This window comes from Cucumis melo, chromosome 6 (genome assembly GCF_025177605.1).
Source record: "Cucumis melo cultivar AY chromosome 6, USDA_Cmelo_AY_1.0, whole genome shotgun sequence".
NCBI classification, from domain to species: domain Eukaryota; kingdom Viridiplantae; phylum Streptophyta; class Magnoliopsida; order Cucurbitales; family Cucurbitaceae; genus Cucumis; species Cucumis melo.
In genome coordinates, this window is record NC_066862.1 from 17,651,882 (window position 1) to 17,723,970 (window position 72,089).

Genomic DNA, 72,089 nt, shown 5'->3' on the forward strand with positions numbered 1-72,089 from the left:
GTTAGGAGGAAAGATGGTGGTTTCTCTCTCTAATCTCACTTTATGCTCTCACTCAGAAGTTGATCGGAGAAGAGGAGAAGAGAGAAAATACTTCTACAAAAGGGGAAAAACTACTCTTTTTTGACGATACTACTCTTTTCTGACGACCCTTAGGAAGATAGATCTCTCTAGAGCTCTCTAGTTCTTAGTCCATGCAAACCTCCTTTACATGGTGAAGATGGAGGTGTTTTATAGGCAACTTTGGGCTAGAAGCTTCTATTCCTCTACACATTTTAGTGCCAAAAAGCAGACTTGTCAAGTCACATCAACTCCATCTACCATTCTTGTCTTCTTTAGTGAATCTTTTCGCGTGATGATGTGGCATATTGCTTCGTAAAGTTAACCGTCAGGCAACCTTCCTACTTTAAGCTTTCGCAGGCATTCTTCTTACGATTCATTATAATTCTTATTTTCCTCATTATTTGCAATAGAAGCACTAAAATCATGAAAAACAGGTGTGGAGACTTATGTAAGTTATATTCTCTTATCTTTATGAATTTGCAGTAAAAGCTACACGTTTTAACACTTTGTCCTATGTTTAGACTCCATTGTTTTACTTAAAAGACCATAATAACTTGTATTTCTACAAGTTATCAGGTAATCTCTAAAATACACATTTTAAGCGGTCAAAGGTCGATGGAGAACCTCTAATGCTAGGCAAGAAAGGCAAGATTGGGCAACCACATATTGAGAAATAACCTCTAAAGAAGTCATGGGGAGCAAGAGGGTGCTAGGTAAAATGATTGGTTAAGAGGTTAGCAAGGATTAGTAAGGGCTATGCTAGAAGATCGTTGACGGCTAGGCCAGATGACTTACTAAGAGGTTAGTAAGTGTGGAAAGTAGGCGGCCAAGAGCTGGGCGAAGAAGTTATGCACGTGAGGAAGCTTATGACCATTGAGATTAGCAAGGCATTTGAGTAAGCAATGTGGTTGGTTATGGTTAATCGATTTAATAGAAATTCAGGTGTCTTAAGCATGTTTCATGCATTTTGTAGATAAGTAGGAGGTGATTAAGTAGCAATGTGGAATTAGGAGGCTGATTAAGGAAATTAAGAGGCAAATTAAGGAAGTTAGAGGTGTCAATGCAGTTTCATTCGAGGGTTCATCATAAATAGGCAATTTCAGACAAGGATTTCTCACAATCCACTCGTGCCATTTGCTTCAAATTACTTTCAAAAGTTCACAAATTGAGTCTAGTTTCTAGACTAGGGCTGCCAGACAAATTTAAGTTGAGAAGGATTTAGTTTGAGTTGAAGAAATAGAGAAATGTCAGTTTTCTGAGCATTTTAAGTAAGGTGCACTTTTCGAAAGCCACAAAATGCATCTTTTGGAATTTGTAGCTAAAATTTTGAGGTCAAAAAGATCTTAAAGAAAATTCTAAACCAATGGCTAACAACAAGTGTAGTGAGTGATTAAATGATTTCTATAATGTTTCTTAAAGCATGATTGATAAGTTATTGCTTAAAGCATGTTTCAAGAAAAATGTTTAGGATTACTAATTTGCTATTGAGTTTGCTAAAGTTCAATGTTCAAGTATTTACAAGTTGATTTCCAAAAGACTAAATTAGGTTCAACTAAATTCTATAGCTATGTCGTCAAAACTATGTTTCAAGGTTTTCAACTATGTTTTATTGTAGCCAAAATCTTCCATGAGTCTTATTGTACACCTTCGTACTAATAGTAGGATTGATAGGTCTATTTTAACTATGAGCCATCAAAATAGATATAAATTATTATGCCTTAAAGTAAGAGGATACCAGTGAAAGTTGTTTCCTATCGACTATATCGTCTTAGGACGAAGAGGTTTAATACTGCATGTAGCTATGAATCATGTCTTCCAAAAGCTCTATGCCATGTTATTCAAAGTTCCAATATTTTCAAGTACCATACTATGAAATGAATTTCTATTGTTTAATGATTACTAAGCCGAGGTTTCATGCTAAACCGTTTATGAAAATACATTTCATAAAACCATCACTCACTAAGTCTTTTGACTTACTCTTTCAAAATGAACTTTAGGGATGAAAAAGAAATAAATACTAGTGACAAAAAATTAATCTTATATATACTAGGGGCGTACTTGGGTTTGGTTTTGTTGGGTCGGGTTGAAGTTATTTTTTGAACCAACTCGAAAATTTGGGTTAGTTGGGTTGAAAACCTAAAAGACCCAGACAAAGTTTCTAACCCAATAACCCACTCCAGTTGGGTTATAACTTATTTTTTCTTTTTAATTTTAAATATTTAAGTTTATCAATAACACATACAATTAATAACTAAAATCTCATTTAAATTCAAATATAGAATACCAAATATGTATGATATTTAATAGAAACTTTAAACAAAAGACAAATGTCATAACGATTCTAAAAGAAAAATAGTAAAAATTCACAAATAGATTAATTTGTATTTACATATTATCTAATATCTATGTAATTCGAATTAGGTTCGATCAACTCAAGCATAATTTTTTAGCCCCCTTACAACCCAATCCTACTTGATGAAAATACAAAAATGTTTAAGCCAACCCAAATTTTAGGTTTTAGAGGGGTAGTCCACAAATTATTTGAAAACCCCTATTATATGCAAAGTCCATAAGCACCACCGACATATAAAATGTTTAGGAATTCTGAAGTGTGGTTTTGAATGATTCTGGTAATGTAATGTAATATTTGAGAAAATAAATTGTGAATTGGTCGTTGAAAGGCACATTCAAGTTAAGTCCCCAAGATATCCAAAAACTAAAGCAACATGTACTCAAACACCGGAACCCGGTCCAACCGCCGCCACACATCTCCACCTACACGGTGGCGATGGGGTACACGTGGGTGTGCGCCTCCGCCGTGGCTGACGAGGAAATTAGCATCGGAGTGACGATGGACGCCCGAGGGAGAGTCTACCCACCTCTACCGGCGACATACTTTGGGAACTGCGTGGTGGGGCGGTCAACCGCCTTGGAGAGGGGGAAACTGTTGGGGGAAAACGGAGTAATCGCCGCGGTGGAGACGATATCGGAGATGATTAAAAGCTTGAAAGAAGAGGGACCTTTGAAGGGCGCAGAAAACTGGGTTTTGTTGATGACGCAAACTGTTGTAAATAACGATTACAAGCTGATTTCCACGGCTGGATCGCCGAGATTTGAGGTGTATAGCGTGGATTTCGGTTGGGGGAAGCCTGAGAAGGTGGAAGTTGTGTCGATTAACCGTACCGGAGCGGTTTGTATCTCGGAAAGCCGAAACGGCGGCGGAGTGGAACTTGGGTGGACGGCGAAGAGGGATGTTATGGAGAATTTCGCTAAGCTTTTTGCTGAAGGTCTTCAACAACTTTGAGTTGGCATGCTTTCTTTAATATCGAAAAATAAGTTTAACTTTATCTGATATGAATTTGTATATTCAAATATAGTAGAATCTCATGTTACGAGATCTTATATTATTAAAAGATATATAATTTTTGTAAATAGGTAAGTAAGCCCACACAAGATAATATTAACTACCAAACTTTCTTCCATAAACATTATAATTACTAGATGACTTTATTATTTAAATTAATAATTAAAAAACATATATAACAGTTAAACTAATCTAATCTAGTTAATTTGGAAATGTGTAAATTACAATCATGCAATTTATTTCACATCTCAAGTATGAATAATTTCTTCATAACAAACCTTCAGCAACAATTCAAATTGAAATTTTGATTTGATTCACTCATTTAAGAGTTTAATTAACATTATAATTTTCTTTTTTATTTCTTACTAACTCTTCCAGCCTCATCATTTTTTACAACCTCATAGGACACATTTCATCAAATTTGACACCATTTAACTATTCATAATATGTCATAATCGATCACAATCGATCACTTCTTGATCTTAAACCCTTCTCTACCTCGCTCTAGCCGGAATTGAAAAACATAAATTAACAAAATATCATTTCAATGTTTATCTTCCTCATTATGAAAGAGAGAAAAGTTAGGAAATAACAGGGTATACCCTCGTAAGCTTCCATTTTCATCACCTCCATGCTTGTATTTTTCTCTGTAGTTTTTTACCAATTTGATGGTGGCAAGCTATTAAGACACTAAAAAACGAAGAGATCTTAAAAAGAACGCTCTATTGTGAATATTCTTCCATAATTCCATGCATGTGTATACCTAATTGTTAAATGTCGTTCTTTATTGTTATTTGATTTATAATCCAATAATCTATTTATAGATGTGATTTGATTGAGGTTGGAATTTGATTAGGTTTTTGTTTTACTTGTAATAAGAATAAATGATTTTGTAATTTCATTCTTGAGTAACGTAATTTAATCATTAATTTACTTTACTTAAATGCAATAATGAATAGTTATAACATTAATTATCAGTTAAATTTAAGAGTCATTCCAACTACTTTAAAAATCCAGAAAACTAGATTAAATTATTTTATTAATTGTTTAGAAATAAAATTATAGGAGAAATCTTTTCACATACTTATTGTTAAATGACAAAATTACCACCAAGTGGACTATGAAAAAACTTAAAATCAAAAGGTAAAATGGACTAACAAAATTTATGAGTTTGAAAACATTTTATCAAAATATATATTTTTCTCTCGTTGGTGCAAAACACTACTCTACATTCATACAAACAAAGAAAATTTTAGAGTGTGAGTTGAGAAAGAAAAAGAAACAAATTAGAAAAAGGTTTTTTTTAATAAAAAGAAATGTTGACTTTATATTATTATAGTCAGAATTTGTATTGAAAAATGTTATATCGAGAGAGTTAAAAGGTTACAAAATCTTTAATTATTGGTGTAAGACCATTATATAAAATAACTTGAAAATACCTGTGGAAGTTGAAAAGATTGATACCTTTAGTTTGACAACATTTGTCAAAGCATATTTACGTCTTTTATTAATGCAAAAATATTACTATGCATTCTTGAAAAAAATTGAGGGAGTGAATTAAGAAAAAAAATACAAAAAAATGAATTAAGATACAAACTAAAAACCTTTACAATTATTGATGGATTAATTTCTAGATTTTATGCACTGCCTCCTGTTCTTCTTTGTGCATAAAAGTAATTGCTTGGTAGTGTATATATAGATAAAGAAGGACGGAAGTTGAAACCAAGTTGGAAAAGGAAGAGTATTGTTTTTAATTCATTCAATAATTCTCATCCTAAACTTCTTAAATTTAAAATTTAAAAAAAACATTATTATTTTCAACGTAAAAGAAAATTCCAATAACAAACCCTACAATTGATATTTAATGCCCATTATTTATTAAAAATATATTATTTTATTGTAAAAAAATATAAAGTTTAAAAAGAAAATTACTATAAAACCCATATAGTAACCTAGATGATGTATTAAGAAAATGGATATAATAGAGATAAAAAAGTTTCTCCACATGTGAGCTTTTATATATAGCATAGATAAGGACAAAAATAGTATAGTTTGGAGAAAATATAGGAATGGGACGTCTGATCGTTAAAGACTAATCAATCAAAATATATAATTAAAAAAACTTAATATTCCAATTTTTATTATGATTATTATGTTTTAATTTCTTAGATATTTAATTTGGTAGAAACAGACTATCCTATTTTTAAAAAAGGGTCTTTCCTAAAATATAATAAAGCAGCAAAATATTTACACCGTATAGAACAATTTCAAAATGGAAAAAGCCAAGAGGTCCACAATGTAAAATACCAAAAATGCCCCGTCAACCACGCCGTTAACAACGCGCGCATAATATATTTGCTACACGATCGTTTAGATTTACCTATTGTTTGGTGCATGATTCTTTAAATATGACTACAATTTATATTTTCAATTCTATCGTTTAAATTTGTTACACAATCGTTTAATTTGGTTACATTTAAATTTGGTTACACGATCGTTTAGATTTGGACCCAAATCTAAATGATTTTTTTTTCAAAATTTAGTTACACGATCGTTTAGGTTTGGCTAAACGATTTTTTTTAATACTTTTGCTACATGATCGTTTATTATTTTCTTCACAATCATTTAGATTTGTTTACTCAATCATTTAGATTTATTTACACGATCGTTTAGTTTTGGCTAAACGATTTTTTTTAATTCTTTTGGTACACGATCGTTTAGATTTGTCTACTCGATGATTTATTTTTTTACACAATCGTTTACATTTGGCTACTCCAATCTAAAATATTTTTTTCAAGATTCTTTATACACAATCTTTTAGATTTTAATATTTTTTGTACACGGTCGATTAAATTTCGTTACCCAAATTTAAAGGATGTAAAAAAAGAATCAGAAAAAAAGAAAGACGATGAAAACAAATCGCAACAGAAAAAAAAAAGACGAAAAGAATAAAGACAATGGAAAGATTAAACGACGTAAAAAAAGAATTAGAAAAGAAGAAAGACGATGAATCACAACGATGAGGAAGACGATGAAAGAATCAGAAAGACAAACCTGGAAAATTTAAAACATTGCTAATTTCATAAGTTTTGTTACACGGGCTGTAAATAATTTGGTATTTTGTTACATTTATGAAAGTTTCCCTTTTAAAAACTTATACATTTAATTAATTAATCAATCAAGTCCTAAGATTATTTAATTAATCAAATTATGGTTTAATTTCTTAAACACGTAATTAATGAAATAAATAATTAAAAAAACTTAATATTCAAACCCAGATTATGATTCTTATGTTTTATTTTCTTAGACATTTAAATTCTCAAAAAAAAACTACCATATTTCTAAAAAACTTAGACATTTAATTTATTAATCAATCAAGTCCTTATTATGATTATTATGGTTTAAATTATTAAAAACATAATTAATCAATCCTTTATTTTTGTCCTAATCCAACCAAAATTATTATGATTATTATGACCATTTACAATGAACTTTAATTTCTATGTTCAAGTGGATTAGAAATTTCTCCACACATTTTCTTTTTAACACAAACATTTAAAATTTCTCTCTCCACCTAATTTGCTTGCATTACTTACTTTTGAAACCATAATGAAAATTTAAAGTAATTAATTAGAAAGATTTTTATGATCTAAATTTTGAAACCATAATGACAACGTAATGCATAGTTGGAGGATGTGGCATGAAACTTGGAATCCCTGAATTATATGAGATTTGTTATAAACTTTTTAAGTTAAAAAAATTGTATACTTTTAGGTAAGTTTTTTCTTTAAGCTTTTAAGGATTATTTTTTACCTTAAGTTTGTCGTATGACTATAGGTTTGGTGCAAATAAAAAATGCATTTTCAATATAATTATACATTTAAATTGAAATTTATAAGAATTAAAAATTTGATTTACAAACTAAGGATTTTCTTCATCTCTCTCTACGACATCATCGACTTGTCATCGACTATGCAGAATACATCTACGATCTATGTCAGCAACATTAAGTCATCAGGTCTGCTGAATAATTTGTTTTATATTTTCCATGGTTTGGACACACATTGAGCTCAAATCTTGTAAATTGTTTTCCATGGAGTAAGCATGTACGTCTTAAACAAAATTATTTTGAACAATTGTAAATAATATAATTAAAAAATGTAAATGCTTGTATTAAATTTATAAAACAAATTGTATTAAAATTCTTATTATGCAATAATAGTAAGCACCATTAAATGTGATAAAACGTCTGGTAATCGATGAGTACTAGGAAAAATAGTTATATGATATCGTCGACTCGTGTGTTGCTACTACTTCTGCACGAAAATTATTTTGGGAATGCCACATTGCAATATGCTTAGCATGAATCCTATACCAATCTTGATCGTGCTCGACTCTTAAGTCAATTTGGTGTAGGTCGGGTTTTTGAAGCTAAATGTTGGTGACATTTGTAGCATATCGAACTGTCACAACACACGGTCCTTGATGATGCTTCTCAACGATATTGAAGAAAATCATAGGACCCACGTAAGTCCACACCACTTGACCATTATGACATCAATCAGAAAGCAATGCCATAATGTCAACGTGTATAGTATCCAATTAATCTTATAAAAAATAAACATAAGTAGGCAACAAAAAACATACCTATACAACATTCGTATAATATTTTGCTATCTGAGAGTGTATCAGTCGATCAAATATCATTCGGTACGTCAATAATAAATTTGCTAACTGTTATGATGAAGGTAAAACACCGCTCTATCTAATGTGTGAAAGAAATTAATAATAAGTTATAGATAGTACAAATTTTATTAAAAAATAATATATAAATAAAATAATACTTGAAACTCAAAGGCTAGACACAATTTCTTATACCATGCAAGGCATTCAACGCCCCAAGCATACATACCAGCCTGGTCGAAATCGCTTAAAAGCAGAAGAAACATACAATGGACCAGGGTGCTTGATTTGTCTGCAAATAGAAAGCCTCCAATAAGCTTCATAATGTATGTACGAGTGTATCTCTGAACGCTCACAACATTTGCATTTGGTGGCAATTGTGTGAATTGTTCTGCCAACCATGGAATACTTAGTCGTTGACCTTTAATGTCAGGCACTAAAACTCCCAAGAAATCTTTGCATACTTGCTTCTAGTTATATGTCAACGATCCTACAATAGGCTCACCATCTACCGATAACCCCAACTAGATCGCAATATCCTATAACTGAAAGGAGAAGAGTGTTACGCAACAGAAGATTTAACAGATCATTACTCAATTTAATTGAAATATAAAAATACCAGTATATTGGGGAATAATATAGAAACTAAATTATTTTAAGGAGGATAAGCATGCTTAAAAATATACAGAAAAGAAATAAAAGGAACTGACGTTCGTTGATGACTCTGAATCTACCAAATGTCAAATATGGAGCAAACCACTTGGAGATCAAAATTGGAAGGAAACTTTTACAGAGTTTTTCTAAGAGAAAAATGCAGAATACCAACATTCAGAGAAATAACTTTTTTTTCTTTCACATCATCCTCCTACCTCCATGTTCTTCAAGTTGAAGAAGAGGGAGTTAATCCAAATTTAAATCAAATTCAAATATAAATTTCTCTCATAACCTATAGTTTTAATGTGTATCATATACACATTAAATTTTAACCTATGGTTTTAATATGAATAATTTACATTAAATTAATATTTGGACTCATTCAAATATTTTATTCTCTCATAAATTAATTTTGAATCATATCCAAAATTAAATTTATATAAGAAGTTTAATTAAAATATAAACTTTATATTATAATGTATCACCATACATTATATTAATTCCCAAAGTAAATTTGAACATTTCAAATTACAACCAGTACAATTAAATCTCATTACTCTTTACGAACTAGGAAAGGGACCAAATGGGTCTACAGATGAGATGCTCCAACGATATGAGATTAATTTGCTAAACTCATTAATCACATTAATCAATATTCGTTAACTGTGTGTAAACTCCACTAAAGACTCACAACTAAACTCTTCTTACTGTAGATATATTTCTATGACCACGAATATAGACCAATATCAGTAAGTTAGTTCTTCACAAGTGGTCGTAACACCAACTGAGTCAAATGAAAAACATGTTTATAGTCCAATAACTAAAAAGAAACCCCTCTCATGTCATAGAGAGGTTAAGGCCCTTTGTTGAAGTCCCGAAGACACCATTTAAGGGAACACTCATCTACTTACCCTAAAGTCGGGAATGAGTGAATTCCATCTTGTGTGATTATGTTTCCAGCTCCTCACTCGACTTTGTCTCCAAAATGATAAGCATATTGATCAGCAACTTGGTCACCCTCACTCGTACAACTCAAAGGAAAATCCCTCGTGAAAAGAGTTCATAATACACTTTGGATTATGACTAAGTTACCCAGGTCATCCTAGTGAAATAGAAGCCCAACTAGTTAACGGAGTTACATCTAGTGGTTACTATTTGGTGGTCCGATCTTATGCAAACTCATTACATAGGATACCTTCACTCGCATGTCACCTATATGAATGTGTCGGATCATTGCGTTTGTATCAAATACAATGTGAGCTGTATCCACATAGTATTATCAAGATAAGGTACCCAACCTATAAACCCTTTAAGTTGATTTAGAACATTGATCCATGTATGTCTCTACATACTGTTCAAGACTCATCAAATAGCTTAGGATGTTAGTTTATTGGATTTAGGTTATTAAGACAAAACTAATAATATAATAACATTTTATTAATATTGGTCAATGAATTATATTTACTGTCTACGAATTTTAGGACATAAAACTCAACAAACTCCCAGACTAAAACTCTAGTCTATATGGGATGTACATAATAAAGTAATTCTCAAATATTGAAAATGGTAAAATGTATAAGTATGTTACATAAAACGTATATATATAAATTCCATAAACTAGTGCATCATTATACCTATTACATATCTGCCACTTGCCCTAGATTACCTAATGTACATATCTCGTAGACCTAAACTTTCTAGATGACCCTCGAATACTTTAGCCATGAGAGTCTTCGTAAATAGATCAATAATATTGTGCTCCAAAGCAATCTTAGTAATGATCACATAGCCTCATTGCACAATCTCTCACATCAGGTGATACTTCCTCTCTATGTGTTTCCCTCGTTTATGGCTGCGAGGTTTTTTAGAATTGGCTACTACCTCACTGTTACCACAATATAGAGTGCTGGGCAAGTTCATTTTTGTAACAACTTCCAAATCATGCAGGAACTTTCTGAGCTGAACTGCTTCTTTTGTTGTTTCACAAGCAGCGACATATTTAACCTCCTTAGTAGAGTTTGCAATGCATCCTTATTTAATGCTATGTCATACCATAGCTCCTCCATTTAGGGTGAACACTAATCATGACGTAGATTTCCGAGAATCCTTATCAATTTGGAAATTTGAGGCAGTGTATCCTGTAAGGATCAAATCCTTAGCTCCATACACAACCATGTAATCTCTCGTTCTTTCTAAGATACTTGAGAATAATTTTAATCGTCGTCCAGTGGTCTAACCCTGGTTGGACTGATGCTTATTGACTATTCCCACTGCATAACAAATGTCTGACTTACTGTAGAGCCTAACATACATTAATTTGCCCACAGTTGAGGCATAGAGATTATGTCTCATATCCTCAACCTCTTAAGGTGTCTCAGAATACTATTCCTTAGACAAGTGAACCTCGTGCCTGAAAGGTAATTACTTGTTAGTTTTGTGATTAATGTTATTATTAAGCTCGAACTCAGGGTTGGTTATACATGTAATTAGTTCTATGTGATAGGTCATTAATCATTACCATTGTATGTGAAATACTCACCATGTATCTCTTTATCGCATGAAAGCTAAGTCCTCGTTAATTACAAGTTTTCCTTCGACTTGCCCAACTATAAGAGAAATAATACGTTTATCTGGACGATGCAGAGTCGAACATAGGGAATTGATATCAAAAGTTAATTCAAAGATTTACTCATCATTCAAGCAGTATAAAAGAATTATTTATACAGTATGATGAAATGTATGTTTAACTATAACTACTTATGTATGCTAGAGATTATGTAAAATGAAGTTAGATGGATGCGAAATGGAGATGAGAACGAACTTGTACTAAGAATGGGGGAAGGAATGTCTATGCATAACTAGGCGATTAGGCCATGAAGCTCTTGATGTGATATAGCTTTCATAACTAGTCTATGATTAAGATGAGCTTCTATCGGAGCCTTTAAATGTCATACTTGTCCTCCTGTCAAGGTACATATGACTCAACATAGTTAGACGAGATATACCTAGAGGATTTTACTTTTAAAACTATATAGAGCTTCGCATTTAAGGGCAACAGCCTCTGACTGCCTATTGTCCACACTTGTCCTCCTGTCCGGATATAAATGATGGAAGTTATCTCGCAAGGTAGAGTTTATCTCCAAACTCCTCCTTGCGTGCGTTAGCCATATCCTTGCTACTTGCCCTCTCGAGTAGTTGGCAATATACACTAGTTAAGTGATGAAAATAGCTCAACTAACGCCGTAAGAGTTATAAGCAAAACACCTTATCAAGAATCTCTCATTAGTTCTAAACTACAAATAACACATTGACAGATGAAAAGTAAAGAGATGAACGGATTGAAGAGGTATAAACATGTAATATATTTTTAGAAGAATATAGGCCTTCAACCATTATACAATATGAACAACATATATTATAAAGAATACAAAAATGGAAAGAAGAGAGAGTGGAAAATGTTTAGAAGTTAGGGAAAATGGAAAATAGGCTTCCCTCTATTCAAACTCCAAACTGTCACTCGCAGGTTGATCGGAGAAGAAGAAGATTAATTTTATAGACGGCGGAAAAGCTACTCCTTTCCTCCCTTCTCTAGAGTTTGGGTCCATTCAGACATAGTATTCTTGAGGTGAAGGAGACATTATATAGGCAAATTTCAGCGAAAAACTTTCATTATTCTGATCATGTCAGCGTCAAATACAGCTTTTATCAAGTCACACCAACTCCAACTACCATTCTTGTCTTCTAGTTAACCTTCTTCGCGTAGCAATGAAAATCATTGCCTAACATTTGTTCTTGCCAGATAAGCTCTTCTCGCATAGATCTTGCACGATATCCTCTGCGATTCACTAATCACTTCTTTTGCTTTTATTCCTGCGTTAAGACACTAAAATGCGGTAAAATAGACATTGATGCTTATGTAAAGTGTATTTCTAAATACTTATGCTTTTTCAACATAATCTTGGCATTTTGATACATTTCTTCTACATTTTGGCCTCATTATACTATAAAAGAGGTTACAATAGCTTATATTTTTACAAGTTATCAGTAATAAACCCTTCTTAGAGTTCTGCATCAAATATCAAACCAACATTTTGTCGATATAGGTTGCCTAAGACAGTGCTAGCATTTTGTTCTTATGATCCCTTATGACTTGGATCTCAATAACATATTTTGCCTCTCCCAAATCTTTCATTTAGAATTGGACTGCCAGCCAAACTTTAATGTTAGTTAGGTATCCCACATCATTCCTAGTGAGTAGGATTAGTCCATATAAACTATTAAGAAAGCCACTTTACCTTTGATGATTTTGTTGTATACAAAAGTTTCATCAACGTTTTGGTCAAAACTGTAAGATTTGATCGTAGTATCAAATGTAATGTTCCAAGATCTGGATGTTTATTTCAACCCATAAATTGATCAATTCAGCTTGCAAACTTTTTGCTCCTAACCTTGCGTTATGAACCCCTCAGACTAAGACATAAAGATACTCTCTTTAAGATTGTCATTCAGAAAAGTAGTATTGACATCCATTTGCGATATTACATAATCATAAAATGTGGTTATGGACAAGAGAATTCATATAGACTTTAACATAGCAACAAAGGAAAAAGTTTCCTCATAGTCAACCCCTTCCCTTTGGATATACCCTTTTGCTACAAGCCTAGCTTTAATTTAAAGGTCTGTACCTTTCTAGCTGAATCTCTCTTTCTCTTACAGATTCATTAGCACCCTACAGGTTTTACCCTTTTAGGTAGATCTACAAGCTCCCATTTCAAGGTCTATGGCTTTGACCCATTGGTCCTTGTCTACATCATTCATTGTCTATTTATAGGACAATGCATCCTCAACACCATCATCTGGTATGACAACCTGAGTTTTAGTTAAGCCCAAGTAACGGTTAGGTTATGATATAATCCTCCCACTGAGTCGAGGAATTCCTAACGATTGAGAATGATGAGACTAACCTAATGTGTTAGTTTCATCAACTCTTGATTAGAGACCAGCTTCATCAACAATCCTTGTTGGTTCATCAATAGCTTCATTTAATACTAATTTGCTTCATTTCTTATAATCTCTCATGTGGTCTTCTTCCAAGAAAGTAGCATTTGTCGATACAAACACTCTATTTTAATTTCTTGTTGATTGAAGAATAAACCACCTCTCGTTTTTTTTGAGGTAACCAACAAATTGATATAAACTTGAACGAGGTTCCAACTTCTTGGGATTTATCACTAACATATGTGTTGGACAACCCCAGATTTTGAAGTGACTTAAAATAGGTTTAAGTCCTCTCAATAACTCAAAAGGTGTTTAAGAAACACTCTTCGAGGGAATATTGTTCAAGATATAAATTGCAGTCTCTATTGCATACACCCAAAACAAGCTAGGAAATTGGGTATAGCTCATCATTAAATGAACCATGTCTAACAGGGTTCTATTTCTCCTTTTTGATATACCATTTTGTTGAGGTGTACAGGTGTTGAGAGTTAGAATTGGATTCCATATTCTATCATATAGTTTTGGAATCTCAAATCCATGTACTCTCCACCTCGATCACATCGAAGTATTTTAATCTTTCTACTTAATAGATTTTCAACTTCAGTCTTATACTCCTTGACCTTTTCAAGAGCTTCAGACTTATGCTTTATTAAATATAAATAACTATACCTTAAATAATCATATATAAAAGAGATGAAGTATTCAAAACCTCCTATAACTTTTACATTTTATGTTTGTGATCCATTTTTTATCAACATTTTAAAATAAAGAAAAAAAAATGGAAACTTGCTTTTACCAAAAGTCTAAGTGTTCATATATATTTGAAATATTCATATATATGTATATATAGAGAGCTGAAAAAATAAGTATACATTTAGAAAAACAGAATACTACAAACCACAAACCAAATTATCATAGAACAAATAAATATAGTACATAAATTTCACATTTAATTAAATCTATAGATTAAAAAACTTGTTCTAATAGAATATATATAATACTATGCTAATAATCGGCAAACTTTACGACTAACATAAATACGAAATGAAACAATTTCCCTAAAATCAAATAACATGCCTAAAATCAAATAATATATCTAAAATCAAACAATATAACTAAATCAAATAACAAACCTAAATACAAATAAATTCTACAATAAAATACTAACTAAAATAAAATAACAAACCTAAATTCAAATAATTTTTACAACGAAATTGTAAAATCAAATAACAAACATAAATGCAAATAGTTTTTACAAAAAAATTGTAAAATAAAAAAATATATAAATTCAAATTATTTTTACAATAAAATCGTGTACCTGGTCTACGACTTAATTAAATAAACATACCTTCTGACGAAAAAATCGGAAGGCAAAACGGAGGGGTGGAAGACATTTTTATGAATGCTAACTATGAGAGAGCCTCTTGGTATTCTATAGATGACTTCTTGCATGCCAGACAGGTGTTGCAGACACATGTGAGCAAAGACATGTACCCGGTACATGACTTCACTGCAAATCAACAAATGTGACAGTCAACTGTAGCATTGACTGCCAGAACGAATACCCGTGACCGGAGTTGTGTACTGGGTACACAAAATACAAAAATGAAAAGTAAAGAGCGTGAAGAACATTACAAATTAAGGGAGAGGAATGGTGATCTCTCTCTAACTAAGCTCTCACTTACAAGATTAACCGGAGAAAAAGATGAACTTTTACATCCACTAGCTCCAATGGAGCTTTCTTGGTTTTGGCCCTTTCATGTTGTCCTTAGGCTGGTCCATTCAGGCGTCTACCCTCCCCCCCCCCTTTGGTGTAGGAGGAAGGTTTATATAGACTACATGCGGTAGGAAACGTTTATTCTTCTTGAGTATATTAGCGTCGATTACAGTCTTATCATTATTCTTCGAATTTAGTCAATGCCGATTATTAGTGTTGCTAGTAGCCTTGTCAAGTCACATAGACTTCAACTACCATTCTTATATACTAGTGAATCTTCTTTACGCGCTTACATGGTTTCTTGCCTACAAATGTTCAGTCGCCAGACAAGCTTTTAATCGAGTAATCAGATGCCCCTCCATGAGTCACCATCTTTCTCTTTCTCTTCATAAATCGGCAATAGATCATTGAAAAATAGGGTAAAATAGGTATGGAGACTTATGCAAATTGTATTCTCATATATTTATGAATTTTTTATAGAAGCTACACGTTTTGACACATTATTATGCATTTTGTCCCATTGTTCTACCTAAAAGGCCAGAATAACTTGCATTTCTATAAGTTATCAATTAAGTTCTAATTCTGGTGGCTCTTCAACCGATGGTTTATTTTTTCTATCGTCTTTGGTTTGCAGGTCTAAATGCTAAAACTTCCTCGTGTCAGACATGGTATTCACTTCTAAAATATCTTTGAGGTCTTCATCCTCTAAGAATTCTTCAAGGCTGAATAGTTCGACTAACACTTCTTCTTCACAATCAAGGGATTCAATCGCATTATAGTTTTCAACATTAGATGGGAATTTTATCACATTAACAACATTGAAGGTTATTTCTTGGTCATTCAATCTCATAGTAAGTTCCCCTTGGTAGACATCATAAGGGCACGACTTATTGACAGAAATGGCTGCTTCAAAATGATTAGAACCTCTCAATCAACTTTGTAGTCCAGGATGACGAAGTCTGCAGGGAACAAAAATTTGTCCACCTTAGCCAATACATCTTTTATTTTTTCCTCAGGTCATGTAATGAATCCATCAACAATTGGAGCGCCATTTTTATAGATTGAGTCTCTTATCTCCCTAATTTCTTAAAGATAAAGAGAGGCATCATATTGATACTTGCTTCTAGGTCGTATAATGCGTGACCAAGATCCAAGCCGCCTATTCAGCACGGTATAGTGAAGCTTCCAGAGTCTGTCATTTTCTTTGGTACCCCATTCTTGAAGACATCACTTGTTGCCTACGTTAGAGCTACGGTTTCATAATCATTCATCTGTCATTTCTTTGTAAGAATATCCTTTAAGAATTTCACATATGAAGGCATTTTCTCTAACACATTAACAAATGGGATTTTGATATAAAGCTTCTTTAAGACGTTTAAAAACATTTTAAATTTTTTTTCGTCACCTTTCTTCTTGAGGCGATAAGGAAATGGAGGAGGAGGTAGTATAGGATTGTAGCTTGACGCCTGGTTAGACGTCTCACCACGTTCTTCATCTCACCTAGTACGCTTCACTTCCTTGTTTTATTGTACGTTATTGTTCTACATGGAAAAAACATTATTAGTTAAAGGGAAAATAAAGAGATTAGAACCATTACTTGGAGTGCCATTTGTGGCATTAGAACTAGAAGTGGAGGTTCTACGTTCAAAGTCTAGTTTGCATATGGTCAAATTCCTTCTGCTTCTAATGTCACAGCTTGAGACTTCACTTTTTTAGATCCCCTTACCTAATTAAGCATTTCAGTATTGCTCAGGAGAGATCCCTATGATCTTTCAAAGAAATTGTTGGCCAGTTGTATCTTAAGATTTCTGATGGATGTGGCTTAGCTTTGCAGAAGGACATCATTTTTTGCATGTACTCACGAAGGAGAGTCTACATAGATGAGGAGGAGGATGGGGTAGTGGTGGTGGGTGTTGTTGTTGAGGTGTCAAATGATGTGACTTATCAAGGTGGTGTCTTTGGGAGATAGCTGATAACTTGCAAAACTACAAATTATTATGGCCTTTTAGGTAGAACAATGGAACCAAAACACATGATAAATGTGTCAAAAAGAGTGGCATTTGGTGCAAATTCATAATTATTAGAGAATACAACTTACATAAGTCTCTAGGATTGTTTCACCCTATTTTCAGTGTTTTATTACAATATTTTAGATAAAAGAAGACATGCTAAAATGTTGAGTAGCACATGCAGAGGCTATGGGAAAGGAACCTTTCCTGGAGAAACATCTCTAGGCTAGGAACGACGTCATCATGCAAGGATGTTCAATAGATGAAAAGAATGATAGTTGGAGTTGATGTGACTTGATAAAAGCTGCAATCGACGTTGACATAATCAGAAGAATAGAACTTTCCCGTCAAAAGTTGCCTATAAAAGGAATCCATCTCTACCAAGCAACTTGTGCCTGAATGGGCCAAACCCTAGAGAGAGGACGGAAAGGAGTATCCTGTAAAAGAATTTTTCTTCTTCTCTGGTCAGTCTGTAAGTGAGAGCTTAGAGAGAGTTTGGAGAAAGATTCCATCATTTCCCTTCCTTTAACTTGTAGTATTTATCATTCTCTTTACTTTCCATTTTTGTATTTGCTTGTAATGTTTAGTCTATATTGTACAATGGTCTAAGTCCTACATTCTTCAATACATTACTTGTTTATACCTTTTCAATCTGTCATTTCTTTACTATTCATTTGGCAAAGTGTTGTCAGTAGTTTAGGCATGTGATAAGTTCTTGATAAGAAGTCTAGCTTATAAGGTATATCGCGTTAGTTGATCTTCACTCATCGCTTGGCCAGTGTCTATCGCCAACTACTCAAGAGAGCAAGTAGTAAGGATATGATTAGAACATGTAAAGAGGAATTTAGAGATAAACTCCACCTTGCGATTAAACCTCCATCACTTGTGTCCCGTAAGGAGAGATGAACTTGGTGTTGAGAGGTGACCATCCTTAAAGGAGAGGTAATATAAGTGTTATAAGTAAAGTCTTTGAGATAGATGTCGTTAAACCAAGATTTATCATTTACATCCTGAGACTCGAGCAAGTGTGACATTAAGGCACTGAGAGGTGCTCATCTTAATCAGAAGCTAATTGCTTGACCTCTATCGTATCAAGGTTGCTGCATGGCTTAATCGTCTAGTAACACGGAGGCATTCCTTCACTCTTTCTTAATACAAGTTAGTTCACATTTTCATCTTGCAACCATTCTTACCACCTTTTACAGATTCTCTAGTGTAGATAGTAGGTTTAGCACTTAGATATACATTTACTTTATACTGTATAGATAATGTATATTGTCTAGATGAAAGAGTAAGCCTTATAACTAATGTTTCATATAAATTTCCTGTGTTCAATCCTAAATTACCCAAGAAACCTATTTTTTCCCTTTTACTTGGGCAAGCAATAGAAAAACTTGTACTCAACGAGGATTTAGTAGTAATGCGAGGAATAGAGACATAGTGAGCATCTTGCATGCAATGACTATGACTCGTCGTGTAAAGATTATATATATTTAAATTAGAACACACATCGAATCGACAACACTAAATCGAGATCTTCCTCACTAATAATCAGATGCTTCACTGCTATAATCACCTTGTTGTCCTTGATGTGGTTGACTTCTCCAACAAAGGTTGTAGGTGTTGGAGTAAGGGTCATGTTTTACGTAGTTTTAGTGTTGAGTGGACATGCGTCAGTGTTATGAGGACCGCTACATCCCACGCAATTAATTTTGTCCATCTGTTTTACTACTTGAAATGAACTGCTTGTAGCAATCACTTTCGATAATGCCATCAACTGGAACAAGTAATTCATTGCGATTATTTGGCCTTATAGTGCCACCACCGCATTCTAATCAATTCCTTCTTCAGTTCTTCCTCTTTAGTGAGAATGCCAATGTCATCCCATTCTTGACTATTCCTAGTCATAAAGTCCAGTGTTACATTAATCTAGTTCTAGGAGCTTCTTAACATTCCACCTGCGAACAAAGTATTAGCCGATGGTTAAGTATCCTTACTAAACTAAAAATAGAACCCTCAATCAGCACGTATTCAGGAATGCCATGATAGGGGAAAGCTTTCACCATCCTTTTGAACCTACTCCATGCGTCATGCAGATTCTCTTTATCCCTTTACTTGAAGAGTATCAGGTCCTGCCTTCTTTTAGCATAAATTTCTTCATAAACTTCTTAATTAGGTCTTTCCGTTCTTGACACCTCCTTTTGTTCCAAAGAGTTGGTCCATCTTTTTGTCTAATCGCTGAATGTAAATGGAAAGAGGGCAAATTGTAATTCATCCCTTGATATGTCAGGCATATGGAATGACACACAGATAGAGTAGAAAATGTGTATGTGCTCGTGTGGATCTTTGCCTTGGTGGCCAATAACTTTCTGACATTCTAAATGATTTGTAGCATCATGAGCTTGATTTCAAATCGTGCATTTTTGCTAAAATCAAGGTAGCCAATCATTGAAGTCATACAAATTAGGAGAAGCGTAATACGTTATTGGTCTGACCAAATCATAGGCCACGTAAGCTGGGTTAGCATCTTCAATAGAGTGGTTTAGAGGGATGCCTTGGTTGTTTTGGTGGTTTTCCATTCTATTTGTTTATTGCCTCTATCTTTTTCTATATCTGCAAAAGGTTCGTTCTATTTCAAGGTCAAGTCTAAATCTGGCTAGTGTGTGATTCAACGCTGAAACAAAACTTATGCACAAGATTAGCACATAGATAAACTCAAAAAGATAAAACCACTAATTCCCTCGCAACGTCGTCAAAAACTTGTTTGTTCGTGCATATTTACATTTTTAATAATACAACTAAACATGATATCTAGGTTAAGGTTATTCGAAAAAAGTGTACCCTAACTATGCATTGCAAAATGCATGATAATGAAATGTTAGTACAAGTTTTCCTCTTCCTCGTCCAAATGTAAGCGGTAAAAAAGGTTTTCTGGTATGTCCAAGGTCAAACACATGGAATTAGTTTCCAAAATGAACTTATCTCGTGTCATAACCTTCAGTAAGTATATTGTAAAAATATGCATAGTACATTTTTCCTTACTATCTACACTAATGATGCGAATATGAGTAGTGAGGTGAATTTGGTGGTGAGATGTGATGAAACATGAACTTAGTGTTTTATCGTGGAAGTGAAGGAAATTTTAATTAACCATATCTAAAACATAAGAGTTTAACATTTCGAGGTGATATAAAGTATCTATTAAGTTTAGAATTAAGGCAAGCAACTTCTTGGTGCCTTCGCCATACTTGCTCACCTCTCGGGATCCAAATACTTGAAGTTAATCTATGATTTATATCTTTTCTGTTTATTTGGATTATAAGTAATTTTTTCTTATTAAGGTGAGCAACCTCTTGATGCCTTCACCACACATATCGTGCATCTCTGAGATATATACAAGAAACAAATTCAGCAACAAGATTGCATTGCTACAATCTCCTTGTTGCTGAATTTGTTTAGTGAACACGGGTCATCACCGTCAAGTGATTACAGTCAATATTTTATCTTTCTCTCAAAGGAGATAAGGTATCGATGATCGTATTTGCTAAGCAAGACTTATTATGTAAGAAATTAACTAAACATGTAATGAATGAAGAGATAGAGAAATATTGTAGAATGATAGAAAGAAAACATCAATACTATAAATAAAGGTTTAGGCCTCTTGGCCATGGAGCCAATCTTAAATGTTACAAAATACACAAATGGAACACATAAAAAGGAAGCAAGCCACAAAGTGTGAGTGTTCATACTCTTTGACTCTGGGTTTTTCCTTTACATGGAGGGTAAATGAAAAGGGGATGTATCTTTCTCTCTCTCTTTCAGACTCTCATCTAAAACAGAAAAAGGAAGGGGGGAAAAAGTTGTTGCTCTCTACAACAAAGTTTACCAAAATTCACATATACACAATAAAGAAAAAGCCTCTTATTTATAAGTGAAAACTGATGTGACAAAACGGTATGAGCAGCAAGCAGCATGGACTCTAATTAATTCTGATAAAGCTAAGCCACTGCCACATAGGTCCTTTATTAGCTTTACAGATATTCACATTAGCTGCAAGTTTTTGCGCCAACCTCTATTTTGTTTGCTAATGCTTTATCTCGCGTAGTCCTGCTACAGTGGTTACTAGGTTGAGTCATGTACATCTATTTCATTGAACATTATCTTGTCGAATTGCTTGTCATCTCGCCTAAAATCCTAAAATAAGCCTAAAAAATGTGATAAACAAGCATAAGTCTCTTTTGTAATCCACAATGCAAAACTTAGTCAATTTCCTTACTTTCCTATGTGTTTTCTTTAAATTTTATGCATTAAAGCTTCATTATTCTATTTAAAAAGCTATAATAACTTGTATTTTTGAAAGTTATCATACTCCTCTTGTGAAGTTTATATTATGTGATATGTGCAAAGTTGATTCATAGATATCTCATATGAAGATCTAACAATGCGACTCATTTAGCGTCTAAGTTAAAGTTATGCGATAAAAGGTGCATGTCCTACCAATGTATTGCTAAATGCATATTGATCAATGTTTAGTACAAGTTTTTCTTGCGCTTGCTTAAATGTAAGCAAAGCAAGAGCTTCCTGGGTAAGCCAGGGTCAACCATAGAAAATTTCTATCATATTTGGTTATTTAGTACAACCTCTCAATGCACCACACTTGTTCACCTTTTCGAGACACAGATGGTAAAGATATATCAAGCGATATATATCTAGGTTTCCTTACTTATAAGTATCATATTAACTCTCTATTTAAGGCAAACAGTCTCTTGGCGCCTAAAAACCACACTTGTTCTTCTTTTGGGATACAAATGATTGTAGGCAAAACGTCTGGATGGAGTTTGTTTCCAAACTCTCTTCCTCACAAGTTTAACGAGGCCCTTGCTACTTACACTCTTTAGTAGTTGGCGACGAGCGATGGCAAAGTGATGAATGAATCTCAATCTAAACATGATGAATCTTATAATTAAATCATCCTTATCAAGCACATAACATACATTTAAACTACTTAAAAATACTTCAACAAGATGAATCGTTAAGACATGGGAGAAAGATGGATAAAACATGCACTGTATTAATAAATGTAGGCCTTTCATCCATTAGAATAAGAACATTCATACATTACAAAGTACAAAACAAAAAGTAAAGAGATGAGTCGAATCGTAGAATGCACTACTGCATTCCTTAACTCCTTTATAAGTTAGAGAAATGATGAGTTAGCTTCTCTCTCTCTAATATCTCTCTAAGCTCTCACTCAGACATTGACCGAAGAACAGGTGAAGGAAGGACTACTACTACAAATGGTGAAGGATTCTAAAACTCATCCTCTCACCGGCCTTCTTAAGGGATGGCCTCTTCTGTGTTTTATTCATGGTGGAGTTGGCTTCTTTTATAGGCATACTTTAGGCATGAATTTAATTGTGCTATACTGCACACTCGTCCTTGCTATGCTGCACATTTGTCCTTGCTTACAAATGTCAGTTGTCGTTCATTATCACATCATTTCCAAGTACCACTCTTATCTTCTAGTGAATCATCTCGTGTAATTATGTGCTGCCATCTCGCGTTATGACTCGCCAAGTAGCTTTTTCTTGCTGAGTTCATGAGCGCAATCCTCGCTTCATTTCTTCTTTTCGCCATCCTGCATATAAAACACTTAATAATATAGTTAATCATGTGCGATGACTTATGTAAAGTGCATTCTCTTAATATTATTATAAATTTTCACTAAAAGCTACGCATTTTAATCCTTTATCTCATGCTTTGACTCTATTGTTTTACCTAGAAGGTCATAATAACTTGTATTTCTACAAGTTATCGCACCCCTAAATTTAAAACAATGGTTGTCCTCAAGAATAGCTCCGCACCTAAGACTTACCTTCCTCTTCAAATCCATTAAACTTCTCATAATGTGATTTAGTCTTACTCGCCAATCGGCTCCACTTCCATCACGTACTTCCAAATTTGAAAATTTTCAAGTTCAGAAGGCGGCAAGCTAAGTCTCAAAATACCCTTGTTCATTTTCTAGAAAATTTGTTTTCAATCTTTAGAAATGACTTAAATTTCTAAAAATTTTAATACCTTTTTAGCGAAAAATTTTATTGTTGCTTTATTTGGTATTGGCGTTGTGTGGGAAAACATTGGTATTCTATGAATTTATTCCTCTCCTCAAATACAACTCTTATCTTCACTTTTTAACTTTGCTTTCGTATTTTTAAAGCTTTGTTTTTTATTTTTGGGTCGAAAGACAACGACATTGAAGTTTTTATTTCAATTGAATTTGAATAAAATAATTTCTAATTTACTTTATTTTTTACATTGTTTTAACTTTTTTTAAAACGCTTTATTTAAAATGCCTTGATAGGATTCTTAAAAAAATTTCGAAAGCTTTAGCTTGGACCTTGCACACCCCCAAATTTAGAATGTAGCAAGGTCCTCATTGCTGAAAAGTGAATGATCACTACTACAAATATAGATTTTAACGACGCAAGTTTTGCATCATAAAGACTTTCAAGGACACAATTTTCTCGTCATTGAAGCCACTGTCAAGAAAGGCTATTTAACGACACTTTGAAAAATGTGTCATTAAATATGCTTAGATGACACCAAAATTGTGTCATTAATACCTTTACCTTGATGCAATAAATATGTCACCGTTATCTATAACTCGACACTAATATATTGTCATCAATACCCTTATATTGACGTAAATCATGTGTCATTGTTATCTATACCTTGACACTAATATATTGTCATTAATACTCTTAGATTGATGTTTTAAATATGTCACCGTTATCTATTACTCGACACAAATTTATTGTCATTAATAACCTCATATTGACGCTTTAAATATGTCACCGTTATCTATATCTTGATACAAATATATTGTCATTAATACCCTTACATTGACACTTTAAATGTGTCATCGTAATCTATTACTCGACATAATTATATTGTCATTAATACTATTACATTGAAAATTTAAATATGTCACCGTTATCTATCACTCGACACCAATATATTGTCATTAATACTCTTATAATGACGTTTTAAGTGTGTCACCTTTCAATATAACTCGACATTAATATATTGTCGTTGTAAATATTTCGTTACACAAAATTGTTGTCAAGAAATGTGCCTTAACAACACTGTTTCTATTTAATAAAGGCTTATATGTCGACACATGTTTGGTGTCGTTATTCTTCATTTTCGCAACATATATTTTTTTGTCATATATTTCTTCTTTCAAAAAATCAAATACTAAATTTTAGCATTACCCACATATGTTGGAAAGATATTTATATTGATAATAAAAAATATAACTTACATTATCGGTAAAGATTTTACAATAATCCAAAAGATAAATTTACTGTAATATTACATGTATGTGTGACCTAATCTAATCAAACTGACACATAAATGAGAACTTGATCGATACCATGGTTCATGGATTCTTCACTGCCTGCAAATTTGAAGAAAATGAACCTTAGCTAACATTCATTACAGAAAATGCACAAGCATAGGCATAAACATTAAGTACATGTCAAACAAAAATCACCTTCTTAATAAGCAGACTAATAAACTTTTCAAAATAAGCGTCCAAAGTTCATACAACCAAGGTTTTTAATAAAAGACCCATAAGGAATGCAAAAGATTAAAAAAAAAAACACCGACTACATAAGCACGGACATAAGCATAGTATATAAATGTTGCAAATGTAAGTTTCGACTCAATTTGTATAGATCAAGCAATGTTCTAGTTTGCATCAAATTGAAACTTAAGCATAAACGTACCTTTAGCCCCCCTCCTCCAAAGTAAATACAAAACAACATGATTCCTATAACATATGTCTAAGCGATTGAACAAAATAGCTTTTCAATGACTACCATAAATGCAGAATAGTCAACACAACAAAGTATCAAGTTTCTAAGTATTTGTCAACATGATTCCTAAAACATATGTCTAAGTGGATCACACAAAATAGATTTTCAATGGCTACCACTACAGGATAGTCAAAGCAATATTCCTAATTACATGTTAACATGATTCCTAAAATAAAATAGTTAAGTTACGTTACAAAACAAAAAGCACACTTACCTCTTTCTTTTACTAAATCTCCACCCTCATATCTTGATTACCCTCTACAGAGGCTTCTTCTTTTTTACAAGTTTGGAAGCCCTAATAATGAATAACAAACTATGTAAGTTATCCAATTATTGTTTCAAATGCAATATATTAACTCATTATTTGATTCCTAACCGAGTTCATGATAAATTAAGTTAACATTATTTTCAAAGTTATTCCAAGAACAAAAGTTGCAACCAATGTTATGAGAAAACAACACACAATGTAACAAATAACAAACACTTTAAAATTTTACATACTCCAAAAATCCAAATAATATATAAAATCCAGTTGCAAAATAAGTAAGTTTCAAAACTTTCTTACCATGAAGATTGGGAAGTGTTGCTATCAAAGATCTCTTGTAGTTCCTCTTCAATCAAACTCAACCCAAAAAATCGAGTAGACAATATATTGATCTAAATAATCCTTGTTTTTTTTTTCCTGGGAACCATACAACAAGAAAACATCATCATTGACATTCAACACAAAAGCAAATCTTTAATGACTTAAATTGAGAAGTCCTAGTTTTGTATCTTATCCTCTTATAGTTTTTAATTTAGTCTATCACTATTCGTAAATGTTAAAATTAGATGATAATGAAACTTACATAGCATGATACTTCATAGATTGACAGAAGCTCGGAAAAGCAAAAAAAGTCATCTAAGTGAGGAAAAATGAAATTTTTTTACTAATTGAAAAATGTAATATACTAGTTGCAAGCCAAGAACCATAAAATCCATAAATGAACATTATTCCTTTCCATCTCAAATTTTTATATCCATATGGAAAAAATCAAATGAATTTTTCATACATTTTGCAATTATAGAAATTGAAAAATAAATAATAATAATAATAATATTATTATTATTAGCAAAACAATGTGAAATATGACAAATATAGGTTGGGAAATAATACAGTTTGGCAAATGATTTGACAAATAATACAGCAAATAATATAGTTGACAAATTATACAAGTTGAGAAATAATATAAAATCCAAGTTGATAAATACTATATTGGAAATAATATACAGATTGAGAATAAATATATTGGAAATAATATAAAATAATATATTGAAAATAATATAAAATATTGGAAATAATATAAAATAATATATCGGATATACTATAAAATACTATATCTAATATAATATACAAGTTGAGAAATAATACAGGTTTGTGAAATAAATATTAAACCTACAAACTATTCTGTCTTTTTTATAAGTCTAATCAATTAATAAACAGTAAACCAAAAAATAACAATAGCCAAATTAAATCAATTGACTTAAACATAACAAATTTAAAGAATATAGAATAAAATGGCCTAAATCTAACCAATTTGAATCGCCTAGATCTACTAAATTTGAAGCAACCATAAATTCAATTGACCTAAACCTAACAAAATTAAAAGCTCAAATGACCTAAAGCTAACAAATTCGAAGCACGTTGAAATTAATTGACCTAAACAACAATAAATTCAATTGACCTAAATCTGAACTAACAATAAAAGCAAACAATAAAAGCATACTAAACCCAATTGACCTAAATTTGAAGTAACAACAGTAAATCCAATTGGCCTAAGCCCTATCCCTAACAAAATTAAAGTCACCTTAAAATTAATTAAGGAAATTACAACAAAAACAAATTTGCAAAACTACATTCTTATAATTGATCACACTCTTAAAAGGGAAGGAAAAGGGAGGAAATTAAAAAAATTGTAACATTTGAAGACCAATTTGATAGTTTTCTTTAGCTTTTTTTTTTCAATCCTTAAAAGGGAAGGGAAAGAGAGGAAATTAAAAAAATTTAAAAAAATTACCTTTGACAAAATAGTTTCCTTGGCTTTTTTTCGACCCTTCCAATTGATCTCAAACGTACCCTTCAAAAAAAATCCTCTGTTTTTTATAGTGGAGAAGATGGCGTGAGAGAGAAAATTGGGTTAGTTGAAGGAAAACAGGGAAGAGAGCGGAAAAGGTGGGAGTGGAAGAGAAAATTGGGTGAGTTGAGGGAAAATAAGGAAGAGACTGATATTCATTTTTTTGTTTTTGTTTTTAAAAAGAAAAAGTTAAATCAAATTCAAATCCAACTTTCAAAATAAAATAAAAATAAAGTAAAATAAAGTAAATAAATTAAAAAAAAAATAAAGGTCAAAATGTTGTATCTACAACTTCTTAGAAGATTACCCCTCCATTGGATCAAAAAATATTTCTTGTAGACAAAGATAATCAATTGAATTTCGCACTTTAATTTTCTAAACAAAATGTATCTTGCATACTGATTAAACAATCAAGAGCAAATGAAAAGATTGTTTCATAGAGATCACATGGAATTGAATTCGTTCTTGAACAAAAATTAAAGAATCAACATGCTAAATTAGAAGAAAAATGGAAGAAACTCTCAAATAAATTGAATATCCATGATCATCTTACCTTTTAGAAGATTACCCCTCTACTGGAATAAAAGATTGATGGAATATTTTTTAGAGAAAAAATGATAGAATGAGATGGGAGAGTTCTGAAAAAATGATATTTAAAGAGAATTTGGGTGAAAATTGGAGTTGGATTTATGAATGGATCAAATATAACTAAAAATTGATTAATATTTACAGAAAAATGAGTTATATATAGAAAAGAAATGAAAATAACCGCTTCATGGGTTTTGAACTCATAACTTCAGGGCCAGGCGCGCACTCAATTTGATAGAAATAAGAGGATTTTGGAAAGTTGTTATATATTTAGAAGACTGCCATTGAAAATATGCGAGCAAAAATGATTTGCAGGCTATGAGATACAAACACAGGACATCAAAGGCTCCCACGTGAGGAGAAGACGACACGTGGCATATGTAGATTGGCTGAAGAGTGGAGAAGGTGCGTGCGTGAAGTCTTTCGGAAATGGAGAGTAAAGGAATACGCTCGGCTGGGATTTAAACTCACGACCTTGAGGTGTTTACGCGCGTGGAAGTATTGAATCTTTTTTGTTATTTACCAATTGGTCTCTAATCTTCGATTTACCCGTTTTTATTTGTTTGGACTTTGTTTTAAGTGTTTTTCATTGCATTAGGTTCGTAATAGAGTCTATATTCTAATTCTGTATAAAATTATAAAAATAATGAATATATGCATGATATAGGTAGAGAGAGTCTAGGCTTTCGCGTTTTTGGTAGAGAGAAAATTGTAATGCCCCGAATTTTCGAGGTAAATTTTATCATTTTGTGTGATTTTTTTCGAAAATTTAAAATTTTGGTGCAAATTCTCGGTTTCCTTCGAAGAGGGTAGAAAAAGAAATTTAGGGATATGAATTTCTTTAAAATTAAAATTTTGTAAATTGATATAATAATAATATAATATTAATTATATTATTATTATTATTTATTATTATTATTATAATTCAATACTAATATTATTATTATTATTTAATATTAATATTATTATTACTATTTGATATTATTATTATTATTATTATTTAATATTATATTCATTATTTAATATTAATATTAATATTATTTAATATTAATATTATTATTATTATTATTATTAATTATTATTATTATTATTATTATTATTATTTAATATATATATATATATATAATAATTTTTTTTAAAAAAAAAACCCTAACCGCGCGCCCCCCCCTCCCGACTTCATCTTCTACTTCTTCCTCCGTCCTTCGCCCGATAGCCCGCCGCTTTTGTTTTCCTCCTTCTTCTTCTTTCTTCCTCCTGCGTTCTTCAGCTGACCAACACAGCCATCTCTCCATCCATTTCTCTCCACCTTAGTCTCTGTCTCCGTCGTCGGAAATTTTTTTTTTCAGCTTCAACGTTCGTCCGCCGCGGCCCTGTCCATTTCCGATCTCCCTCTTGGTCTCACGTAACCGGACGCCGCTGTGCGTTCTTCGTCCGACCGTGTCTGCCGACGTCCAGCCGCCTTCCGCCGCGTCGTTCGCCAAGCAGCCGACGGCGAACCTCCAACGGTCATGGATCTCCTATCTTGCAAGTCGACCCGAGAACCCTCATCCAAACTGACCCGAGCCGTGAATCCAAGCTGACCCGAGCCACGAATCCAAACCAAGCCGAGGCGCAAGTTGAGCCGAGCCGCGAGTCGAGTCAAGCCGAGTTGAGTTGAGCCGCGAGGCGAGTCAAGCCGAGTTGAGCTGAGCCGCGAGCTGAGCTGCGAGCCGAGTCAAGCCGTGAGCCGTGAGCCACGAGTGAGCCAAGCCGAGCCGAGGGTGAGCCGAGCCGGGCTGAGCCGAGTCACCTAAGCTTTCCTTCCTCCACTTCGGGTCACAGTGAGTCTTCGGTAAGGATTATTTTGGAAATTTACCCCTATAACCGTTTCGAGTTTGAATATTGGAGTAAGACTTGGTCCTACCTTTCGTTCCTTGAAGGTGTTAGGGAGTTGACGCTCAAATTCTCGGGTTTCGTGGAAGGCTTTTGGAGATAGCTTTCCCTTTTCTCGAGTAAGTCAACGGATGTTGCTTAGGACCATTTAAAAATGAATCTTGCTAGTATCGTCGTTTAAAACCCTTGTGTTTTCGTTTAGGTGGATCCGTTGAGCGTGGACTCGATCGAGCAAGTATCAGGTAAGGGATTTCCTACTACTGGACCTCGGATTGAGGATGGAAACGTAGTAATCCACAGGGGATTACACGTTAGTAACTGTACTGAATAAATGGATGTATGTTTGACTTTTAAGTATCGCTGTTATGCTCTTGTCTGATGTAAAGGTAACGTGACCGCTAGTTGTAGCTTGTGTGCCATCGGGTGTAAGGAGTTGTTTACGAATAGACACCGATGCCCGGATGTTCTGTATATTGTAGTTATGTTAATGGGCTACGTTGTGGACTGGAATTGTATGTCGATGGACTTTAAAGTCTTACGGTTAGGTATGTGGTAGTCTATTGTCTGGATATTGATCATGGAGTTTTGTCGTGGAAGGACTGTGAGTCCGATTCTGATTGACTAGTTGACTGGATCTAAGGAATATCACAATGGTGTGCGAATTGGAAACGCATATAGCAACTGAGGATGTAGTTGTTTAAACCTATACTATCTGACTGGCGAAGCCTATGGCGAATTTGTAATATGAATGTTGTCGGAGTATGACTGTTGTAGACGGTTTAGTATGGACTGAGGGGTAACGGTTAGCTTCATCTATGAGGTAGTGTACCTTACGGATAGGTGTATCCTTCTGGATCACTAGACTGATACGTGCATCCTTCGAGATCACTAGACTAATATGTGCATCCTTCGGGATGACTACACTGATATGTGCATCCCTCGGGATCACTAGACTGATAGGTGTATCCGTCGGGATCACTAGACTGATACGTGCATCCTTCGGGATCACTAGACTGATACGTGCATCCTTCGGGATCACTAGACCGATATTTGCATCCTTCGGGATCACTAGACTGATATGTGCATCCCTCGGGATCACTAGACTGATATGTGCATCCCTCGGGATCACTAGACTGAGAGGTGTATCCTTCGGGATCACTAGACTGATACGTGCATCCTTCGGGATCACAAAACTGATTTGTGCGTTCTACGGAACCACTAGACTGTTTACGTAGGGTACCCCTGAATAGGAAATTAACTGTTTTTCCCTTACGGGCCCAGTAGTGGGTCCCTTACTGGGTATATTTTATACTCACCCTTTCTCTTCTTTAACTTTTCAGGTAAGGGTACAGCGAGGGGCAGACCGAAGAGAGGTAAGAAGGATGCGTGAAGGCCATATGGACGCGTCTGGTTTTCTTTATGCTTCCGCTGATGTATTTTGTTAGATTATTTGGTTTTGTGATTTTGAGTTTGATGACTTGAGTATTGTATTTGAAACTCCCGTGATTGTGATTTAAAATAGGGCTCGAAACTGCTTTTGTAATATCTTTAAACGTTTTTAATGAATCGTAACCGGTCCTTTATGGGTTTGTGTGTTTTGTGGTCGAGTCTTAGTACTGAGTAGTGACCTCAGCTTAGTCCGGAAAGTTGGGTCGTTACAATTGGTATCAGAGCCTAAGTTTAGGTTATGTAGACTGACTTATGATGTGAGTCCGTGTTTTTGTGTCCTTATGGCTAAGACGATCCTTGCCACTCGTCAAGTACGCTCTCATGAAATTATATGTATAACTCTATATGCATTACCTTACCTAAGTTAAACTGCGAAGTTAATTATCACATATGACTAAAGGGATCATTGGTGGTTGTTAGGGAAATGTCGCCAAAGAGAGGTGCACGTAAGGGTGGCCGAGGAGGCCGAGGAAGGGGAGCAGGACGTGTTCAACCTGAGGTGCAGCCTGTAGCCCAAGCCACTTACCCGGCTGCGCCAGTTACTCATGCGGACCTAGCTGCTATGAGCAGAGGTTCAGGGCTTTGATTATGCAGATGCGGGAGCAGCAGCAGCAGCAGCAGCCTGCCCCGCCAGCTCCTGCTCTAGTTCCAGTTGTGCCCCAAGTCGTGCCCGATCAGTGTCGGCAGAGGACAAGCACTTGAGGGATTTCAGGAAGTATAATCCCACGACATTCGATAGGTCTTTGGAGGACCCCACCAAGGCTCAGCTGTGGTTGTTGTCTTTGGAGACCATATTTTGGTATATGAAGTGCCTTGAGGATCAGAAAGTTCAGTGTGTTGTTTTCATGTTGACAGACAGAGGTACTGCATGGTGGAAGACTACAGAGAGAATGCTAGGGGGTGACGTGGGTCAGATCACGTGGCAACAATTCAAGGAGAGTTTCTATGCGAAATTCTTCTCTGCTAGTTTGAGAGATGCCAAGCGGCAAGAGTTCCTGAACTTGGAGCAGGGCGACATGACAGTAGAGCAGTATGATGCGGAGTTTGACATGTTATCTCGCTTCGTTCCCAAGATGATAGTGACTGAGGTGGCCAGAGCTGATAAGTTTGTTAGAGGCCTCAGACTAGACATCCAGGGTTTGGTTCGAGCTTTCCGACTCGCTACTCATGCCGATGCACTGCGCCTGGCAGTGGATCTTAGTTTATAGGAGAAGGCTAACTCGTCTAAGGTCGCAGGTAGAGGTTCGACCTCGGGACAGAAAAGGAAGGCTGAGCAGCAGCCTATTTCAGTGCCACAGCGGAACTTCAGATCAGGTGGTGAGTTTCGCCACTTCCAGCAGAAACCTTTTGAGGTAGGGGAAGTTGCCAGGGGGAAACCGTTGTGTTCCACTTGTGGGAAGTACCATCTGGGCCGTTGTTTATTTGGGATCTTGACTTGCTTTAAGTGTAGGCAAGAGGGGCACATAACTGACAGATGCCTGATGAGAATTATCGGGAATGAACAGAATCAGGGAGCAGGTGCTCCACATCAGGGTAAAGTCATTGCTACCAACAAGACTGAGGCTGAGAGGGCAGGCACAGTGGTGACAGGTACGCTTCCCGTATTGGGGCATTACGCCTTAGTTTTGTTTGATTCGGGTTCGTCACATTCTTTTATCTCTTCTGCATTTGTGTTGCATGCCCGCTTAGAGGTAGAACCCCTACACCATGTTTTATCAGTATCTACTCCTTCTGGTGAGTGTATGTTGTCGAAAGAAAAGGTGAAAGCATGCTAGATTGAGATAGCAGGCCATGTGAATGAAGTAACGTTGTTAGTCCTGGACATGCTCGACTTTGACATAATTCTGTGTATGGATTGGTTAGCCGCTAACCATGCCAGCATAGATTTTTCTCGTAAGGAGGTAGCGTTTAACCCTCCCTCGATGGCCAGTTTTAAATTAAAGGGAGAAGGGTCAAGGTCGTTACCTAAGGTAATCTCAGCCATGAGGGCCAGCAAACTGCTCAGTCAGGGTACTTGGAGTATCTTAGCGAGCGTGGTGGATACTAGGGAGGTTGATGTATCACTGTCATCGGAACCAGTGGTAAGGGACTATCCGGATGTTTTTCCTGAAGAACTTCCAGGGTTACCTCCTCACAGAGAGATTGAGTTTGCCATAGAGTTGGAGCCGGGCACGGTTCCTATATCCAGAGCCCCATACAGAATGGCCCCAGCAGAGTTGAAAGAACTGAAAGTGCAGTTACAGGAATTGCTCGATAAGGGATTCATTCGATCGAGTGTGTCACCCTGGGGTACGTCAGTTTTATTTGTTAAGAAGAAGGATGAATCGATGCGTCTATGCATTGACTATAGGGAGTTGAATAAGGTAACCGTTAAGAACAGATATCTCTTGCCCATGATCGACGATCTGTTTGACCAGTTACAGGGAGCTACAGTGTTCTCTAAGATTGATCTTCGGTCGGGATATCATCAGTTGAGGATTAAGGATGGTGATGTACCGAAGACAGCATTTCGTTCCAGATACGGACACTATGAGTTTATTGTGATGTCTTTTGGTTTGACGAATGCTCAGGCAGTGTTTATGGACTTGATGAACAGAGTGTTTAGGGAGTTCCTAGATACTTTTGTGATCATGTTTATTGATGATATCTTGATATATTCCAAGACGGAGGCCGAGCATGAGAAGCATTTACGTATGGTTCTGCAAACACTTCGGGATAATAAATTGTATGCAAAGTTCTCGAAATGCGAGTTTTGGCTAAAGCAGGTGTCCTTTCTAGGACATGTGGTGTCTAATGCTGGAGTTTCTGTGGACCCAGCTAAGATAGAGGCCGTCACCAGTTGGACCCGACCTTCCACAGTCAGTGAGGTTCGTAGCTTTTTGGGTTTAGCAGGTTATTATCGGCGGTTTGTGGAGAACTTTTCCCGTATAGCTACTCCTCTTACTCAGTTGACCAGGAAAGGAGCTCCTTTTTTTTGGAGCAAGGCATGTGAGGACAGTTTCCAGAACCTTAAACAGAAGCTAGTTACTGCACCGGTTCTTACTGTACCTGATGGTTCTAGGAGTTTTGTGATTTATAGTGATGCTTCCAAGAAGGGTTTGGGTTGTGTATTGATGCAGCAAGGTAAGGTAGTCGCTTATGCTTCTCGTCAGTTGAAGAGTCATGAGCAGAATTACCTTACACATGATTTAGAGTTGGCAGCAGTGGTTTTTGCATTGAAAATATGGAGGCATTACTTATATGGTGAAAAGATACAGATCTTCATGGATCATAAGAGCTTGAAATACTTCTTTACTCAGAAGGAACTGAATATGAGACAGCGAAGATGGCTTGAGTTAGTGAAGGATTACGATTGTGAGATACTGTATCATCCAGACAAGGTAAATGTGGTAGCTGATGCTCTTAGTAGAAAGGTATCACATTCAGCAGCACTTATTACCCGACAGGCCCCATTGCATCGAGATCTTGAGAGGGCTGAGATTGCAGTGTCAGTAGGGGCAGTCTCTATGCAGTTAGCCCAGTTGACGGTACAGCTGACTTTGAGGCAAAAGATCATTGATGCTCAGAGTAACGATCCTTATTTGGTTGAGAAGCGTGGCCTAGCAAAGGCAGGGCAAGCTGTTGAGTTCTCCATATGTCACACCCCCTCCCGGACTACCTACTACCTTAGACCGAAAGATGGCGTGAAGCCAACAAACAACGCTTTTCTGTACCTGTATCTGTCGACTCTACTTAAAACTTTCATGTGATGAACTTGCCAATCTAGTATATAAACTATTGTACATGCCACAAAACACAGCAGATCCTAAGCTAGTCAAACACAGCTAGTCAAACACATACATGAAGTGTACCTCAAAATTTACCGATTTCACGAGTAAACCTAAAGACACTTTAATCAAAATATAACCAACAAAATTTACACAACTACAGCTCCTAAAGCTTATACAAACTGTGGAGTATCTATAACATACAAGGGTGTATATACATCACAACACAACAGACTCTATGCCCAACTCAAAATACGTACTGGCAATCGATAATGAAGCTTCCGCAGACTAAGGCAGTCTATCAGGCACCGGGAACTCGATCTCTACCTGGAAAATGGGTAAAACATTTTGGAAAGGGTGAGCTATGAAGCTCAGTGAGTGACTCAGTTTAAAACTATGAATTTAAAGATAAGAGCACGTGAAAACTTTACACATATAAATCTGTTTATACAAGTCGTAAATGTAAATGTGTAGTAGTAAGAATAGCTTCCTTAAATACTCAGCATGTTCATCATTGAAATCTAGCAAGGCATATCAAGTATATCGAAGCATTTTAACTAACATGACGAATCTACGTTGTGTAGGGTACACCTAGTACAACAACGTTTACAAGCACTACGATGTAGTGGGGCCCGCCCAGCACTCCCATCGTCTTTGTCGTAGTGGGGCCCGCCCAGCACTCACGACAGCATCGTTGTTACGGAGTACACTCAACGTCAACAACGAAATCTAACCAGTGTGCACACGGTAATCTCTAGCCTCAGGCTCAAGATCTCAGTCATGTAGTTAATGAAAATTTCATAAATCATCATAAAATATTAAAACATGCCTGCTTATAAATTTTACACAAAGCTCGAACTTTACTCAGCTCTTTCGTGGAAAATTGTAGTTCTTAAAACAAAACTTCATACTAATTCATGCTTTGCTTAAAATATTGTGGTTTAAATACTTTCCAAACATTTAATATCTACGTGCTAGCATAAATTTCTTTAAGAAATCTAGTCTCCAAATGTATACTTGAAAATAGTCATGAAATTCAAATACCTTTCATGGCTTCGTAAATAAACATTTATCGCATTCAATCATAATAACAGTTATGGAAAATATTTCAAAGTTGGTTTTGTCACTCACAGTCTTGGGCTAAATCCTTGGTCTATAAGCTCGGGTTAATTCTTCTCGGCCTGCCAACAACCCAACCGAGTATTAAAACTCTAAACATTCTGGTTTCCTAAAGATATACATAACATGTCGCACCAAAGATGACGCTCACGAAAACAAAGCTTAAGAAATAAAATCCTATTTCAACAATTCTCTAAAATTTCCAGATTTCTAGCATAAACTTCAAAGGACTATAACTTTCTCAATACTTAACCCAAATGAGTGTTCTTTATATCAAAATCTTCATTTTGAGATCCTCTAAAACTTACCTGAAGACATATAAATCTGATTCTCCGTGCATAAACACATATAACCCTCAAAACAGAACCACTTCAAGAATCACGCGCACACGACCTCTTTAACTTGTTCCTACAATTTAACCAATTTTTAGTCGTTTTTGGTTTACAATTTATTCATGAAAGTTGTAGTAAATTGAATAAGCTTTCCATCCATACAAAATAGAGATTCTAAATCCACCGATACACTCTGAAATACAAGAAAAACCAGAGACCTTCTGATTTCGAGTGAAAACCAACTGCCCTGTTTTCTTCATCAAAAAGCACCAAATGAATATCCGAATTTGCTCCAACGTTCTTCATAAAGTTTGTTTAAAAATTAGTTAACTTTCAGTAAATGTAAATCTCACCTCTTAATTCCTTTGGAAGAGTTCAAACCAAATTAAAAACCAGTGATGTGCAGAATGAACTGAAATTCAGCCATTGATACACTTTGCTTGAGTTCTCCTCCTCTTCTTCAACCTAAAAATTCTAGTAAAATTTCTCTTCTTCTTCCAAACTCTCTCTTAGAAGTTCTCTGCAAATTGAAGAAGGAAAAAAGAAGAAAAAAATAAAATAAACGGAACTGTGATGTCTTCAAACTCTTGGCAGTGAAGGGAAGAGAAGAAGAAGAAGAAAAGAAAAAATGAAATTTTCTTCTCCTTTTCTTCTTTTTATCCTTTGTTTTCTTTCTTTTCTTTACTTTATTTAATAAAACTATTTAATATATAAATATATATATATATATATATTTACACTTAATTTCCATTTTCTTTTTTTTTTCTTTCCACATTTAAAGAAATTAAACCAAGAAAATATCGGGTTTACACCATATCCTCTGATGGTGGACTTTTGTTTGAGAGGCGTCTCTATGTGCCATCAGATAGTGCGGTTAAAATAGAATTATTATCTGAGGCTCACAGTTCCCCATTTTCCATGGACCCGGGTAGTACGAAGATGTATCAAGACCTGAAGCGGGTTTATTGGTGGCGTAATATGAAGAGAGAGGTGGCAAAATTTGTTAGTAAATGCTTGGTGTGTCAGCAGGTTAAGGCACCAAGACAGAAACCAACGGGTTTATTACAACCCTTGAACGTACCGGAATGGAAGTGGGAAAACGTGTCCATGGATTTTATTACAGGACTGCCAAGAACTCTGAGGGGTTTTACAGTGATTTGGGTTGTGGTTGACAGACTTACCAAATCAGCGCACTTCGTTCCGGGTAAATCCACCTACACCGCTAGTAAGTGGGTATAGTTGTACATGTTTGAGATAGTGAGACTACATGGAGTGCCAGTGTCGATTGTTTCTGATAGAGATGCCCGTTTCACTTCCAAATTCTGGAGGGGTTTGCAGACTGCTATGGGCACGAGGTTAGACTTTAGTACAGCTTTCCATCCACAGACTAACGGTCAGACTGAGCGTCTGAACCAAGTTTTAGAAGATATGTTGCGAGCGTGTGCATTGGAATTTCCAGGTAGCTGGGACTCCCACTTGCATTTGATGGAATTTGCTTATAATAACAGTTTTAAGGCTACTATTGGCATGGCACCATTTGAGGCCTTGTACGGCAAGTGTTGTAGATCCCCTGTTTGCTGGGGTGAGGTGGGTGAGCAGAGATTGATGGGTCCTGAGTTAGTTCAGTCTACTAACGAAGCGATACAGAAAATTAGATCACGTATGCATGCCGCACAGAGTAGGCAGAAGAGTTATGCGGATTTGAGACGGAAGGATCTTGAGTTTGATGTGGGGGACAAGGTGTTCTTGAAGGTAGCACCTATGAGAGGTGTCTTACGATTTGAGAAGAGAGGAAAGCTGAGTCCCCGCTTTGTTGGGCCGATTGAGATCCTGGAGCGGATTGGCCCTGTAGCGTATCGTTTGGCGTTGCCACTGTAAACCCGATATTTTCTTGGTTTAATTTCTTTAAATCTGGAAAAAAAAAGAAAAAAAATGGAAATTAAGTGTAAATATAAATATATATTTATATATTAAATAGTTTTATTAAATTAATTAAAGAAAAGAAAGAAAAGAAAGGACAAAAAGAAGAAAAGGAGAAGAAAATTTCATTTTCTCTTTTCTTCTTCTTCTTCTCTTCCCTTCACCGCCAAGTTTGAAGACATCCAAGTTCCCTTTATTTTTTTGTTCTTTTTCCTTCTTCAATTTGCAGAGAACTTCTAAGAGAGAGTTTGGAAGAAGAAGAGAAATTTTACTAGAATTTTTTAGGTTGAAGAAGAGGAGGAGAACTCAAGCAAAGTGTATCAATGGCTGAATTTTAGTTCATTCTGCACATCACTGGTTTTTAATTCGGTTTGAACTCTTCAAAAGGAATTAAGAGGTGAGATTTACATTTACTGAAAATTAACTCATTTTTAAACAAACTTTATGAAGAACGTTGGAGCAAATTCGGATTTTCATTTGGTGCTTTTTGATGAAGAAAACAGGGCAGTTGGTTTTCACTCGAAATCAGGAGGTCTCTGGTTTTTCTTGTATTTCAGAGTGTATCGGTTTTGGTATGGTTGGAAAGCTTATTCAATTTACTACAACTTTCATGAAGAAATTGTAAACCAAAAACGACTAAAAATTGGTTAAATTGTAGGAACAAGTTAAAGAGGTCGTGTGCGCGCGATTCTGGAAGTGGTTCTGTTTTGAGGGTTATATGTGTTTATGCACAGGGAATCAGATTTATATGTCTTCAGGTAATTTTTAGAGGATCTCAAAATGAAGAGTTTGATATAAAGAACACTCATTTTGGTTAAGTATTGAGAAAGTTATAGTTCTTTGAAGTTTATGTTAGAAATCTGGAAATTTTAGAGAATTGTTGAAATAGGATTTTATTTCTTAAGCTTTGATTTCGAGCGTCATCTTTGGTGCGACATGTTATGTATATCTTTAGGAAACCAGAATGTTTAAGGTTTTAATACTCGGTTGGGTTGTTGGCAGGCCGAGAAGAATTAAACCGAGCTTATAGACCAAAGATCTAGCCCAAGACTGTGAGTGACAAAACCAACTTTGAAATATTTTCCATAACTGTTATTATGATTGAATGCGATAAATGTTTATTTACGAAGCCATGAAAGGTATTTGAATTTCATGACTATTTTCAAGTATACATTTGGAGACTAGATTTCTTAAAGAAATTTATGCTAGCACGTAGATATTAAATGTTTGGAAAGTATTTAAACCACAATATTTTAAGCAAAGCATGAATTAGTATGAAGTTTTGTTTTAAGAACTACAATTTTCCACGAAAGAGCTGAGTAAAGTTCGAGCTTTGTGTAAAATTTATAAGCAGGCATGTTTTAATATTTTATGATGATTTATGAAATTTTCATTAACTACATGACTGAGATCTTGAGCCTGAGGCTAGAGATTACCGTGTGCACACTTGTTAGATTTCGTTGTTGACGTTGAGTGTACTCCGTAACAACGATGCTGTCGTGAGTGCTGGGCGGGCCCCACTACGACAAAGACGATCGGAGTGTTTGGCGGGCCCCACTACATCGTAGTGCTTGTAAACGTTGTTGTACTAGGTGTACCCTACACAACGTAGATTCGTCATGTTAGTTAAAATGCTTCGATATACTTGATATGCCTTGCTAGATTTCAATGATGAACATGCTGAGTATTTAAGGAAGGTATTCTTACTATTACACATTTACATTTACGACTTGTATAAACAGATTTATATGTGTAAAGTTTTCACGTGCTCTTATCTTTAAATTCATAGTTTTAAACTGAGTCACTCATTGAGCTCCATAGCTCACCCTTTCCAAAATGTTTTACCCATTTTCTAGGTAGAGATCGACTTCTCGGTGCCTGATAGACTGCCTTAGTCTGCGGAAGCTTCATTATCGATTGCCAGTACGTGTTTTGATTTGGGCATAGAGTCTGTTGTGTTGTGGTGTATATACACCCTTGTATGTTATAGATACTCCACAGTTTGTATAAGCTTTAGGAGCTGTAGTTGTGTAAATTTTGTTGGTTATATTTTGATTAAGGTGTCTTTAGGTTTACTCGTGAAATCGGTAAATTTGAGGTACACTTCATGTATGTGTTTGACTAGCTGTGTTTGACTAGCCTAGGATCCGCTGTGTTTTGTGGCATGTACAATAGTTTATATACTAAATTGGCAAGTTCATCACATGAAAGTTTTAAGCAGAGTCGACAGATACAGGTACAGAAAAGCGTTGTTCGTCGGCTTCACGCCATCTTTCGGTCTAAGGTAGCAGGTAGTCCGGGAGGGGGTGTGACAACTTGGTATCAGAGCAGTTTGCTCCATGGGAATTAAGGTAGAGCGGTTAGCTCTAAGAAGAAACTGGAAAGTAAATAATTGAACGTCAAGTTAGCTTAAAGGGAACTAGTGGAGTATGGTCTAGGTAAGGGTAGAAGTGAGTCCAATTATTATTAATACGTGAGTAGACATTTAGTATCATGCATTTGAGTTAAGTATTTATAGTATGTCTAATGTGTTGACATATTATAGGAGTCATGCCACCACGTACTGGTAGACGACGCCGGCAGAATCAGGACGGGATGCAAGGTCCTACCCAAGGTCCATCTGTAGGGGAATCTAGTACCCTAGGAGTTCGAGGTGGTGCAGGAAATGAGCAGTTTGCGAGAACAACACAGGAAATAGCAAGGACAGATAGAGCAGAGCCTAGTGATCCAGAAAAGGCATACGGAATTGAACGGCTGAAGAAGTTAGGAGCTACAGTGTTTGAAGGTTCCACAGATCCAGCTGATGCAGAGAACTGGTTGAATATGCTTGAAAAGTGTTTTGATGTGATGAATTGTCCTGAGGAGCGAAAGGTTAGATTGGCCACATTTTTGTTGCAAAAAGAGGCTGAAGGATGGTGGAAATCTATATTAGCAAGACGCAGTGATGCACGTGCTTTAGACTGGCAGACTTTTATAGGCATATTCGAAGATAAGTATTATCCCAGCACATACTGCGAAGCCAAGAGGGATGAATTTCTGGGGTTGAAACAAGGATCACTTTCAGTGGCTGAGTATGAGAGGAAGTATACCGAGCTTTCACGGTATGCTGACGTTATTATAGCTTCTGAGAGTGACAGGTGCCGAAGGTTTGAAAGAGGGTTGCGTTTTGAAATACGTACCCCAGTTACAGCCATTGCTAAGTGGACGAATTTCTCTCAGTTAGTGGAGACTGCCCTTCGTGTGGAGCAGAGTATAACAGAAGAGAAATCGGTAGTGGAGCTTAGTCGTGGGACTTCAACAGCTAGTGGATTTAGAGGCCGTGAGCAGCGGAGGTTCACGCCTGGGATAAATATTTCAAGCCGTCAAGATTTTAAGAATCGCTCTGGAGGCCAAGCATCGAGGAACGTGAGTTATGGTAGTGTTTTTCAGAGACAGAGCCAGAGAATACCTAGTCAACCCATTAGATCAACAGTAAGATCGCAACCAGGTCAGGAGTCCATTGCTAGTACCGTCAGGCGAATACCATGCACGAGTTGTGGCAGGAACCATCGGGGTCAGTGTTTGGTAGGTGCTGGTGTATGTTACCAGTGCAGACAGCCAGGACATTTCAAGAAAGATTGTCCGCAGTTGAACATGACAGTTCAGAGAGATCAGGGAGTTGGGTCCCAGACAATTGAGCAATCGAGAGTTTCAGTGGTTCCAACAGAGGGCACCAGTGGTGCAAGGCAAAAGGGAGTTGTTGGAAGACCGAGGCAACAGGGAAAAGTCTATGCTATGACTCAACAAGAAGTAGAGGATGCACCAGACGTTATTACTGGTACGATTCTTATTTGTAATGTACCTGCAGATGTTTTATTTGATCCAGGTGCTACGCATTCCTTTGTTTCTAGTATATTTCTGACTAAGTTGAATAGGATGCTAGAGCCTTTATCTGAGGGGTTAGCTATATACACTCCAGTTGGTGACGTTTTACTTGTTAATGAGGTGTTACGTAATTGTGAAGTTTTAGTAGAAGGTATCAGTTTGCTAGTGGACTTGCTACCACTAGAGTTGCAGAGGTTAGATGTAATTTTGGGAATGGATTTCTTATTTGCTCATTATGCATCTATGGATTGCCATAGGAAGGAAGTGGTTTTCAGAAAACCAGGCTTTGCTGAAGTGGTTTTTAGAGGTATGAGGAAGGCCGTTTCTAGAAGTCTAATCTCAGTTTTGAAAGCTGAGAAATTACTGAGGAAGGGTTGCACAGCGTTTCTTGCACACATCGTAGTAGTGCAGAGAGAAAAACTAAAGCCAGAAGATGTTCCTGTGGTGAAAGAGTTTCTTGATGTATTTCCAGATGATCTGTCAGGTTTGCCACCTGATAGAGAGATTGAGTTCACCATTGAATTATTACCAGGAACAGCACCTATTTCACAGGCCCCGTATAGAATGGCTCCAAGCGAGCTAAAAGAATTGAAGATGCAGTTACAGGAACTAGTTGACAAGGGATACATCAGGCCTAGTGTTTCGCCGTGGGGAGCACCAGTGCTTTTTGTGAAAAAGAAAGATGGTACCCTCAGATTATGTATTGACTATAGACAGTTAAACAAGGTTACAATACGTAACAAGTATCCTTTACCACGCATCGATGACTTATTTGATCAACTAAGGGGAGCAACGTTGTTCTCTAAGATTGACTTAAGGTCAGGATACCACCAGTTGAAGGTTAGAGAATCAGATATTGCTAAGACAACATTTAGAACGAGGTATGGGCATTATGAGTTTCGAGTTATGCCATTCGGTTTAACGAATGCGCCAGCGGTTTTCATGGATCTCATGAACAGGATCTTCCATCGGTATTTAGATCAGTTTGTGATTGTGTTCATTGATGATATATTAGTTTACTCAGTTGACAGAGAATCTCATGAGGAACATCTGAGGATTGTTCTACAGACTCTACGTGAAAAACAGTTATACGCTAAGTTCAGCAAATGTGAGTTCTGGTTGGAACAGGTAGTATTTTTGGGGCATGTAGTTTCAGCAAAAGGAGTTAGTGTCGATCCACAAAAAGTAGAAGCGGTTGTCAATTGGGAAAGACCAATTAGTGCGACAGAAGTACGTAGTTTCCTGGGTTTGGCAGGATACTATAGGCGTTTTATTGAGTATTTCTCTCGATTGGCATTGCCTTTGACCGCTTTGACAAGGAAGAATGTTAAGTTTGAGTGGTCAGATAAATGCGAGCAAAGTTTTCAGGAATTGAAGAAAAGACTAGTTACAGCACCTATTTTGGCACTTCCTGTAACAGGGAAGGACTATGTGATTTATTGTGATGCTTCAAGGCTAGGATTAGGTTGTGTGCTTATGCAAGATGGGAATGTAATAGCTTATGCTTCAAGGCAGTTGAAGGAGCATGAGTGTAATTACCCTACCCATGATCTTGAGCTAGCAGCAGTTGTTTTAGCACTAAAAATCTGGAGACACTATTTGTTCGGGGAAAAGTGTCATATTTTCACAGATCATAAAAGTCTGAAGTATATTTTTGATCAAAAAGAGCTAAATCTGAGACAAAGGCGATGGCTAGAACTGATTAAAGATTATGATTGTACTATAGAATATCATTCAGGTAAGGCCAACGTAGTAGCAGATGCATTAAGTAGGAAGTCAAGACTTCCGAAGAGTGCCTTGTGTGGTATTCGAGTAGCTTTGTTGAATGAGTTAAGAGGTTCCAAGGCAGTAGTAACTACAGAGGATTCAGGAAGTCTCTTAGCTCAATTTCAGGTTCGGTCTTCTCTAGTAACTGAGATTGTAAGAAGACAGTCAGAAGACAGTAATTTACAGAAGAAGTTTGAGAAATCCAAGAAAGGCTTAGAGGTGGAGTTTGAGCTGAGAACAGATGGAGCCATTGTTAAACAAGGAAGATTATGTGTTCCGAATATCAGTGAGCTTAAGAATGCTATTCTAGAAGAAGCTCACAGTTCAGCTTACGCTATGCATCCAGGTAGCACCAAGATGTACAGAACTTTAAAGAAGACTTATTGGTGGTCTGGAATGAAGCAAGAGATAGCTGAATATGTTGATAGATGTTTGATTTGTCAACAGGTTAAACCAGTAAGACAGAGGCCAGGAGGATTTCTTAATCCTTTGCCAGTGCCAGAGTGGAAATGGGAGCATATTACTATGGATTTTCTATTTGGATTACCTCGTACATCCAGTGGACATGATGGTATATGGGTAATAGTAGACAGACTCACCAAGACGACACGATTTATACCGATTAAAATGACAACTACGTTAGACCAGCTAGCGAGATTATATGTTGATAAGATTGTGAGTCAGTATGGAGTACCAGTGTCCATAGTTTCAGATAGGGATCCGAGGTTTACTTCTAAATTTTGGCCTAGTTTACAGAAAGCAATGGGAACAGGGCTAAAGTTTAGTACATCATTTCATCCCCAAACAGATGGTCAGTCCGAGAGGACCATCCAAACTTTAGAGGACATGTTGAGAGCATGTGTCCTACAACTTAAAAGAAGTTGGGATACCCACTTGCCACTTATGGAGTTTGCTTATAATAATAACTATCAGTCTAGTATCGGTATGGCACCATATGAAGCCTTATACGGGAGACCATGCAGAACTCCTGTGTGCTGGAATGAAGTGGGAGAGCGGAAGTTAGTAGGTCCTGAGTTGGTTCAGATTACGACAAACAATATTAAGTTGATCAGAGAAAATATGAGGAAAGCCCAAGATCGACAGAAAAGTTATGCGGATAAGCGACGAAGAAACCTAGAATTCCAAGTTGGAGATCAAGTTTTCTTGAAATTATCTCCATGGCGAGGTGTTATTCGTTTCGGAAGAAAAGGTAAGTTAAGTCCTAGATATATTGGGCCATATCAGATAACGGAACGAGTGGGACCAGCAGCGTATAGACTTGAGTTGCCAATAGAACTTGCACGAATACATGATGTTTTCCATGTATCCATGTTAAGAAAATATATACTAGATCCATCGCATGTGTTGCAAGATCAACCAGTTGAATTAAAAGAAGATTTGAGTTATGTTGAAGAACCAGTTCAGATTCTCGACAGAAAGGAACAAGTTTTGAGAAACAAAACGATTCCACTCATAAAAGTTTTGTGGAGACATCATGGAGCGGAGGAGGCAACTTGGGAACCAGAATATCAGATGAAGAAGAGCTATCCGATACTTTTCAGTTAAGGACATTCTAAATTTCGAGGACGAAATTTTCTAAAGGGAAGGTAAGTTGTAAACCCAATATTTTCTTGGTTTAATTTCTTTAAATCTGGAAAAAAAAAAGAAAAAAAATGGAAATTAAGTGTAAATATAAATATATATATTTATATATTAAATAGTTTTATTAAATTAATTAAAGAAAAGAAAGAAAAGAAAGGACAAAAAGAAGAAAAGGAGAAGAAAATTTCATTTTCTCTTTTCTTCTTCTTCTTCTCTTCCCTTCACCGCCAAGTTTGAAGACATCCAAGTTCCCTTTATTTTTTTGTTCTTTTTCCTTCTTCAATTTGCAGAGAACTTCTAAGAGAGAGTTTGGAAGAAGGAGAGAAATTTTACTAGAATTTTTTAGGTTGAAGAAGAGGAGGAGAACTCAAGCAAAGTGTATCAATGGCTGAATTTTAGTTCATTCTGCACATCACTGGTTTTTAATTCGGTTTGAACTCTTCAAAAGGAATTAAAAGGTGAGATTTACATTTACTGAAAGTTAACTCATTTTTAAACAAACTTTATGAAGAACGTTGGAGCAAATTCGGATTTTCATTTGGTGCTTTTTGATGAAGAAAACAGGGCAGTTGGTTTTCACTCGAAATCAGGAGGTCTCTGGTTTTTCTTGTATTTCAGAGTGTATCGGTGGAGTTAGAATTTCTATTTGGTATGGTTGGAAAGCTTATTCAATTTACTACAACTGTCATGAAGAAATTGTAAACCAAAAACGACTAAAAATTGGTTAAATTGTAGGAACAAGTTAAAGAGGTCGTGTGCGCGCGATTCTGGAAGTGGTTCTGTTTTGAGGGTTATATGTGTTTATGCACGGGGAATCAGATTTATATGTCTTCAGGTAATTTTTAGAGGATCTCAAAATGAAGAGTTTGATATAAAGAACACTCATTTTGGTTAAGTATTGAGAAAGTTATAGTTCTTTGAAATTTATGTTAGAAATCTGGAAATTTTAGAGAATTGTTGAAATAGGATTTTATTTCTTAAGCTTTGATTTCGAGCGTCATCTTTGGTGCGACATGTTATGTATATCTTTAGGAAACCAGAATGTTTAAGGTTTTAATACTCGGTTGGGTTGTTGGCAGGCCGAGAAGAATTAAACCAAGCTTATAGACCAAAGATCTAGCCCAAGACTGTGAGTGACAAAACCAACTTTGAAATATTTTCCATAACTGTTATTATGATTGAATGCGATAAATGTTTATTTACGAAGCCATGAAAGGTATTTGAATTTCATGACTATTTTCAAGTATACATTTGGAGACTAGATTTCTTAAAGAAATTTATGCTAGCACGTAGATATTAAATGTTTGGAAAGTATTTAAACCACAATATTTTAAGCAAAGCATGGATTAGTATGAAGTTTTGTTTTAAGAACTACAATTTTCCACGAAAGAGCTGAGTAAAGTTCGAGCTTTGTGTAAAATTTATAAGCAGGCATGTTTTAATATTTTATGATGATTTATGAAATTTTCATTAACTACATGACTGAGATCTTGAGCCTGAGGCTAGAGATTACCGTGTGCACACTTGTTAGATTTCGTTGTTGACGTTGAGTGTACTCCGTAACAACGATGCTGTCGTGAGTGCTGGGCGGGCCCCACTATGACAAAGACGATCGGAGTGTTGGGCGGGCCCCACTACATCGTAGTGCTTGTAAACGTTGTTGTACTAGGTGTACCCTACACAACGTAGATTCGTCATGTTAGTTAAAATGCTTCGATATACTTGATATGCCTTGCTAGATTTCAATGATGAACATGCTGAGTATTTAAGGAAGGTATTCTTACTATTACACATTTACATTTACGACTTGTATAAACAGATTTATATGTGTAAAGTTTTCACGTGCTCTTATCTTTAAATTCATAGTTTTAAACTGAGTCACTCACTGAGCTCCATAGCTCACCCTTTCCAAAATGTTTTACCCATTTTCCAGTAGAGATCGACTTCCCGGTGCCAGATAGACTGCCTTAGTCTGCGGAAGCTTCATTATCGATTGCCAGTACGTGTTTTGAGTTGGGCATAGAGTCTGTTGTGTTGTGGTGTACATACACCCTTGTATGTTATAGATACTCCACAGTTTGTATAAGCTTTAGGAGCTGTAGTTGTGTAAATTTTGTTGGTTATATTTTGATTAAGGTGTCTTTAGGTTTACTCGTGAAATCGGTAAATTTGAGGTACACTTCATGTATGTGTTTGACTAGCTGTGTTTGACTAGCCTGGGATCCGCTGTGTTTTGTGGCATGTACAATAGTTTATATACTAGATTGGCAAGTTCATCACATGAAAGTTTTAAGCAGAGTCGACAGATACAGGTACAGAAAAGCGTTGTTCGTCGGCTTCACGCCACCTTTCGGTCTAAGGTAGCAGGTAGTCCGGGAGGGGGTGTGACAGCCACCATCACTCTCGACAGTTCATGATGTGTTTCATGTTTCTATGTTGAGGAAGTACGTGCCAGATCCATCCCATGTAGTGGATTACGAGCCACTAGAGATTGATGAAAACTTGAGCTATACTGAAAAACCCGTTGAGGTGCTGGCTAGAGAGGTGAAAATGTTGAGGAATAGAGAAATTCCTTTGGTTAAAGTCTTATGGCGGAATCACCGGGTGGAAGAGGCTACATGGGAGCGAGAAGATGACATGAGGTCTCGTTATCCCGAGCTGTTCGAGGAATAAAACTTTCGAAGACGAAAGTTCCCTAAGGAGGGAATAATGTAACGCCCCGAATTTTCGAGGTAAATTTTATCATTTTGTGTGATTTTTTTTCGGAAATTTAAAATTTTGGTGTAAATTCTCGGTTTCCTTCAAAGAGGGTAGAAAAAGAAATTTAGGGATATGAATTTTTTTAAAATTAAAATTTTGTAAATTGATATAATAATAATATAATATTAATTATATTATTATTATTATTATTATTTATTATTATTATTATTATAATTCAATATTAATATTATTATTATTATTTAATATTAATATTATTATTATTATTTAATATTAATATTATTATTATTATTTAATATTAATATTATTATTTAATATTAATATTATTATTAATTATTATTATTATTATTATTATTATTATTTAATATATATATATATATAATAATTTTTTTTTTAAAAAAAGAACCCTAACCGCGCCCCCCTCGACTTCATCTTCTTCTTCTTCCTCCGTCCTTCGCCCGACAGCCCGCCGCTTTCGTTTTTCACCTTCTTCTTCTTCTGTCTTCTTCCTGCGTTCTTCAGCCGACCAACACAGCCATCTCTCCATCCATTTCTCTCCACCTCTGTCTCTGTCTCCGTCTCCGTCTCCGTCGTCGGAATTTTTTTTCAGCTTCAACGTTCGTTCGTCGCGGCCCCGTCCATTTCCGATCTCCCTCTCGGTCTCACGTAACCGGACGCCGCCGTGCGTCCTTCGTCCGACCGTGTCTGTCGACGTCCAACCGCCTTCCGCCGAATCGTTCGCCAAGCAGCCGACGGCGAACCTCCAACGGTCGTGGATCTTCTATCTTGCAAGCTTACCCGAGAACCCTCATCCAAGCCGACCCGAGCCGTGAATCCAAGCCGACTCGAGTGAGTCGAGTCAAGCCACGAGCCGCGAGCCACGAGTGAGCTGAGCTGAGTCGAGGGTGAGACGAGTCGGGCTGAGCCGAGTCACCTAAGCTTTCCTTCCTCCACTTCGGGTCACGATGAGTCTTCGGTAAGGATTATTTTGGTAATTTACCCCTATAACCGTTTCGAGTTTGAATATTGGAGTAAGACTTGGTCCTACCTTTCGTTCCTTGAAGGTGTTAGGGAGTTGACGCTCAAATTCTCGGGTTTCGTGGCAGGCTTTTGGAGATAGCTTTCCCTTTTCTCGGGTAAGTCAACGGATGTTGCTTAGGACCATTTAAAAATGACTATTGCTAGTATCGTCGTTTAAAACCCTTGTGTTTTCGTTTAGGTGGATCCGTTGAGCGTGGACTCGATCGAGGGGCATAACCAAGTATCAGGTAAGGGATTTCCTACTACTGGACCTCGTATCGAGGATGGAAACGTAGTAATCCACAGGGGATTACACGTTAGTAACTATACTGAATAAATGGAAGTATGTTTAACTTTTAAGTATCGTTGTTATGCTCTTGTCTGATGTAAAGGTAACGTGACCGCTAGTTGTAGCTTGTGTGCCATCGAGTGTAAGGAGTTGTTTACGGATAGACACCGATGCCCGGATGTTCTGTATATTGTAGTTATGTTAATGGGCTACGTTGTGGACTGGAATTGTATGTCGATGGACTTTAAAGTCTTACGGTTAGGTATGTGGTAGTCTATTGTCTGGATATTGATCATGGAGTTTTGTCGTGGAAGACTGTGAGTCCGATTCTGATTGACTAGTTGACTGGATCTAAGGAATATCACAATGGTGTGTTAATTCGAAACGCATATAGCAACTGAGGATGTAGTTGTTTAAACTTATACTATCTGACTGGCGAAGCCTATGGCGAATTTGTAATATGAATGTTGTCGGAGTATGACTGTTGTAGACGGTTTAGTATGGAGTGAGGGGTAACAGTTAGCTTCATTTATAAGGTAGTGTACCTTACGGATAGGTGTATCCTTCGAGATCACTAGACTGATACGTGCATCCTTCGGGATCACTAGACTGATATGTGCATCCTTCGGGATCACTAGACTGATATGTGCATCCCTCGGGATCACTAGACTGGTAGGTGTATCCTTCGGGATCACTAGACTGATACGTGCATCCTTCGGGATCACGGGACTGATGTGTGCATTCTACGGAATCACTAGACTGTTTACGTAGGGTACCCCTGAATAGGAAGTTAACTGTTGTTCCCTGACGGGCCCAGTAGTGGGTCCTTTACTGGGTATATTTTATACTCACCCTTTCTCTTCTTTAACTTTTCAGGTAAGGGTACGGCGAGGGGCAGACCGACGAGAGGCAAGAAGGATGCGTGAAGGCCATATGGACGCGTCTGGTTTTCTTTATGCTTCCGCTGATGTATTTTGTTAGATTATTTGGTTTTGTGATTTTGAAATTGATGACTTGAGTATTGCATTTGAAACTCCCGTGACTGTGATTTAAAATAGGGCCCGAAACTTCTTTTGTAATATCTTTAAACATTTTTAATGAATCGTAACCGGTCCTTTATGGGTTTGTGTGTTTCGTGGTCGAGTCTTAGTACTAAGTAGTGACCTCAGCTTAGTCCGAAAAGTTTGGTCGTTACAAAAATGTTGAGAGAAAATATGCTATTGTCATATAATTTTAATTACGTGAGAGAAGGAATTAACAATTTGAAATTTGAGGTTTTTTATTTTGAAATTCTTTAAATGACAAAAAATTTGTTGATAATTAACGACACTTTAAATGTGTCAAGAAAAATTAAATTGTATCAATAGAATTGTGTCAATAAGTAATTTTCAACGATACAATTGTACATCACCCATCTTTTTTATTTTCAACGACACAATACCTTGATTAGTAGTTTCATTAAAACCCATTTTTCTAGTAGTCGGGGGAGAAGAGAAATCGGAGCGGCCAAGATTCTTTGACGGCAGTCTCTTAGATTGGTGGGTTCAATGACAGTCCCTTAGACAATGTTTGCTTGTTCAACGACGTGAGATTAGTGGGTTTGACGACAGTCTCTTAGATTTAGAGATGAATTACATTGTTTTCTGTTTTTTGGTAGGGAGAAAGAGAAAAGGTTGGGCAAATTGTAAAACTCTTTTTGAATGTTGCTCAAAGAGGGAATTGAAAATTTTTGAATTTTTTGTTTTTTATTTCAAAATTTATTTAATGACACAAAGAATTTGTGGTTAATTAACGACACTTTAAATGTGTCAAGAAAAATTAAATTGTGACAATAGAATTGTGTCAAGGAATAATATGTCACTTCTATTTTCAACGACACATTTTACTCCGACCCTACCCCTTTTTTATTTTTAACGACACAATGTTTTGATTTGTAGTGTTGTTAAACCCAAATTTGTACCAGTGGATAAGATTTTTCTTAGGAAAATCTTACATAAGAAAAATCTTACAAAAGAGCTTTGAATTAAAGCTTGCTCGGCTTGTGAACTTTTAGTAATATTTCCTAAGTAGCCCAATTTGCATTAGTTTATCATTGAAGTTATCCTTGCAGGGCAAAGAAAGTTAAATAACTTAAATGCAAAAGTATTGCTTGCAACAAGTAAAGTAAAATTTGAAGTAAATGCATCAAAATATGTGCTTGTATTGAAAATAATATAATTATAGAAAAGAATGAAATTTACAGAGTAAAGGACAAAATGATAAAAGAAGAAAATACACATAACATCCCCAAATTTATGGTTTAAGCCGCGTTTGAAAAGGTCATGGACTTGCACTTGGTTCACTCTCTAATAGGGGTTCCTCTAATTCTGGCGGAATGACAAGCTTAGGTATAAGACTTGTAAGGGCTGCATGGATGTAATTCTTCATCAACTAGTAATGCTTGTCAGACCACAATGAAGCCTTCTTGATCAAACCAGTTAACGCCTGGGTCTACGCTTTCAAAATCGCAACATTCAAAGCGAGTTGATCATGTTGAGTTCGATGATGTTGTTCGTAGTTATCAATCTTTAACTCATTAAATATGCTTCTCATGTCTAATTGCATGTTTTTGCAGATTCGCTTGGTTTTGGAAAATATCTTCAAGTCCATCCATCACTGGTTTTACAAATGTCTCACTTGTGAACTTAAAGTATTGATCCTCATCATCGTTTTATCTCACCGCTTAATCTTCTTGATTGTCTGTTTGCTTTGGCAGTAAGGGAGCATTTGTCTCACCTACTTCCGTCCTCAGAGGATATTTGTTTACCTTTGAGGAGTGGGTCATTAACAGGCTCCTCCAAGACCTTCTTAGATGGCGACCCAACATGAACTAGGGTTGCATTCTCTTGATCCTTGTCCATTTCTTCATGTGTGATTGGTGGGTTGTAGAGAAAATCTTTGAACTAGTCTTAGTTGAACTCAACATTTGTCCATTGATCAAATAGAGGCTTATCATCTTCGTTCCCTGGCATGGTGGTTTGGTAAGGTAAGTTTGCGACAAGAGATCGAGGATTTTTCTCTTGCTACAGGGGAGGAGTAGTAGTAGTGTTTTAGATTTGGTAGAAGGGTTTGGCGATTTGGATTTTTTGGGAGATGGAATTTGGATTGTTGGAGGAGGTGGGGGCATTCTTCGTTGGTAGATGGTGGTTGTTTTAGGCATTTTGAAAGCGAGGGCGATATCGTGGTTTTTAATGTTTGGGCAGCAGGCGGGGTAATGATCACAAGAGGAATAGGGTCCTTAGACTCCTTGGCTCTAGGTTTCTTTTCTTTCTTCTTTCACCCAGAAGTCTCGTCCTCACCTTTCCTCTTGCGAATCAGTAGGGTCTGTTTTTCACTCTCCCCTTCCTCTTCATCTTCAATCTTCACTTCATCGTCCTCATCATTCTTATTCGTGTTCTTAGTCATCAGGTGTTTATCTTTAGCCTTGTTTTTGTGGAGATTGTGTTGGAATTTATGTCATAAAACTTGTATTTTGCAATCATATTCTATTCAATAAAGTCGTTATTGAGAAATTATTGGTCAAATTGAATATTATAATCTTAAATCACATAAGCTAATGTCCCGAGGCTATTTTAAGTAAACTTGAACTTTATGTAGAGAATAAACATGGATCAAGTTCGAGTATATAGCCTAAATAGTTTATAATATATGAATAAGGTTGGGTACCTTAGTTTAGGGACACTATGGATGTGGCCCGCTTTGTAGTTAGAACAAATGATGTGATCTTGAATTGTTCATATAGAAACATGAAAGTGAGGGCCTTCTATGTAAGTAATTTACATAAGATTGAACCATGAAATAGTCACTTTTACGTGATAACGCTATTTACTGCTTAAAATTAACTATTTCAAATATTGATAACCTACATAACTTAATCTTAATCCTGAGTTAACTATGAACTCCTGTTCACATGAGATTATTCTTAGATCTACATAGATGAGGGTAGCTCATTAGTGTTGGCCCAATAAGCCTCCCATTTTAGGGGTAAGATCGGGTGAATAGCTGGGGATATAAGCTGCAAGAAAGAATTCACTCCTACTTTAAGGTTAGTAGATAGATTGTTCCCTCAAGGACTGAATCCAAGTCTTGAACATGGGGACTTTATGTTAACAAATCCAACTATCTCATTGGCCCAAGAGGGATTCAATTTATAGGATGAACCTAAAATCAATTGTTTAATAGTGGATCAGTGGAATATAAGGAACAAGATGTAGTCTTAAAGTAAAATGGTAATTTGACCCAGTTGAGGTTACAAACAACCTGTGAATGATCAACCTACTAATCATGGTTATATCAAATGGACACAAATATATCTATAGTGATGAGAGTGCCACTACGGAACTTTAGTGGAATGACCCATTAGTTAACAAATGTTGATTAGCTTGGTTTAAAAGGGTTTAGCCAGTTACTCTCGAATCTATACGTCCATTAGGTTCCCCTGCAACCTCATATGGAATAAACTTAGAAGAGTATGATGGAATGAATCAAATTATTCGAATTAGGTGTGGAAAGAGAAAACAACGAGTCTAAGTGATGTAACCATCGATTATCAAATTAGAAATAGAGTTTTATATTTAAATGATATTTAAATATTAAAAGTATGAATGCAAATTCATACTCGGAAGCTAAAAAATGATGGAAATAGTTAAAGTTGTAAAATGTTAAAATGTTAACTTTTAACTTTGAAAAGTCAAACTTTGATCGTTAATATATTCAAATGTGATTCAAATCTTTAGAAAATGAATACGGATTCATGCTCAGGAGGTCAAAATTAGTCAAGAGAAGCAAAAATATGAAAAGTAAAAAATGTTGACTTTTGGTTTGAAATGTCAAAGTTTTACTTTGACCAAAGGTAATGGAAAAATCCAACATTTTGTTAGATAATCTTGCTAACTCTAGTGAGCTAGGTGTTGTCATATTATGAAGACATTAAGCCAACTAATTGTTAGTGAGCTATGTGTTGTTGACCCATGAGCTTGCATGTACATGCAACTTTGCGCGTAAGTTCTTTATAAATTTGGGCTCTTCGGTCTTTGAAATGAGTTGGAGTTTTTACGGAACAAATTGGGATGCTAATATTTCCTTTGTCAAAATTAAAAAAAAATAATAATTTAGCCCAATTCTATTCCATAATTCCATTCCCATCTCTTTCTCTCTCCCAATTTACTTCATCCATTGGGTCCTACAACTTGGTTTTGAGTCGAGAGGATAGTAGGTGACTACTAGTAGTGGTCTGGTTAAGATCGCGTCAAGATATTTGAGTGATTTGAAAGCTACAAAGATATTTTCTTGAAAACCCCTAATTCATGTAGTTTAGATTTATGCATGTTAATCTTAGCAATTAGGGTAAAATTTAGATCTGATTTCTACTATCCATGTCTAAAATCTATCAGATTAATCGTTCTTAACCACTATTATAAAGAGATTCTTCAACGTGTGTGCCTTCAAGCACAACTGCTCAATTAGATAAGGAAATGGTCTCGCGCCCTGTAGATGTCTAACCCACGCGTGGATGTGCTAGCAGATCATTTCACCTACATTAACAGGAATCTCGTCCATAATATAGTATAACAACATTGCTTTGTCCATGGAGATCGTACTGTCGTGATCAAGAGATCACCTGAAACTCAGAGGGAGTATGAAAATATCTTCAAGAAGATTCACTCATATGTCTAGGGGGAGCCTGAATTCTAAAATTATTAAGTACTTTAAGATAGTCATATACTTGAGTAGAATATCACTTGTTGTATTGATGTTTATTGACTATTGTGAATCTTAATAATATTACGCATCTGAGTTGTCCGCAGCTCCCAAGACGTAGTGGTATTTACCGAACTGGGTTACCAAAGTTCTATGTGTTATTTTCTTCTACTGTCCCTTTAGCTATTACAACAATTAAATACTTTAGAATTAACTAAAGGTTTATTTGATTATCTCACATCATTTTTCAATTGGTATAAGAGCGGGTTGCTAATCCATGGAGATAATTAGGGAAGGTCCTTCATTCTCTCGTCCTCCTATACTTGATGGCAAAAAGTATTTATACTGGAGCCAAGCATGATATCATTTCTCAAAACTCTTGATGAAAGGGCTTGGAGAGCTATTGTAGCTGGATAGAAACCACCAATGATTACCGTAGATGGTCATTATGTTCCTAAATCTTAAGTTGATTGGATTGATGCTAAAGAACAAGCCTCTGTAGGAAACTCTAAAGCCATTAATGCTATCTTTAATGGTGTTGACTTGAATGTGTTTAAATTGATTAACTCTTATAGTTTTGCCAAAGCAGCTTGGAAAATGTTGGAGGTTACATATGAAGGCACTACAAAAGTTAAAATATCCATATTTCAATTGGTAACCTCAAAATTTGAAACTTTAAAAATGTCAGAGGATGAGTTTGTAGCTGAATATAACGAGAGAGTTCTGGAAATAGTCAATGAATCATTCAACCTTGGAGAAAAGATTCCTTAATCCAAGATAGTGCGAAAAGTGTTGCGTTCTCTACCTAGAAAATTTGACATGAAGGTTACAACTATAAAGGAAGCACATTACATAACTAAGCTAAAGCTGGATGAATTGTTTGGGTCTCTTCTCACGTTTGTGGCCATATCAACTAGAGAAAATAAAAATGATAAAGGTGTTGCTTTTAAATTGGTATATGAAAAAGAGTCAATTGACAATAAATCACCAAGTGAAGCAAATGTAAATGAGTTTATAGCTCTTCTGACAAAACAATTTTCTAAAGTGGTAAAAAAGTTCAAAAATAGAGGAAGAGATGGTGAAAGTTATAATAGAAGGGATAATGAAAATTTTAACAAAAAGGATGGTGACAACTTTCGAAGAAGAGATGGTGAAGACAAAATTTTCAAATGTAGGGAGTATGGAGGAGTTGGCCATTATCAGGCTGAATGTCCTACATTTCTGAGAAAGAAAAAGAAAAATTTTAGTTCTACATTATCTGATGAAGATACTGATGATAGTGAGGAAGATGATGGTGGCACAAATACATTCATAGTAAATATCACCAAGACTGATTTTGTAATCGAAGATGAAAGTGAAACTTCTGAAGAAGATAGTGAAGATGAGTTGACTTTTAAACAGCTGAAGATTCAATGGAAAAAGGATTCAAAAGCCAAAGCTATACAGAAAGAAAAGATACAAGGTCTCATGGAAGAAAACGAACGACTGTTGTCCATTATATCCTTACTGAAGCTAAAATTAAGGGAGGTTCATATTGAATATGATCAAACTATGAAATCTGTAAAAATGTTAAATTCAAGGTCTGAAAATTTAGATCAAATACTTAGTTCAGGATAGTCTAGTTCCAACAGATGTGGTCTTGGCTTTGATGCATCAATAAAGAGCACTGGTCAAGTAACATGGATAAAATTTGTTCATGCAACTATTAACATCAAGTCTGAACTACCAGTTGAAACAAAAGTTGTTAGCACTTCTACAAAAACAAATAACTGGGTGTGCCATTACAGTGGTAAAAAGGGTCATATTCGGCCTTTTTGTTATACCTGACGAAGACATAGATTTCAATATCAGAAAGCTACGCATAATTCATAGAAGCAAAAACTAAATTCATTTTCATCAAGAGGCAAGAGAAGTTATAAGGAATGGAGAATCAAGAATTCTGAAAATTGTAATATTGTCTTACAACAACTCAATCTTCTATTGATCCTTGGTATTTTGATAGTGATGTTCCAAATACATGAGTGGAAACAGATCTTTCTTTTCTGAGTTAAAAGAGTGTGCATTTGCATATGCTACTTTTATAGATGGCGCAAATGAAAGAATCCTCGCAAAAGGTAATAGTGAGAAATACAATCTACCATATCTAAATGATGTTCAGTATGTGGAAGAACTCAAGGCAAATCTAATTAGTCTCAGTCAACTTTGCGACCAATGTTACATTGTAAATTTCAGCAAAGATAATTGCCTAGTGACTGATTCAAATAAAATAATTTTTATGCATGGCTCTAGATAGGCTGATAACTGTTACCATTGGATATCCAACAATTCTGATGTATGTCACTCAATCAAAGAAGATCAAACTCAGCTATGGCACAAGAAACTTGGACATGCCCACTTAAGTTGTATTGATAAAGCTAAAAAAGATGAGGCCGTCATAAAAATTCCAAACATTGACTCAAATAGCCAGTTTTTTTGTGATGACTATCAATTAGGGAAGCAAATCAAGGCATCTCACAAAAGTTTGAAGGAGTGTTATACGAATAAAGTTTTAGAATTTTTACACATGGATCTAATGGGTCCTATGTAAACTAAGAGCCTTGGAGGGAAAAAGTATGTGTTTGTAGTTGTGGATGACTTCTCTCGCTTTACTTGGGTAAGATTTCTCAAAGGAAAATCTGATACTGTCAAAATATGCATCAGTTTATGTTTGAGTCTTTAGCGTGAGCAAAGAAAGAATATTGTTCGAATCAGAAGTGATCATGGAAATGAATTCAAGAATGAAGAATTAAATAATTCCTATGAAGCAAAAGGGATTAATCATAAATACTCAGCTCCATTAGCTCTACAATAGAATGGAGTAGTAGAGAGGAAAAAAAAACCTTAGAAGAGATGGCTCGAGTCATGATCATGCCAAATCTTTGCCTTTGCAGTTTTGGGCTGAAGCTATAAATACTGTTTGTTATCTTCACAACAGAATTACTACTCATTCTGGTACTGTAACTTTGTATGAGTTATGGAAGGGTAGAAAAGCTAATGTTAAGTATTTTCATGTCTTTGGTAGTACTTGTTACATTCTTGTTGATAGAGAGTTTCACAGAAAATGGGATGCTAAATTAGAAAAGGGAATTTTTCTAGGATATTCTCAAAATAGTCGGGCTTACAGAGTATTCAATAATAGAACATAGTGTTTAAGGGATTATTAATGTGGTTGTAAATGATAATGAGCAAACAAACAAACGAACAAATGATGATGATGATCTAGTACCTAAGGCTACTATGGTACCTGAATTAACTGCTGCTGATGCTCCTACAGTTGATACAAGTGTTAATAGCTTTAATGATAGCTCCAAATCAACTTAGAAGGAAGTAATAGTTGGTGTGAGTAAAATTATTCCATCTTCACATGTTCGAAAGAATCATCCGTCGAGTTCAATAATTTGAGATCCTTCAGCTGTGATCACCACCAGGAAAAAGGACAAGATTGATTATACAAAGATGATTGCTAAATTTGCTATACTTCATCTATTGAACCTACATCAGTGAATGAAGCCCTTAAATATGAATTATGGATAAATGCGATAGAGGAAGGATTATTACAGTGCAAATAAAACAACGTGTGGACCTTGGTTCCTAAATCAGAGGTAGCAAACATTGTAAGAACCAAATGGATAATTAAAAATAAAACAGATGAGAAAGGACATGTAACAAGAAACAAGGCACGATTGGGGGCTCAAGGTTACTCATAGGTGGAAGGAGTAGATTTTGATGAAATCTTTGCACTTGTATCTAGACTTGAAGTTATATGTCTGTTACTTAGCATATCATGTATTCGTAAGTTCAAATTGTATCAGATGGATGTCAAGAGTGTCTTTCTAAATTGGTACTTGAACAAGAAGTTTATGTAGCTAAACCTAAGGGCTTTATTGATTCGGTGTATCCTCAACAAGGATATAAACTCAATAAAACTCTATATGGTATAAAGCAAGCACCTGAAGCTTGGTATGAACGACGTACTATCTGTCTTGGTCATAAGGGATATTCTAGAGGAGGTGCCGACAAGACCTTATTTGTGAATAGATCTGACAAAAATTTGATAGTTGCGCAAATATATGTAGATGATATTATATTCAGAGGTTTTCCATAAGAACTTGTTAAAAATTTTATTGATATCATGCAATCAGAATTCGAGATGAGTATGGTTGGAGAATTATCATGTTTTCTGGGTCTTCAAATTTAGCAAAGAAACGAGGGCATCTTTATCACTCAAGAGAAATATGCCAAGAATTTAGTTAAAAAAATGGCATTGACAAATCTCAGCAAAAGAGGACTCCAGCTGCTACACATGTTAAAATCACTAAGGATATTACTAAAGAGTCTGTAAATCATAAATTTTACAGAAGCATGATTGGGAGTCTGCTTTATTTAACACCTAGTAGGCTTGATATTGCTTATGTTATTGGTACATGTCCTTAGTTTCAATCTGATCCTCATGTTTTACATTTAGCTGCAGCCAAAAGAATAATTAAATAAACACATGAAACAAGTGAATTTGGAGTTCTATACTCTTATGATACAAATTCAATTCTTGTTGGATATTGTGATACAAATTGGGTTGGATGTTCAGATGGAAAAAGCACCTTAGGAGGATGTTTCTTTCTAGAAAACAATTTAATCTCTTGGTTCAATAAAAAGTAGAATTATGTGTCACTTTCTACAACAGACGCAGAATACATTATAGCGAAAAGTGGGTGTATACTCAGCTTACTTGTTGGAAGAATATGGTATTCAACAGAATATTATGACACTTTATTGTGATTATATGAGTGCAATTGAGATCTCTAAAATTCCAGTTCAGCACAACAAGACAAAGCATATTGACATTAGGCATCGTTTTATCAGGGAGCTTATAGAAGAAAAAATCATTACGCTTGAGCATATTCGATCAAACATTCAGTTGGCAGATATATTCACTAAACCACTAGATACAAGTTCTTTTGAGCACTTGAGAGCTGGTTTAGGAGTATGTAAAATTTAATTTTATTATTTATTTTGAAAGACGTGGAGAAAAGAAATCATGATTTGTATTAATGGGCACGTTAGCGTCGAAATAAGCTTTAATGAAGGGCACTTCAATTTTAAGAGGGAAGTTTTTTATTTTAAGCTTCCCTAGCTTCAAGAAATCTGTTCATCTTAAAAAATATAGAGTGCACGTTCTTGAAGCCTTGGTTGCTTCTATTCCTTCAAATTCGAAAATGATGAATACTCGTAAGGAAAATTATCAAACTCATTCGTCCAAAGCTATTGATGAAGCTCCTAACTCTCAAACCAACATGCATGGTGTTCAAATGAGGGGTCGTCTATTTAAGAGCACTCCCACTCAAATACCTTATTGACAGCCATAAAAAAAACTCATGTAAATACTTTCGATAGTCCTCCTTTATCTGTGCATGATGAGCATAATGCTAGTAGTGCTGCTGAGAATGTCAAAACTAAGTCAGTTGTATCTAAGACTCATATACCAGAGATAGATTCGGATGAGCAAGCTAATGTCCTCTAGCCAGGTTGTTGAAGAAGGTTTATTTTCAACTATTGAGCCCATCATAGCTGATGTTCCTGTCAGTTCGGCTCACTCTAACGAAAGCTCATCTTCTGAAGACATATTGATACCAACGCCTAGTTAGCCTTCTACTACAAGTAAAGAAATTGGTCAGTCTGGTTATTCTCTACCAGTCAGATCTTCTATTCAGTTTAGTTCACTAGTTGACGTTCAACAATCCGTTCCTGATTCTGACCCTGTAGGTGATTCTACTGATAATATGGGTGAGAACATTGATGATCCTGTTGATGAGAATCCTGATACAAATGCTGATGATCATGTTGAACCCACTGATAATTATGCACCGAACGATGTTGTACCAAATGTAAATGTCCCATTAAACAACCTCCAGTTGAATGAAGACCAAAAGGAAAGAAATCTCACATGCTTCCAATGTCTCTGTTGCTTTAGGAACTTTTCTTTATCGAATATGCAATGATGATACTTTGGATGCTGGGCTCTTTATATATAATCAGCTTTTGAGACATGTGGGAACATTTGGAGTTAAGATTCCTATACATTTCCTCCAGTTCTTCTCAAGTTTGATGATTCATCTAAATGTTTAGATTCTAACTTCAAATGATGCTTCTAGTCCTGACTCGAAGACATTGTTTTTAAGCTACATACTATTTCAAGGAAGTCATGTTCATGATATAGAACATGATATGAGACGTTTTAGGAGCCCCCATATATTTGACACAAATGATATAGATAAAAGTGCTAAAGGGTTCTTTGTTCATCAAGACTTAGGTTCTAGAAGAATTAATACATTTACAACTGAGTCTTGAGCTCTTTCTACATCCATAAATTTACTAACTGATAGGAGATTGGAGGTTGATTTGCTTGTTTGATATCTGAAGACACTAATTTCCTCCTCTAGTACTAGTGCTCTAGATGAGGAGTAATATTTCTTTTCTATTCAAAGGAGGAGACATAGTAAAGATAAGGGGCAAAAGTAGTTGTAGTAGGTTGCTGTCTATGTTGAAGTTGTGCAGTTTTTTATGTGCTTTAAAGTTTGTTTTGAAGTTGTTTCCTTTTATGTTTTTCTTTTTTAAGATTGTAAGAGACTCATACGAGGTTATATAATTGTATGATGTTTATTGTTTATTTGATTTTCTGTTGTCGTATTGGTTATGAATTAAAGAAATGAAATGATGATTTTCTGAAGTGTATGAGTTAGTGATGATCTGTTGAAAAATGTTTTGATTTGATATGCAGATATGTAGTTGAATATGACTGTTTGCTGATTGTTGTACTATGAGAAGTCTCCGAGAAGTATTACCTTGAACTTGAAAAGAAATATCCTCTTTTTGACAAAAAGAGAAGTTGGGATTGAAGGGATGAAAACCCTTTACAGCGGAATAATTACAGAAACTCAATTTTAATTGGAACCTTAAAAATACCAATACATTGGCAAAAATTACAAAAATAATTTTTATGGTTAAACATGGTTTGAAAAAATACAGAGAAGAAAGTATATCATTTTGGGGCACCACCACTTGGAAATCTTCCTATTCTCTCTGAAAAAATACGCTCGTTGACGACTCTGAATCTACCAATCACCAAATTTTGGGACACCACCACTTGGAAACCTTCATATTCTCTTATTGAGATGGTTTGTGGGAACCAAAATTGGAATAAGGGAATGGAGAGAATTTTTTCAGAGAGAATGGAGAGTCTTCTTCGCATAACTCACTGTTGTGATTGTTACGCAAAGAATTCCTACTTCTTCTGACGAAAGAAGTGGGAAGTTGGAGATAATAAATGGGAACGTGGGAAAACCACACACGTTCCCTATTAACTTAATAATAATTATTAAATTAATATATATTAAACCAATTAATTGATTTAATTAAATAATTGATTAATTTAATCATTAATTAAATCATATTTAATTAATATTTTCATTTAAATCATATTTAAATGAATATCTCTCGCATAACCTATAGTTTTAATTTAATTAAATCAAATTTAATTAAATCAAATTAAACTAAACTAGTAATTAATTCTCCAATTAATTAATTTCTAAATTAAATATCTTATATTTAATTTAATCCATAATTTGAATCATATTCAAATATAAATTTCTCTCATAACCTATAGTTTTAATATGTATCATATACACATTAAATTTTAACTTATATTTTTAATATGAATCTAATTCAAATTAAACTAATATTTGAAATTATTCAAATATTTTATTCTCTCGTAATTTAATTTTGAATCATATCCAAAATTAAATTTATATAATAAAGTCTAATTAAAATATAAACTTTATATTATAATGTATCAATATACATTATATTAATTCCCAAAGTAAATTTGAACATTTCAAATTACAACCAATATAAATAAATCTCATTACTCTTTACGAGCTAGGAAGGGACCTAATGGACCTACAGATCATAAGCTACAACGATATGAGATTAATTAGCTAAACTCATTAACTACATTAGTCAATATTCGTTAACTGTGTGTACACTCCACTAAAGACTCACAGCTGAACTCTTATCATTGTAGATATATTTCTGTGTCCATGGATATAGACCAATACTAATAAGTTAGTCCTTCATAAGTGTTCGTAACACCAGCTGGGTCAAATTATCGTTTTACCCCTGGGTTACCTCTAGTCCTTAAATACCAGTGCTCCTCTAATGAACAACCTGTTTATGGTCCAACCACTAAACAGAAAACCCTTTCGTGCCATATAGAGGGTAGGGCTCTTTGTTCAAGTCCCGGAGACACCATTTAAGGGAACACTTATCTACTTACCCTAAAGGTGGGAAGAAGTGAATTCCATCTTGTGTGATTATGTTCCCTGCTCCCCACTCGGTCTTGTCCCCAAAATGATAAGCATATTGAGTCGGCAATTTGGCCACTCTCACCCGTACAAATCAAAGGACAATCCCTCGCAAACAGGAGTTCATAATACACTCAGGATTAAGACGAAGTCACCTAGGTCATCCTAATGAAATAGAAATCCAACTAGTTAACGGAGTTACATCTAGTGATTACTATTTCGTGGTCCAGTCTTATGCAAACTCATTGCATAGGATACCCTCACTCGCATGTTGCATACATGAACACATTGGATCAATGTATTTTTATCAAATACAAAGTGAGCCGTATCTATTGTGTTAACATGATAAGGTACCCAACCTTAACCCTATACTATAAACCCTTTAAGCTGATCTTGAACATTGATCCCCGTATGTCTCTACATACTGTTCAAGACTCATCAAACAGCTTAGGATGTTAGTTTATTGGATTTAGATTTTTAAGACAAAACTAATAATATAATCAATAACACTTATTGAAATTATAATAATAAAACAATTTATTAATGGCAGTCAATTGATTATATTTACTATCTATGAGTTTTAGGACATAAAACCCAACAAACTCCCAGTTGGACTAAAACTCTAGTCCTTATGGGATGTACATAATAAAGTAATCCTCAAACATTGGAAATGGTAAAATGTACAAGTATATTATATAAAACGTATATACAAATACAATAAACTAGGGCATCATCACACCCATTACACATCTCCCACTTGCCCAAGGTTACCTAATGTACATATCTCGTAGACCTAGACTTTCTAGATGACCTTCAAACACTTTAGCCGTGAGAGTCTTCATAAATGGATCAGCAATGTTGTGCTCCAAAGCGATCTAGGTGACGATCACATCCCCTCGTTGCACAATCTACCGTATCAGGTGATACTTCCTCTCTATGTATTTCCCTCGTTTATGGCTGCGAGGTTCTTTAGAATTGGTTACTGCCCCACTGTTATCGCAATATAGAGTGATGGGCAAGTTCATGTTTGGAACAACTTCCAAATCATGTAAGAACTTCCTAAGCCAAACTGCTTCTTTTGCTGCTTCACAAGCAGCGACGTATTCAGCCTCCATTGTAGAGTCTGCAATGCATCCTTGCTTGATGCTACGCCATGCTGATGCATTGATGCTATGCCATACTACAGCTCCCCCATTTAGGGTGAACACTGATCCTGACGTAGATTTTCTAGAATCCTTATCAGTTTGGAAATCAGAGTCATTGTATCCTGTAATGATCAAATCCTTAGCTCCATACACAAGCATGTAGTCTCTCGTTCTCCTAAGATACTTGAGAATAATTTTAACCGTCGTTCAGTGGTACCTACTGACTATTCCCACTGCATAACAAATGTCTGGTCTAGTGTAGAGCATAACATACATTAAGCTGCCCACAGCTGAGGCATAGGAAATACATCTCATATCCTCAACTTCTTGAGGTGTCTTAGGACACTGTTCCATAGACAAGTGAACCCCATGCCAGAAAGGTAATAAATCCTTCTTAGAGTTTTGCATCGAATATCGAACCAATATTTTGTCGATATAGGTTGCTTGAGACAATGCTAGCATTTTGTTCTTATGATCCCTTATGATTTGGATCCCAAGAACATATTGTGCCTCTCCTAAATCTTTCATTTGGAATTGGGCTGCTAGCCAAGCTTTAACGTCAGTAAGGTATCCCACATCATTCCCAATGAGGAGGATATCGTCCACATAAAGTACTAAGAAAGCTACTTTTCCTTTGTTGATTTTCTTATATACATAAGGTTCATCAACGTTCTGGTCAAAACCGTAGGATTTGATCGCAGTATCAAACCTAATGTTCCAAGATCTAGATGCTTGTTTCAACCTATAAATGGATCGATTCAACTTGCAAACTTTTTGCTCTTGACCTTGGGTTATGAACCCCTCGGGCTGAGACATAAAGATACTCTCTTCAAGATTTCCATTCAGAAAAGCAATCTTGACATCCATTTGCCATATTTCATAATCATAAAATGTGGCGATGGACAAGAGAATCCTTATAGACTCTAATATAGCAATAGGAGAAAAAGTTTCCTCATAGTCAACCCCTTCCCTTGAGTATACCCTTTTGCTACAAGTCTCGCTTTGAAGGTCTGTACCTTCCCAGCTGAATCTCTCTTTCTCTTATAAATCCATTTACACCCTATAGGTTTTACCCCTTCAGGTAGATCTACAAGCTCCCACACTGAATTGAAGTACATAGACTCCATTTCAAGGTCCATAGCTTTGGCCCATTGGTCCTTATCTACATAATTCATTGCCTGTTTATAGGACAATGGATCCTCAACACCATCATCTGATATGACAACCTAAGTTTCAGTTAAACCCAAATAACGTTTAGTTTGTGATACAACCCTTCCACTGCGTCGAGGCATTCTCAACGATTGAGAAGGATGTAATTGACCTGATGTGGTGGTTTCATCAACTCTTGATGAGGGACCAACTTCATCAACAACCCTTGTTGATTCATCAGTAACTTCATTTAATACTAATTTGCTTCGTGGTTTATGATCTCTCATGTGGTCTTCTTCCAAGAAAGTAGCATTTGTCGATACAAACACTCTATTTCCTTGTGGATCGAAGAATAGACCACCTCTCGTCTCTTTAGGGTAACCAATAAATTGGCATAACCTTGAACGAGGTTCCAACTTCTTGGGATTTGTCTCTAACACGTGTGCTCGACAACCCCAAATTCTGAAATGACTTAAACTAGGTTTACGTCCTCTCCATAACTCAAAAGGTGTTTTAGAAACACTATTCAAGGGAACATTATTCAAGATATGAACTGCAGTCTCTACTGCATACCCCTAAAACGAGCTAGGCAATTGAGCGTAACTCATCATTGAACGAACCATGTCTAACAAGGTTCTATTTCTTCTTTCTGATACACCATATTGTTGATGTGTACCAGGTGCTGAGAGTTGAGATAGGATTCCATGTTCTATCATATAGTCTTGGAATCTCAAATCCATGTACTCTCCACCTCAATCAGATCGAAGTATTTTAATCTTTTACTTAATAGATTTTCAATTTCAGTCTTATACTCCTTGAACTTTTCAAGAGCTTCAGACTTATGCTCCATTAAGTATAAATAATCATACCTAGAATAATCGTCTATAAAAGAGATGAAGTATTCAAAATCCCCTCTAGTTTTTACATTTATCGGACCACAGAGGTCTGAATGTATAAGTTCTAAAGGCTCTTTTGCTTTATAACCTTTTCCAGTAAAAGGTCTCTTTGTCATTTTACCTTCAAGACAAGATTCACATGGAGGTAATGAATCATCTTCTAACTTGTTTAGAAGTTCATTCTTTACCAATCTCTCGATCCGATCGAGATTTATGTGACCTAATCTTAAATGCCAAAGATAGGTATTGTTATTTGGAGAAATTCTTTGCCTTTTATTTTGAGTATTAACAGTTCTAAACATCTCATGATTTAAAAACTGCTTTTGCTTCATTAGGTCTTAATACATACAAGTTGTTTTCAAGCTTAGCTGAACAAATATGTACACCATTCTTAGAAATGAACGCTTCATTCAAAGAAAAATTAATTGAGTACATATGTTCAATAAGACAAGAAACAGAAACTAAGTTTCTTTTAATTTTAGGAACTATGTACAAGTTTTTCAAAAACATGAATTTATTTCCAAAAAACAACTTAGCATCTCCCACTGCACAAGCTGAAATGACATCTCCCGTTCCAACCGTGAGTGTCATCTCACTCTCCTCAAGCTGCTTGAAGGAACTAGTTTCTTGTAAAGAAGAACAAACATGGTTAGTGGGCCCTGAATCAAGTATCCATGCATTTTGGTCATTTTCCACTAAAGATGTTTCCAAGACAAGTAAATCATATTTACCTTTCCTTTTCTTTCTTCTTAACAAGGTATTTAGGGCAATTTGTTTTCCAATGCTCATCAACATTGCAGTGGAAACATTTCCCCTTGATGACTACCTTAGTCTTCCCTTTGCCCTCAATAGCAATAGTAAGACCTTTCCCCTTTCCTTCTTTCCTCTTCTGAATTTTCTCAGATCCATAAGATGAAGGTGCAAACCTCTTAGAATGGGCAACATTTGCCTCTTGTTTGATCTGAATGGACGGTTGCCCAAACATCTCTCTAAGAGAGTCCATGATCTGACGTGCAGTGACCATGATCTCATGTTTCTTGCTTAATATGTCAAACATACTAGTCAAGATGTGGAGGCGAGCCTTGTCATTGGCCTTTGTCCAACGGTCATATGCATCCCTAACATTTTGAGATGCATATTTAGTGGGGAAAGGAGGACATTCCTCCATTAAGATGAAGCGTAGATCTGCGATAACTAGAATCATATTCAGTTTCGATTTCCACGTCACATAATTTTCACAGGTTAATTGATCTTTTTTAAATAATGTAATAATTGAGGAAGACATGCTGGAATAGCAAACAATTGATCGTATTAGTTATCTTTGTCTTAACCCATTACATAAAACAATCCAATCAATTCAGCAAAAAACAAATAATCAAAGAACCCTAATAAAACTAATGATTTAGTTTTTGCAACGATACTTCAGAAGTTTAGAGCAACAATCACCGAAGGGTGATCAATTACTCCTCTTCTGAATTGAGACAATCTTAACTAATTACTAATACCAGAATAACTCTTATTCCTATAGATCTTAGCTATCGTTGTTTGGTCAAGGATTCATTAACTAACTTAATTAATGTGACCCTACCATTTTTAGATCCCAAAGGTACGCTTCAACAGGCTACCGTTAGGAAAGATAACTGTTTAAGATTAACCTCAGAAATCCTATCCATTTCTGGAGTTTGCGATGTTCCGACTTATATGATCAAGCTCTCCGAAGGGATGGTCGCTCCAGGACGACAGGCAAGCGGATCATAGAAATCTCACGGTGCAACCTAATGGAAAAGACCGTAGGATACGTTGATACACGTCCTTCTCCCACTTACTATGAACATTTCCCCTATTCACCTTGTTATTGACCCATACAAACACTTTCCGAAGGGAGGCCGCGCCCAGGGCGACATGAAACTGAGTATGGATCTCACGTGTGAACTCTTAGGGACGTGAGAGCAAAAAATTGATATATGATATATACCATTTTTCTCCCACTAAAATGTTCTATTAATTCAGGGTTTAGTTGCAGTTAGCTAAATTCCGGCTAAATGAATCTAACTAAGTCTATTCTTATTATAACACTTATAATAAAAATTTCCACTAAAGTTTCTAGGTGTATTAAACCATTTAATTTACCTAGTAACATCTTATGCTAATAGGAATGAGGTTAATTCAACGCCGGTTCCGAGTCAGTTCCCAGGTAGGAGGTGTTCCGTAAACCGTCAACTTAAGTACCCCCACCCTTAGACAAAACTTTATCGGTGGAGTTCCCTTATAACCTTAAATCCTATTTGTCCTATTTAGTTTCATTAAACTAAAAATAAGACTTAATTCTAATCCTATTAGAATTAATGTGATCTTAGGTCTATTTAATTTTAAACAATTTAAAATTAAACCAAATTAATCCTAAGATCCTATGTTTGCATGCACAATGAAAATTAATTTTCATCTTTTATTAATATAACAATTATATTAAAAAATATGAAAATCAATCAAGCATACACAATACATTAATTTAAATATAACAAATTATATTTAACTAAGTAATGTCATGCATCATGCTTATTCAATTTCATATATTTAAAATATCAACATATTTTAAATTACTCATGAAATTCACAATCATGCATTAAAACCATACATTATAACATTTATAATATATAAAAATGCATGAACATGCTTAACCTAAGGTGGGATTTATCTAAATAACATCCATAAAGCATTTAAATAACAATTGAACCTGTAAAATTGGCCCCTAGGATAAAATAAAGCAATATTTACAATAATAAAGCCTTAAAATATCCTAAAAGTGCTTTTAAAGCTCCAAAACCAGCCTCAAAACCTTTAAAAAGCTTCAAATCGGACCCAAAAACCTTGAACCAATCAAAAACCGCTCCAAACCGGCCAAAGAATGGTTGAACCGGCCCAAAATAAGAAGAACTGGCTCAAAAACAGCCTAAACCGCCGCCAGATGGTAAACCGGAGCCGACCGAGCCGAACCGAGCTGACCGTCACTGAACCACGTCGCCGAGTCGAGTCGCCGAGCCGCTGAGTCGAGTCGTGCCTATTCCAACAGTGGCTGCTAACGTCACGCTGATCACTACCGACGCCAGGATGACAATAGCATGACGTCATCCCTTCTTTAACCTTCAGCCGCGGTTTTTTTTTTCGCTTCAGTTCCCGTACAGAATCGAAAAAACTCTCGTTCATGGCCTTCCGGTTGTTCGTTTTGGGCAAATTTGGTGTCGAAAAACTCAGAAAAACACTCCGAATCCAAAAATTGGACTCTAAATTACAGATTTACAAATTAAAATGCCCAAAAATGCAGGGGCCTTTACATTTTGATTTTATCAAAACAGTAAATCTATGGCCAAAATTATAGAAACATTCTATTGCAAAAACCACATTCATAATATAGAGATCCCACCTTACCAATGCAAATTTTTAAAATTCTCAATTAAAATTGAGATGGCTCTGATACCAATTGATTCAAGTAAATCTACGCGAAATGTTTGTTGGGTTTTATGTCCTAAAACTCGTAGATAGTAAATATAATCAATTGACTGCCATTAATAAAGTGTTTTATTATTATAATTTCAATAAGTGTTATTGATTATATTATTAGTTTTTTCTTAATAACCTAAATCCAATAAACTAACATCCTAAGCTGTTTGATGAGTCTTGAACAGTATGTAGAGACATACGGGGATCAATGTTCAAGATCAGCTTAAAGGGTCTATAGTATAGGGTTAAGGTTGGGTACCTTATCCTGTTAACATTATGGATACGGCTCACTTTGTATTTGATAAAAATACATTGATCCAATGTGTTCTTGTATGCGATATGCGAGTGAGGGTATCTTATACAATGAGTTTGCATAAGACTGGACCACGAAATAGTAATCACTAGATGTAACTCCGTTAACTAGTTGGATTTCTATTTCATTAGGATGACCTAGGTGACTTAGCCTTACTTCTGAGTGTATTATGAACTCCTGTTTGCGAGGGATTGTCCTTTGATTTATACGGGTGAGAGTGGCCAAATTGTCAACTCAATATGCTTATCATTTTGGGGACAAAACCGAGTGGGGAGCTGGGAACATAATCACACAAGATGGAATTCACTCCTTCTCATCTTTAGGGTAAGTAGATAAGTGTTCCCTTAAATGGTGTCTCCGGGACTTGAATAAAGGGTTCTACCCTCTATATGGCACGAGAGGATTTTCTGTTTAGTGGTTGGACCATAAACAGGTTGTTTATTAGAGGAGCACTGGTATTTAAGGACTAGAGGTAACCCAGGGGTAAAATGGTAATTTGACCCAGCTGGTGTTACGAACACTTGTGAAGGACTAACTTACTGGTATTGGTCTATATCTGTGGACACAGAAATATATCTACAGTGAGAAGAGTTCAGTTGTGAGTCTTTAGTGGAGTGTACACACAGTTAACGAATATTGATTAATGTAGTTAATGAGTTTAGCTAATTAATCTCAAATCGTTGTAGCTTCTGATCTGTAGGTCCATTAGGTCCCTTTCCTAGCTCATAAAGAGTAATGAGATTTATTTATATTTGTTGTAATTTGAAATGTTCAAATTTACTTTGGGAATTAATATAATGTATATTGATACATTATAATATAAAGTTTATATTTTAATTAGACTTTATTATATAAATTTAATTTTGGATATGATTCAAAATTAAATTACGAGAGAATAAAATATTTGAATAAGTTCAAATATTAGTTTAATTTGAATTAGATTCATATTAGAACTATAAATTAAAATTTAATGTGTATATGATACATATTAAAACTATAGGTTATGAGAGAAATTTATATTTGAATATGATTCAAATTATGGATTAAATTAAATATAAAATATTTAATTTAGAAATTAATTAATTGGAGAATTAATTAATAGTTTAGTTTAATTTGATTTAATTAAATTTGATTTAATTAAATTAATTAAATTTGATTTAATTAAAT

General features: G+C 35.5%; 1 protein-coding gene and 1 long non-coding RNA gene across 3 annotated transcripts in view; one reads left to right on the forward strand and one right to left on the reverse strand.

Moving 5' to 3' along the window:
• The window catches only part of LOC103503024 (phenolic glucoside malonyltransferase 1-like), a 12,992-nt gene extending 9,432 nt beyond the window's left edge, over nt 1-3,560 (forward strand). Inside the window, exon 2 of the mRNA XM_008467171.2 lies at nt 2,742-3,560. Within this exon, the coding sequence (XP_008465393.2) occupies nt 2,742-3,364 (623 nt within the window). The 3' untranslated portion in view covers nt 3,365-3,560. The remainder of the gene's footprint in view (nt 1-2,741) is intronic.
• A 21,244-nt stretch (nt 3,561-24,804) lies between these two features.
• Nucleotides 24,805-37,199, reverse strand: LOC127149881 (uncharacterized). Of its 2 annotated transcripts, XR_007821716.1 has the most exons (7): nt 36,960-37,199; nt 36,583-36,682; nt 36,287-36,336; nt 35,416-35,482; nt 25,931-26,047; nt 25,580-25,660; nt 24,805-24,944 (listed from the first exon to the last, which is right to left on the reverse strand). It is a non-coding gene; the product is annotated as an uncharacterized LOC127149881 (long non-coding RNA). The 2 variants fall into 2 exon arrangements; XR_007821715.1 differs by having other exon boundaries at nt 35,416-36,336.
• Nucleotides 37,200-72,089: the final 34,890 nt, after the last annotated feature.